The 72089-nt window shown below is 33.6% G+C and overlaps 6 protein-coding genes, 1 long non-coding RNA gene and 1 pseudogene across 8 annotated transcripts in view; 2 read left to right on the forward strand and 6 right to left on the reverse strand.

Moving 5' to 3' along the window:
- Positions 1-1706: 1706 nt before the first annotated feature.
- LOC143898429 (uncharacterized) lies at positions 1707-6113 on the reverse strand. Its single transcript, XM_077407899.1, has one exon. It carries the CDS (start codon positions 4093-4095, stop codon positions 2950-2952), a length of 1146 nt encoding a protein of 381 aa, XP_077264025.1. The 5' UTR covers positions 4096-6113; the 3' UTR covers positions 1707-2949.
- A 6383-nt stretch (positions 6114-12496) lies between these two features.
- LOC143898437 (uncharacterized) lies at positions 12497-29468 on the reverse strand. Its single transcript, XM_077407914.1, has 3 exons — positions 28926-29468; positions 13656-13918; positions 12497-13386 (listed from the first exon to the last, which is right to left on the reverse strand). The coding sequence occupies exons 1-3, from the start codon at positions 29026-29028 to the stop codon at positions 13339-13341; spliced, it is 414 nt and encodes a 137-aa protein (XP_077264040.1). The 5' UTR covers positions 29029-29468; the 3' UTR covers positions 12497-13338.
- Positions 29469-47915: 18447 nt separating this feature from the next.
- On the forward strand, positions 47916-55840 carry LOC143898440 (uncharacterized). The gene is made up of 3 exons (XR_013257206.1): positions 47916-48180; positions 54936-55338; positions 55440-55840. It is a non-coding gene; the product is annotated as an uncharacterized LOC143898440 (long non-coding RNA).
- Positions 48232-49830, reverse strand: LOC143898431 (uncharacterized). Its single transcript, XM_077407902.1, has 2 exons — positions 49570-49830; positions 48232-49236 (listed from the first exon to the last, which is right to left on the reverse strand). The coding sequence occupies exons 1-2, from the start codon at positions 49775-49777 to the stop codon at positions 48380-48382; spliced, it is 1065 nt and encodes a 354-aa protein (XP_077264028.1). The 5' UTR covers positions 49778-49830; the 3' UTR covers positions 48232-48379.
- Positions 55841-61778: 5938 nt separating the features above from the next.
- LOC143898425 (uncharacterized) lies at positions 61779-64367 on the forward strand. The gene is made up of 2 exons (XM_077407895.1): positions 61779-62519; positions 62863-64367. The coding sequence occupies exons 1-2, from the start codon at positions 62140-62142 to the stop codon at positions 64058-64060; spliced, it is 1578 nt and encodes a 525-aa protein (XP_077264021.1). The 5' UTR covers positions 61779-62139; the 3' UTR covers positions 64061-64367.
- A 32-nt stretch (positions 64368-64399) lies between these two features.
- Positions 64400-66898, reverse strand: LOC143898423 (uncharacterized). The gene is made up of 3 exons (XM_077407890.1): positions 66460-66898; positions 66225-66372; positions 64400-65941 (listed from the first exon to the last, which is right to left on the reverse strand). The coding sequence occupies exons 1-3, from the start codon at positions 66603-66605 to the stop codon at positions 64454-64456; spliced, it is 1782 nt and encodes a 593-aa protein (XP_077264016.1). The 5' UTR covers positions 66606-66898; the 3' UTR covers positions 64400-64453.
- A 2121-nt stretch (positions 66899-69019) lies between these two features.
- Positions 69020-71879, reverse strand: LOC143898439 (uncharacterized). The gene is made up of 4 exons (XM_077407915.1): positions 70703-71879; positions 70457-70574; positions 69848-70115; positions 69020-69651 (listed from the first exon to the last, which is right to left on the reverse strand). The coding sequence occupies exons 1-4, from the start codon at positions 70928-70930 to the stop codon at positions 69408-69410; spliced, it is 858 nt and encodes a 285-aa protein (XP_077264041.1). The 5' UTR covers positions 70931-71879; the 3' UTR covers positions 69020-69407.
- A 113-nt stretch (positions 71880-71992) lies between these two features.
- Positions 71993-72089, reverse strand: part of LOC143898427 (uncharacterized) — a 12296-nt pseudogene continuing 12199 nt past the window's right edge. Inside the window, exon 2 of the transcript XR_013257202.1 lies at positions 71993-72089. This exon is cut by the window's right edge and continues 3287 nt beyond it. The product of XR_013257202.1 is annotated as an uncharacterized LOC143898427 (transcript).

Here is a 72089-nt window from a genome sequence, read left to right on the forward strand (position 1 = left end):
TTGATACCCGTATGCTTCAACATAGCGTCCCACGTAAACCCCGGTAGAGTGTAATAATACGCCGGATCGAGTCCATAACTCGCGACGCAGCTATCGCGAAAATTTTCAAAGATATCGGCCAACAGCAAGACATCGATCTTTAGATACAGATCGCTGTAGTCACCGAGTGTTCGAATGGAGAACCGCTGCCAGACGTTGACGGCGTGCGCGTAATCGCTCTCGGATACGGTGTCGCCTGTCAATGAACTGTAAAACGAGTCGCGCGATGGTAAACACGCATCCTCCAACTTTTCGACGCAGTCAATGTACTCGTACGGAAAGACACCTTTTCGCGTCAATAATTCGAAATCTTGGTCGGATAACGCGGAAAATTTTGAACGTATAATTTTTAACTTATTCTTATCGAGGAAGGATGCTAATTTTTCGAGACTCGCGTTAAGAAATTTGTACGAGTCGATGAATCTTAATTTGATGCAATTTTGGTAGTTTTTATCCTCAGTGCTTTTGACGTTTTTCGTAAATGAAATGTATTTTTCCTTTGTGATTGGAAGTAAGTCTACGCGTCCTTCGTAGGCTGTAGCTATTTCCTTGATAATAAAATGCGCGTCGTAACCCGATAAATTATGAAATACTATGGGAATGTAATGCGAATTTGTGTAATTTAGATTACAGCTGGAATGCGCGGGACCTCTATAACGACCGGACAAGTGACAGTGATTGCGTACGCGCACGTCGTCTAGCTCGAACGGTTTTTTGCACACGTGACAGTGCGTTGCGCTGTTAAATTTTTTCCACTCGTCTCGCGTAAAATCCGCCATGGGTATATTATCGGACAAAATGTTCTTTACGTCGTGTCCCAAGCAGCATTTTGACGTCCGCCCGACGTTAAGATAAACACACTTAACGTTGGTATCCAACGTTTTTGCTACGTCGTTTCAACCCTCTTTTGCACTAATTTGGGGAATCAAATTTAGGTTGTACCAACGTTGGAATCCGACTTATATAAGTTAAATTGAGGTTACATTTTTTCCACCAGTTTTAACGTTGGTATGTAAACTTTGATTTTGTACACTCTGCTAGACCTGAGGTTATTTTTTCACAACGTACATTTTAGGTGTAGTTTTCGTGCTTCCATTCAAACCATATGACGGCATTGGTGTAATAAATGTATCATAATACGTACTTATCAATTTGGCACAAATAAAATGGCTTTATAGGAAAAATATAGTTTGCGCAGTCTTTGATACTATTGTAATTTTGCCATAAATACACGAACCCAGCACTGAAATTGTATAACAAAACCCACTTTATTGATAAATGTGGAAATGATAGGTCGAAATTAGACGAATCCTTTCTAAAATATTCCAATTTACTAAATATTCTAATAAATAACTAAAATTTTCCAAAGTGTAGATTTTAATTTTTTTTCATCAAAATTACTTTTAAGATAAATATGTTGTCAAAACTTTAACAACAGATATTATATAAATGCTTTAAATTGTTAATAAAATGCGTTAAAAAATTTAAATCTATAATAATATACTGGAAAATGGCGGATCATTTGCCTTCCTCTTCGAGGAATGAAAATGGCGAAGTCAGCGTTCCACACTAGATCAAACTTTACGTAGTAAAAGGTGCGATAAATTCTACTAAAATTTGTCTTTTCGTATAAAATAATTAACTTTTTCCGACTTTTCCAAACTAAGTAGTATACCACTGTAGGCAAAATTGTACCTATATTGACTAAAAGTCTTAACAAGGTCGCCAAACTGACTTAACATGTCGATAAAGTATTAATTAGTTGAAAATTCTATACTAGATTTGCGAATGAGTCGTATATCTTAACCAAATCCGACCTATGCAATACCATCTATATGATGATCTAGAGCATGGTTATGGCAGCCGTGCAGCCGAGCGAACGCGCTCTCGAGCTGTGAACCGCGCGGCGCGCGCGCGTTGTTTCCCGACGACGCGACGATAACCGCGTGAGATGAAATGGACCGGTTCGGCCGTGGATCGTCAACATTCGTCGCATAGTCCTCATAGCTCACGCACGACGCCGCGAATTGCCGTCGACGATGCCCGCTTGACGCAGCAGTAATCTGCTCTACATTTTTTTAGGCAGAATTTGTTACCATTTCTCGCGATTTCTTAACGTCAGTCAGAAATGACCACAGGCGACGTTTCACAACGTTAGCGTTTTACAACGTTTGATAACAAAACGTTGGTTTACGTTGGGAATTACGTATTGAAGTCGCTCGAAAAGTGTAGTGCAGAGTATAACGTCAGGCGAACGTTAAATATCTTAACGTCGGGTAATAGGACTTAAACTGTTTCGAATTTGACGTTGGGAAAGTGATAAAAAAAGCACGTCGTAATTTTAACGTTTAGACAACGTCCAAAAAACGTTAGTAATTATAAGTTACATTTTATAACTTTCTTGAACCGCTTACAACGTTGTGATTAGTAGAAAAGTAGTCCTTAGTCGGAAAGTTAACCGAAAAATGCTGCTTGGGGTGCTAAACGTCTTAGTTCTTCGGCGAACCACGCGACGCAATTCTTATCGCGACGAAATCGATACGCGGATAACGAGTCGTCGTACGAGCACCGCACGTAATATCCTATGCTAAATACCCGATGATGTTGAGACGTGTATGTGGACGTTGTCGGATCCGCATCCGTTTTCTCGAGGGTACATTCCAGGTCGGCGTACACGACGAACGGAACTCGTTCCTTCCTGCTGTGATTTTTGAATCTCAGCCACTTGTCGTCCTCGCTCGGTAGTCGGATGGCACAGTTTATCTCTCGGCAGTCTACTCCGTGGGCTTCCAATTTCTCGCTCGAATGAAAATAATGTAAACATCTGCAAAAAAGAAAAAAACACAATTTTGAAAATTATTAAATAAAAAATAAAATATTTTATAATTTTATTAAAAGAAGTATAAGTACTCACCGATCGCAAAAGTATTTCCGACCATTGTACCTGCTCAATTGCGAGCTAACGAGACGCGATAGGTTCTTTATCCACGCGAAATGTCCCACGTTGTCGTCTCGCGGGTCCTGCACGTACAGCAAATTGACGTGCTTTTCTCTCTTCAGGTCGGTGAGTCGTATCGGGAGAACGTTCGGCGTCTTCTCTCCCTCGATGGTATACACATTGATGGATATATCGTTGAGTCGTTCAAACTTTTTAATCTGTTTCAAAGTCATTGGAAACTCAATGCCTTGTAAATTTAATACTGTTGTGTAATCAGGGTACGAGGATTCCCGATATGTATGATCCTGGACAGGATACAGCGCGGCGACCACTGACCACGCGAAGCACGCATTGTCCATCGATTGCACGTTGATCACCGCTTTTTTCGATTTAATTTTTTGCGGTAAATTGATGTAACATCCCGCGCGCAAAGGATTGTACTTGTTCACGTTCACTGTCAAATTAAGTATACGCGACAACGCCCATCCGCTATCGCGTTCCTGAAACTCTTCTAGACGCGATAAAGTAGGCTCGATAACGTGTCGCTCGTACCACTCGCGCAGATCGGACGCACGAAAGAGTTCACGGTTTCCCGTGCTGACACTTTTGTTCGCACGTTTGTCACCCGTCACAAACTCGCCGTTGAACACGGTGTTTATCTTTACACTTGCGTGTCTTTGCACGACGTTCCGCACACGATCGAGCACGATGACTTCGGCGTCTTCGAGAAATTTTCGCGGTTTGATGTAATTGATATTTATCACCGCACCGGTCAATACACGCCATTCGAACGCGGCATCGATCTCTCGCCAAACGAGTCTTTCCGCGTTTTCGTTACCGCTACTACTGCCCGCCGCGTGCTCACCATCGATATGTACGAACCGTCTCTGTAATAGAGTCTTTGCACCATCGAGTCGCGCGATTCTTGCCACTAAAGATGACCTGTTTCCGACAGTCTGAGAGCCGTCTGAGACCCGCGGACGTTTGGAACGACAGTCTTCTTCGAGCTGCTCAATAAACTTTTCGCATCGCTGTTCCCATGCGAGATATTCGTCCAAGGTAGCGATTTGGTTGGATCCTTCCACCAGGTCGCGTTCCGTTTTATCGAGATGTTCCATGTTTTTTTTTTTAATACTGTCTTTTTTTAAATCACGTCACATTCTTCGATGGAGCACTTGCACGTGACTCGATCGCACGCTGAACAATATCGTTTGCAACGTTGAATTTCATAGTGCGCAGACATAAAAGAACCAGAACTGAAGTAGGAGACATTAAATCCATGATTATCCTGCCAATTATCAACATCATCAAAGTCACGTTCATAGGTTCTTTGAAACATCAATAGATGATTAGGATTATTGAGACGGCCAGGGTACATATTCATACGTATCGAATTGTTCATCACCACCAATTCGACGTATTTCCCAATACCTGTATGAATCTTAATGTATGTTGCTTCACAATCATAGAGCTGTTCACAAAATTTAGACGCCCAATAGCGATAGTCAACAATAGGTCTAATATGATACGGCACAACGTCAGCACGGCGAGCTGCACGTGATTCTTCCTCGCTAACGCACTCGTCCCGCAGCCGTCGATACACTTTTAGTCTCACGTAGAATCCCATTTATAAGGAGAATCGGTATTGATAACGACTCTTTGTCTAGCGAAGCGTTGACCGGTTCCGCGTATACCGAGTTCGCGATCGCGAAGAAACTGCACTGGCGATATTTGTTGCACATTCGTCAATTTCACTCTTTGATCTTCTTCACGCAAACCATCGGTGATATCTGTTGTAATACATTCCATTATTAAATCATCGTCAGATTTTGGAGGCTCCACAGATTTCTCTTCAATTATCCACACCATGTTGTGCACGTTATGTATAATGTCTCACTCGCGATAATGTTTTTTTTTTATCACTTCATGCAAATCGAGCACATGTTGCATGGATATATTTGGAACAATGGAGTATTACGACAATCTGTGCAAAATTGAATGGTCATTACGTCGTACGGCTCGGTTACATGCTCTCGACGTTCACGTATGTGCTCACCAGTGTCTGGTGAAGCGATCATACACGAATAACACAAGTTATCTGAGCCGTATTCAAAATAAAAATAAATAGCGCAACACTTCGTACGTCCATCCAACGCTAAAAATTCGGGACGCGACACTATTTTTTTCATAACTTCTTTACGGTTATTGTCTTCATCGCTGTTATAGGTGCTGTCCGGCGACAACGGACGATCCTCGTCGGATGAATCTACATCCATTGTTTCCTCGAAATTATTGTTCACTGTTTAAAAAAAAAAATGTTTTTTTATACCGCTTACTCGCCACAAGAACTTCAGCCCCAAGTATCAACTTTTAAGAGCCGCGATAATGTTTTTTTCTTATCGTGTGCAAATCGGGCACATATTACGCGGAAATATCATAAACAATGATTCACGACATCTTGAACAATACCGGCCATGCGTCGTTCCGCGTCTCTCAACGAAGTGTTTTAGGCGAGCATACATGCCGAAATCAAGGTCCCATAGAGCAACCATACACGGAGCACATAGTGCAAGTGCACCACCCGTTGAATAATAAAAATATATTACGCAATGTCTTTCACGTAAATTTAGCACTATTCTATCGATGACTTCTTCATGATTGTTGTCTTCATCACTGAAGTAGTCACTGTCGTCCGTTAACTCGCGATCCATATCGGAATTATTGCCATCTCCTTTATCGTGAAAAATATTCTTCTTAGTCCGAGAGCCTACCGCAAAAATTTGGGTCCATCGCTTTTATGGATAAATTTACTTGCAAAAGGTAGTTTATAAGTCGTATTATCATAAACGATTGTCAGCCAAACTCGTACCCCCTGCGTTATGAGCAATAAAAATTTATTAACAATTGGATTTCTAAGCGATTTGGGTCCATCGCTTTTATGGACGAAACTTGTTTCATTCGAAAGGGCATCAAATTCCCTTTCAGAAAATACCCGGCTGATTTGCCCTGGCCCCTGCAAAACCCAGGCTGATCATGATTTTTGACTCAACGCGCGAGTCAGATCGAGCGTGGCGTTTGAAATGCGCGCCGTAAACAAGGACAGAGCGTCACGCTTTTATTTATACTTTGGATACTATCTAATATAATAAAATTTTAAAGATTTTATGATATTATAATATTGTGTAGGGATTAAGAATATTTTTGATTTTCTTTATCATTCATATTATTATATTTTACATGTTAATTATATACTTTTATCATTTATCATAGTTAAAAATATCATATTTCTAGATAAAAAGTATGGAACTGTCAGAGAACGTAATGTAAATTGGAATTTTGTCGAATATTTCCAAGTTTTTTACATTTTTTTATAATTAATTGAATTTTAACAAAATCATAGCAAATACATACAGGGAAAAAAATAAACTGTAAAAAATCGTCAGAAATCTGATGACTATTTACAGTTTATTATGTAACTCGGCCACGGGTAATGATAAACTCGTAATTTTTCAATAAAATAAATGAGATATACTAACACGTCAAATGAATTTTTGATATGCATGCACATCAATGCTTTTTACAGTGTATAATAATATTAATATATATTCAAACAGTAAGATTAGGTTCATACATCAATTTATAATAAAAATTCAGTAAAATGACTAAATTACAGTGCTAAACAGTATCTTTTATTGATAATTTTATTATTTTTTACATATCATTTTTTCCGTGTAGTATTTGCTATGATTTTGTTAAAATTCAATTAATTATAAAAAAATGTAAAAAACTTGGAAATATTCGACAAAATTCCAATTTACATTACGTTCTCTGACAGTTCCATACTTTTTATCTGGAAATATGATATTTTTAACTATGATAAATGATAAAAGTATATAATTAACATATAAAATATAATAATATGAATGATAAAGAAAATCAAAAATATTCTTAATCCCTATTATCCCGTGCTAAAACTTGGACTGATTTTCAAAAAAATCAAGCCACGTACGAAATCACGTCATTCATGAAATTACATCACGAAATCACGTAACGAAATTTAATGAGTTAATTTATCACGTAATGGATTGTTCCAAATTGGTACGTGATTTTAAAATTTACGTAATTTAAAAAGTTACGTAATGCTAAGAAACACATTTTTTCCGGAAATCTGAATAAAGTTATATAGGAACTACAAAGTTTGTTTAATTGCTTCTTCGTCGTAACTTATGCATGTAAAATATGATTTAAGCAAAATAAGTGATTTTATATAAAGAATTATAATACTGTAATAAATTATATTGTCTATAATTTAATTTTTATATTGTCTATAATTTTATTATATTGTCTATAATTTTATTTGAGTCAATTTTTTAAGTATAAAAATGAGTATATATCAGATATAATAATAGTTGCTTTTCATTTACATCAACTCAAATAATTCTCACTTATGACATCATAACTCAGTTGAATGCACGTTCTTTTTGCATGCTGACAAGTGAGATTCAACTGACATGAGTATTTATCCACAATCGAGACCATGTGCTTTGATGAATCTAATAGACTCACGTTAAAAATGAGGCTGTAAACCGTGAATATTATTACGCAATAGCTTTGTCATCAAAATAAGCAGGTAAATACAAAATAACATATCTTACCTGAGTGTAAAACACTCACATAACTGAGTGACTCAGATCACTTGAGTGTAAATGGAAAGCAACTAATATAATAAAATAAATAGCATATATAACATAAACAACTTAGATATACGTTATGATAACATTAACTCTCGGTTGTCATACCTCTTCTTTAAACATTTTTTAAAAGGATTTTTTGAGCATAATGCACCTCAAAAAGTTAATTTTTTATGATATAAGGATACATTCTACAATGTTTAAACTTAATTTTAGAATTTTTTGTAATCTACTTAAACTGTTAGTTTTTAAACAACATGTAGCTGTTTGAAAATTGGTTGGGGTCATTTTGACCCGGTGTGACAACTAAGGGTTAAACTCATTTTAATATTGGTAACACTAAACTTAATTACTATCTGATGATTCATTGGATGATTCATTGGAATTTGAATCACTGTGAAGAACGACTTTGTGAAGAGGCTGATGAATTGGGCGAAACACATTGAAGTTTTTTTTTATTTTCTTCTTCTTCTGCAAAACATTTTTAACATTATTATTATTAACGTGTTTTTAATTTTTAAATAGTGACTTTTAGAATATATTGTTTTTTAATTTTTTATGTTTATTTGTTGAAAGACTTTGTTTTAAAAAATTTAAAATGTTCAGATCTGGAATGTTAATTAAAAATGTTTATTATTTTTTATAATTATTTATATGCTAAGAAATGTTTAAAAATATTAAAATTTTTTATTTAATTCAATGTTTTATATTTTACATGTAAACGCAACTATATTACAAATTATTTTTTTTAAGTATTTTTTTACTCTTAAAGAGTTCTGTAACTGTGTATAAAGTAAAAAAAAATGTCAATTATTAATAGAAAAAAGTACTACACTTTAAAGATTAATTCCATTAAGTTACATTTTTTTATAAATTTTTATGAATATATCAATCTATAAACACATATTTTCCATTAAAAATACAAAAAAATATTACCTTTAAACATATAAAAATTATTTGTCTATTGTTGTTTAAAAAGTATCGACAAACAGCAGGTATGACGAGAATTCTTGAGTATAGGTAAGCAATAGAAAGAGAGTTTCTTTTAAGAAAATTTCGTCTTTATTGTATGTAGTTCTTTCTAAAAATATGCCAACGTAAAAGAAATTGATATGAACTAAAGAGTTTTTATGTGAATATAAACAAACAAATCAGTAATCAGTCCTGAAGATAGAATAGAGAATAAACTAAAAAGAGTCACAGATCTTACAGGACGGAATCAAAGTATCTAGATTACTGACTGAGAATAAGAGTCCGAAACGTATTTGAATGTAATGCTGCTAAAGAAAAAAAAAGATAAAAAAATGAAAAAGGGGGCCTCTGCATGAATGTCTATCAGATCGGTTCTTGGGCTAGAATTTTAGGCCAGAACCACAAGAACAAAATGCAGATCTCAGATCTGAAAACGAGAATGAACCTAGCAGAGGCCCTTGTACTTTGACGACTAATGTCGATCTTCAAAATTCGGAATCTATCAAAGGCTCCGCTCGTGGGATTAGACTTCTTGCCTCGATCTTCCCTCACGGATGCTAGTCGTTGCAGCTCTCCTTTTCCTGCTGATGAGTCCACTCCTTGGTCATCTGAATCTCGCTCGGTCAGAGTTCAAAACCTTTGCAGTTGTCAAGATGAATCCGAAAAAAAGGCAGAGAATTGACTCGTCCGAAAGATCGCAAGCAACTGCGGCCATGACACCTGAGTGATTTCGTGACGTGATTTTTTTCAGTAGAGAAATTAAAACGCGTATTGATGAAATCTTGTAAAAGTGTATATTGCTATATAAAAAAATAAAATATAGTCTCAAATATTTAATTCAGTTTTCATACTTTCTAGGTGTCCGCCAATATATATTTATTTACTTAATGATGATTCTTTACGAATAAGTCGAAATTTATAAATAAAACCGTTGATTGCAACTTAAGTAATCATTACATCACTAGAAATCATAGTTGTAAATTACTAAAAATATGTATACGGCATATACGCGTAAATGAGATAAATAAATAATATAAAATAGATGCTTATTATGTGTAATAGTATCGATACCGATAGTATCATAATTTCTATGTTTCTCGTTGCAATTATTACACACACACACACACACAGGAATGTAAAAACAATAAATAAATAATTATTAACACTACAATAAATATTTGTTAGAATCGTATTCTAATTTGACATTAATAGACATTTATTTTGCAAAAAATATCATAACATCATAAACATCAAGATAAGTGATTTTAATGTATACATTCGACAGATTTTTATAATTTGACATTGCTCGAATACAAAGTATCGTTGATTTTCCGACAGTGGACGATAAAACTAAGAGTAAAATTGCTATATATTATATACATAATGATGGTAAACGTTACCGACAAACGACAAGATTTATGCAGCGTTCGCGGTTATCTACGAAAAATAACGTCGTCACAAATTATAGGAGATATAATAATCTCGAGAGAAATTGCACGTGAATTTCAAAGTCAGTGAATTTCAAAGTGCTAGTCATGTGACTGTTTGTAGGTTTTTACGTTCAGAAATATATTTCAGGCAATTTTTGCTAAGAGAAAAATAATTTTATGAATTATGGTGTAAAATTTTATACGTGACAAAGTATGTTACTTTTTTTTCCAAATTATGATGTGATTTTTTGCTTTCTCATAGAGGAAACTTTGTTTTTGTAAAAAAAATTTTTTTAGTTGTTTTTGCCAATGTGTTCAGAACGTTCTAAAACGTCGAAAAATCGCTATTTTAAAAAATGTCGGTATGTGTGTATGATGTGTGTATGTGTGTATGTATATGTGTCAAATTTACCGAAATTTCTATAATTTCAGAACTAATTAACCAAATCTTAACGAATTGTATATGAAATAGGGGTAGAATTTTCCGGGGAGTACTATAGAGTGTATAGTTTTTTGTTATTTCATTTGACTCCGTTTTGATCAGCTGATCATGCGAGTCGTCGAGAAAGGTTACAAGTGAGAAAAATACTTTTCGATTGAATTTTGACAATTACTGAGAAAGGGTTTCAAAACGCATGACAGGGGTGTCAATCACTATATCCAATTCGGCTAAGAAAGACGAGCCCCATAACCTGCAACTACAGTGATTAGCCAGCGGCGTTGCCAAAGTCTTCCCAACCTCACCTCGACCAAAAAATGTTTGCTCGATTACCGCATTTTCACTAAAATAAACTAAAAAATTAGCAGCAAAATTTCCGGTAAATTATATATTTTATGGTTGCATCGGATTTTTTGAAATCTAATGTACAAAAAGCAATGTTTTTTCTCACTTCATCTAATCGAAAAATGCGAAAATATGTGATTGAAACCGTGATAGAGCCTTCTTTATGGCTGTCTGTATGAAGTAATGCAAAATTTGTGATTTTTGAGATCGATTTTCTAGAGTAAATAGTCGATAAGGAGCCACAGAAAAAATCGACTGCAAAGCTGATATAATTTGCATATAATTTGATATAAAATCCGAAATCATCCATAATACATGCCCCGACGAGACGACTACCTTAACTGCAGTAACTGCCTTATTAGACTGCGTTCGAAAACTTAATCCGGATTACATTTTGTATTTAAAATATTTACAAAAAACGTAAAATTTATAATTATTACTCAAAAACATATATATTTTTAATAACTTTAATAATTTTGTGCAACTATAAATTTAGCATAAAATGATTGCTCCTTGATTGCTGCTTATTGCTCTATTATTACTTTAATAATTTATTGCATTTTTTTATTAAAAAATTAAAAAATTAATTATTTTACAAGTGACGGATGCAGCTGCCTATTGTAACTATATATGGCTCGGCAGCTAACGACGGATATATTCAAACGTAACATAACAACTCTGTTGTTTATAACTATATTTCAAAGAGTTTAACTCTTTAACCAATATTGATTTTTGGTAGAATAATTGATCCTTGTTTGCTCTATATATATTGGAATATTCAAAATCGCTCTATTCGTATAATTAAATTTGTACGATACTTTAGCACTTTTATTGAAAAATTAACAAATTAAAGGCCGGAGCACAAACTTTTGCATAACGCATAATGCATCCGGCCTTTAGTTTGTTAATTTTTCAATAAAAATGCTAAAGTATCATACAAAATTAATTATACGAATGAATATCCCAATAGAGCAATATATAGCTGCGCCGTCACTTGGAAAATAATAAATTTATTAATTTTTTAATAAAAATGCAATAAATTATTAAAGTAATAATGGATGAGCAATAAAAAGCAATCAAGAAGCAATTATTTTATGCTGGATTTAGTTGCACAAAGTTAATAAAAATATGTTTTTGAGTTACAATTATAAATTTTACGTTTTTTGTAAATATTTTAAAAAATATTAATTTTAAAAGGGGAGCAATTCTTGATTCTTTAAAGAAGCAATTAAGAAGCAATCGTTTAAGCTATTGTTTATTAAAAAAATTAAAACTTCCAACGCCAACTTATTTCCGGTGGCGAATTGTGCGTTTGAACGACTTCATGAATTCATAGCTCGATTTGCTGAATTCTATTACCGCTAATTTATAATAATCGATGCTAATTATATTTATATTCTTTTATTATATTTTTTGATTATATATTTTTATTAGTATGTATTTTTATATTAATTAATGGTCATTGGAAACTACTTGCATCCTGCCGCCATTACTACTCACCTGGGTCTACTCTCAGGGTAGCGTTTCCAAACGCAGCCGTAGGCTGATGGCAGAAAACAAAACGTAGGCTCTTACATCTATCGTAGTCATAGACATCAGATTATTCTATTGATATAAATTATAAATAAAAGAATTAAAGCTTTGATACAGAGTCTAATGAAGACTTTATTAATGAAATATGGAAGATACGAAAATGGATAGTGTCATATAGAATACCTCATTTACAATAATATTTACAATAATAAATTATTAAAAATATTAAGATACAGATATATATGATTATATTATCACGCATGTTAAGTAACTGGTAAGTAACTTAACAGAATTCAGAATTTGTACATCTTTTCTGTGCAATAATTGCGCGAAAGCGTTACATCTTGATTGGAATTCTAAACAGTTTTCTGTTCAGTTACTAGAAAAAATTCAGTCTAACTGCCCAATAACGGCAATAACCAATCAAAAATTGCATTAAATTTTTATACCAGGGGCGTATGCCAAAACTAAACAATTTCGTTTACATTAGCGTCTATCATATAGCCGAAAGAAATTATTTGTATTAAGATTTTAATTAGCTTATACGGCTGACATGGCTGATACGGCTGATACGGCAGATACGCGGCTTAGTATACTTAATTATAATTACTATATTTAATTATAACTACTCGCACGTTTCATACTAAAGTGAAAGACCAAATTACTGACCAAATTACAGTGTCCACATTACTGTCAATCAAAATTAAAATACAGCTTTTTAAAATATGAAAACTATAATATCTTATATTATTTTATTAATTTTTAATAGAGATTTTAACAAATCTAAAAATTATATTATTATAACAATGAACTGAAACTAAAAGCCAATACACACATTTTTATGATAAAATAATGTTGAAATTAAAGAAAAAAATATAATAGAATAAATTATTAATTTTTATAACATAATTATTCATGCCAGTAATATATGTTCACTTTTTCGTGTTTTTCCTACAAAGTCATTTTTTTCCGTCGATTGGAGCGAGGATGCAACGCCATCTGAAAAATACAGCCTTATTAGATATTCTTGTCCTTGTTGCCTCGTGCCATTTAAATAGCTAAAATATCCTCTCTTATTTCTGTATATTATAGTCTCGTACAATTTGTAATTAGTACAAAGTAGAGGCTCTACTAACGCAAAAATATTTCTAATTTTTCAGTCGTTAGATAACTTCTGCTATTTTAGAGAACATTCTGTTTCCTATCTATAGACTAGTTTTTATATTCTATTATATCTCAATGCTTATTCGTTATAGAAACACACTTACCCATTGATTCAATATAGCAGATAGAGGAAGAACGTCGTCTTGCTGATTGTCTTCCATGTCGTCTTCGTCAGTTTCTATGAAAGCCTCAGGTCGTTTCCGTAATTTATCATTGTTCGATAGAACGTAAAATAATTTGTCATTCGGTAATGGCGCTTCTTGAACATTCTGGCTGGCACGGTCTTGTAAAGTGTTGCGTTGCATAGTCGAATCGAATCTTTTGCCATGACCGCCGTAACAAGAGTGCCCAAATAATGAGCAACCACCTGTTAATAAAATTAATTGATGGCATTATTATAGTCGCACAAGATATTTGAGTAATCAAGATAGTAATTTGGATTATATGATGATGTATTTTATTAAATGTGGTTAGGTTCGCACCAAAGATATTTGTGTTTTTGTCAAAATATTTTATATTATGCTGATATAATCAAATGTCACACTCGAAAATATCATCGCTAACTATTTCGTGTCTGTTGATAGGCATAATGATCTTTAGAAAATTTCTCGCGGAGAATGTATTTTATTCTGCGGAAACTGCTAAGGAACAATTTTTTCTATTGGAACGAAAATTAAAGTATTACACGTGGGAAAAATCTAAAAAATTGTTTTGCAATTCCCGAAAAATTTCCTGTAGGAGAAAGTGGGGTAATAATGCGTATCTAAGGTAAATCTGTTAATGGCTTTTATAGTTACAATTAATTTAAATGCAGCTATGGAACCTTTAAACGTTCGTCTACAAGTATGTGAACTTATACTTGATGATAAATTTGTTGTTAAATATTTATTGAGCAATATTTAGGACATTGCAAAGTCGGGCAAAAATGAAAGTAGCGGGTAATAGTGCGCAGTTTGGAAATTGCTAAAATTTGTGTCTAGAACGGATAAATTTGGAACTTTTCTGCTTAAGTTATTTAAGCACAGAAAAGCAGGATCCTCCAAAGGCAGAATAATAATTTATTAACAACTCTGAAGTATTTCGCACAAAATGACACGAGCGCCGTTATAAAATTAAATTATTTTGACATTTGCATGGAATTACTTAAAGTAATAAATATCCGCACAAAATTACCTTTTTGAAAAAAAGGTAAAAAAAGGCGCCAAGTACACGTATAGTAGTGTATATGTTGTTACCTAAAAAAAATGAAAGTGGTATATTATACCTCGAAAAAACCTAAGTAACAAGTGGTAGATTTTTATATCTCGAAAAATCTCGAAAAAATCTAAGCAGTAGTATCTTTATTTCCGAAAAATTATAACCCAAGTGATACACGTCACAAAATTATGTTACCTTATCAAAAAGAAGAGTCGCGCTTCAAGTGATCTATTACAATTACAAAAAAGAAATGATATCTCTTTAAATTAGAGCGCCAATTACAGAAAGAACATGTATATTGCCTCAAAAAATAATTGTTGCACTACTTTGAAAAACCTTTACATTGTGTCAATTAGAAAAGAATGTATAATAACAATTTTATAAGTTTAAAAAATTTTATTTAAATTTAACAAGGGAATACAAGATATTTAAATACAAAGTTTACATGTGTATTTTTTAATGGTCACAAAGAATTACAGAGGTAACAGTACAAAATACAAATATTTTATTAAAATATTTAATCCAACGAGGGAATACAATTTGTATTTAAATATAAAATTTATATATGTATTTTTCAATAGAATAAAATATTTAATCACAAAGAATTACAAAGGTAACAGTACAAAATAAAAATATTTTATTAAAATACATAAATTTTTCTTGTAAAAAAACTTGGCGCTGTTAGACCTCGAAATTTTAAATAAATAAGGACAACAGTAAATAAAAATAATTCAGAGAAAAATGCGATGGGAGTACTATTAAATGATTATCAGCGTGGATGTGGGAGTGAATGATATTGGTGTGCGTGACGACGCGGACGGCGGATAATGCGGCTTATAATTAAGTATAGAATAAATTTATTTATTTATTTAAAATTTCGAGGTCTAACAGCGCCAAGTTTTTTTACAAGAAAAATTTATGTATTTTAATAAAATATTTTTATTTTGTACTGTTACCTTTGTAATTCTTTGTGATTAAATATTTTATTCTATTGAAAAATACATATATAAATTTTATATTTAAATACAAATTGTATTCTCTCGTTGGATTAAATATTTTAATAAAATATTTGTATTTTGTACTGTTACCTCTGTAATTCTTTGTGACCATTAAAAAATACACATGTAAACTTTGTATTTAAATATCTTGTATTCCCTTGTTAAATTTAAATAAATTTTTTAAACTTATAAAATTGTTATTATACATTCTTTTCTAATTGACACAATGTAAAGGTTTTTCAAAGTAGTGCAACAATTATTTTTTGAGGCAATATACATGTTCTTTCTGTAATTGGCGCTCTAATTTAAAGAGATATCATTTCTTTTTTGTAATTGTAATAGATCACTTGAAGCGCGACTCTTCTTTTTGATAAGGTAACATAATTTTGTGACGTGTATCACTTGGGTTATAATTTTTCGGAAATAAAGATACTACTGCTTAGATTTTTTCGAGATTTTTCGAGATATAAAAATCTACCACTTGTTACTTAGGTTTTTTCGAGGTATAATATACCACTTTCATTTTTTTTAGGTAACAACATATACACTACTATACGTGTACTTGGCGCCTTTTTTTACCTTTTTTTAAAAAAGGTAATTTTGTGCGGATATCACGCCCTTTTGTAGTATATTACGCATTTTATAAACAGCATGTACAGGATAAAACTATTTGGAGGTATAAAACTACCACTTTGTTTTTTTCGAGGTAACAACATAACAGGGTAACAACATAATACATATACACTACTATGCGTGTACTTGGCGCTCTTTTTTACCTTTTTTTTAAAAAGGTAATTTTGTACGGATATCACGCCTTTTTGTAGTGTTACGCATCTTAATCTTATAAACAATATATCTTATAATCTTATAAACAGTATATAATACAAGGTATGAAGCTAAAATTGTTACGGACTATTATTTCTAAAGAAAACAACAATTTAATATTTCGCTTAGTTTTTTTTAAATAATAATCTGTAACCCTTTTAGTTGTACACCTTGTATATATTTTTCAATTTCAACATAAAACATAATCGCAATAAAGCATGATTAATGTTAATAAGTCGTTAACTGTAAAATTCTTTATTTATTTTTATTTGCGTGTCTTACTGAATGTTGTTTGCAACTGTATATGTACCGATATCTTCAGGTATCGATATTTTTGATAATTATTTTTACGTCAGACATAATTTTAATTTATCCAATTTTTATTATGTCTAGACATAATTTTTGTCCAATTTTTATTATGTCTAAACATAACTTTAATTTAGCGATTTTTATTATGTCATGACATAATTCTAATTCTGCCGCTAGGGAAATTTTAAGTCGATTCTTATGAATCAAGCTTGAATTCAATGTCTAGGTGTCCCAGGTTGCCGATGACAAGGTCCACATAGTGCGCTCTATAGTTTTCGGTGTCTACATGTATTAATACCTCGAATTCGATATCTACGTGTCCTACATTGGGTGCGTTTAGCCGATACTCCGCTAGCCTAGCAATCGTGAGCAGACGCTCGTTTTCGCTCGTTTCCTCTCTTTTGACCTAATGGATTAAAAGAAGAGGAAACGAGCGAAAACGAGCGACTGCTCACAATTGCTAGGCTAGCGGAGTATTGGCTGAACGCACCCATTCAGATTTAAAGTTATTAATACACCTAGACACCAAAAACTATGAAGCGCATTATGTGGACCTCGTCATCGGCAACCTGGAACACGTAGACATCGAATTCGAGGTATTATTACACCTAGACACCAAAAACTACCGAGCGCGCTATCTGGACCTCGTCATCAGCAACCTGGGACACCTAAACATCGAATTCAAGGTATTAATACACGTAGACACCGAAAACTACGGAGCTCACTATCTAGACATTGTCATCGGCAACCTGGAACCTGGAACACTTAGACATCGCATTCAACGTATTATACACCGAAAACTATGAAGCGCACTATCTGGATCCCGTCATCGGCAACCTGGGACACGTGGACATCGAATTCAATATATTAATACTCGTAGACACCGAAAACTACGGAGCGCACTATGTGGACCTCGTCATCGGCACCTGGGACACCTAGACATCGAATTCAACGTACGATACACATGGACACCGAAAACTCTGAAGCGCACTATCTGGATCCCGTCATCAGCAACCTGGGACACGTGGACATCGAATTCAAGGTATTAATACACGTAGACACCGAAAACTACGGAAACATCGAATTCAAGCTTAATTCATAAGAATCGACCTTACAAATTCTCTAGCGGCATTTCTGCCAAGCGTAGAGAAACTTCTTTTCCATTAACTCAATATATATTATTTATATATATACCTAATTTACCTAAATAGAAATATTCCTTCTGACCGATAAGTCTATCGACCTAATTTCAAAATACGCGCGCGATATCGAAACTGGCGATACCTGCGCCGCCAGCGTCGAAAAAGTGAAAGTAACGTTTCTGATTATGACGTCATCATATCAGACGTCGGCGTTAGAAGTATACGTATCTTAAAAATAAATTTTCACATTTGGACTTTGCGTCGCAATATCTCCGCTCGTAGGGCACGTAGCGGAATATTATGAGAGAAACCCCCCCCCCCCTAATTGGACCCCAAGCTATCGATCAAGCCTACTTAGAACTTGATCCGTTCACTCGTTATCGAGATCTCAACATCTCGGGTACTCGCAACTCGTCGCGTCGCGTAAAAGAGTCACGGTCGGTCTCGCTCCGCGTGTACTTGGCGCGAGACACTACCGTGTCTCTTGATATTTTTACATCATTATTGAGTAACAGTTATCTATCGAATAATTGGTATGACAGTTCAATATTTAATGAAATAATTCATTTTTCTCGCTAATTCGGTATTTTCGGAGGATATTAGTAAAATGTAACTCTTTGATATATTTCTATATTTTCTGTATTTTTTTGTAATATATAAGTAATATAATCCATAAATATTTCAAACAATTAAAAATTTATTATTAAAATTAAATCTTTTTATTTTTACAATTTTTGCATATAAATTGTTCTCTATTAGTAAAATAAATATAGTAAAATTTTATTATTTTATTTAATTTTAAATCATCTTATAAAAACATCAAAATTATTACATACCGCAGACATAACATATTAAAAATTTTTAGATAGAGTTTTAATAAAAAACAAAATAAGATTTTTTAAATACATGTTCACGGTTTTCTTGAGCTAATCAACTTGCTGACTTAAAGTCTTAAAAACTTCAAGATGCATGTTGAGTGTGTTTTTCATTAATAAATGTTTTTGTGTGTAACTTAACCCGATAAAACTAGTTTCCATTTGCGTGGATCCGTATATTGCATGGAATGTTCCCATGATTACTTGTGAAATGCATCTTTATAAAAGAGATAAAAGGAACGATGACCTACAAATGAAATTGTTTTATAAATTATTTTGATTCTCAATCATGTACGTTGTTATTTCTGATTTAACTGTTTTATTTACGTTTTAATTTTGCAATTGTTTTTACTAATTTTTGTTTTAATTGTTTTATAGTTTTTTCATGTTAATTTGTTTTATATTTATTTTACGAAATTATTGAACATTTTTTTTAATTTTAATAAATAAATGAAGAGGTCACAGAGCCGCCACAAGATCTTAGTGTCATAAACGTACGTTCGGCCTGACATTAGGCCATCCTCAATGCAAGATTAAGTCAATTACATCTATAAATAAAAATTAAAATCAGAACACGAACTGTCGCATAATTTTTGGTCGAAAACGCATTCGTCTTAAATTCAAAAGATTGAGAAGGGAAGTATTGAAAGTCGAAACGTAAAAATAGTATAGGTATGGTAAAAAGACCCATGATGTTTCATGCAAAGAGTAATATTATAATATAAAATAGTTACTAGTGATGTGTGTGTGTTGTACGTAAAGGGTGCGAGGAATAACTTGTTTTTGACTGAAAATTATGCGACAATGTGTGTTCTGATTTTAAGTTTTATTTATTGATTTAACCTATTGCACTGAGGCCTAATGTCAGGTCAGAACGTATGCTAAAGTTAATTATCTGACTAAATTAAATATTATGACACAAAGATCTTGTTGCGGCTTTGTGGTCCATTTATTTATTGATTTTGAATCATTAGAGCATTATAAAATTTTTATTTTTTAATTAATTTTTTAATCAAAATGTTTGCGGAATTGTTTCGATAATACTGATTTGTTAAATCAGATTTCTTTTGTTTTTTGGCAATTGAGAGTGAACCTAAGTTTACGAACATTCTTCAGGTCACGATTTAAAATTCGGGTTACCCGCGGATTCGCGGATCCGCGGATCTTATGAGATATACGAATATTTGAAGCGTTGTATCCGAATCTAGATTCGCGGCGGAGTCGGTCGCAGTCGTAGCAACCTAGATCCTTCGAAAATTTAACAATCAATAGATTAGGTTGTGACATATTAGGCTGCATTTCGATGTTAACTGTTAGTACTAAAAATCTATATTTTTTAATATTTTATTTTACATATACTATAGATTTTCTGTACTTACACTTGCTCACAATAAATATTGGATTGCAGCCACAGCAGATAAAAGATATTGTTGATTGTCAAATTTTCAAGAGGGACCTAGGTTGCTACGACTCCGGCCGACTCCGCCGCGATCTAGATTCGGATCTGACGCTTCAAATGATCGTATATCTCATAAAATCCACTAATAAAAATTATATTAGCAAAAAAAATACGCATTAAAAATATAAGTAATAGTTTCAAACATAGTTCCAAAATATCATTGAAATTTCTGAGACCACAATGTAGCTTTCGAGCGTTAATAAAGCGAATTTTTAAATAACCTGATGGTGATCGGGTAAACATTTCTTGTAATTTATAGTATGAAATCACACATATGTATAATAAATAGATTTTTTAAAGGAATTTATTACATATTTCTTATTATCGTTATCAATGCTATGTAAGCCAATTTATGTAAGCATATATTAATAATTGTGTAATATTCTAGTCGACCTATAAATTGTAAAAAGCGAGATAAATGTTCTCCTACGACATCGTAAAAGAGCTGCGTCATCAAACGAATAAATAGTCAATCAGTAGTCAAATACAGAGCCAACGCAAATAGATCAATAAGCTATCAAACTGTCAAAAAAGTATGTTTGTTATACATGTTTACGAATAGCTTTATTTTTTAGCTTTGCCTTTTTGCAAAAAACTATAATTTAAACAACGCTTTTATATTTCACATATCGCCATTAAACTGTTTCGTCGGTCTGACATTCAACTGGTCGTTTCCACTTCGCGTATAGAATCGAATATTGAAATGGGTTGGTACAGACAACTTACGGAGAGTATTAACTGATCTTTTACGGAGAGTATTAAAAATGTAATTTTTCAGAGGCTGTGATACGACAGTTTTCTTTTTTTCTATCACAATCATATCACATACGCTAGATTGTATGAAATATCAAACACTTAGATATATTGCGCACGCAAGAAATTTTTCATTCAAATGATTTGATTGATTGTCAAACTTTCGCGAGGAATCTAGGTTGCTACGACTCCGGCCGACTCCGGCCGACTCCGCCGCAAACCTAGATTCGGATCTGTCGCTTCAAATGTTCGTGTATCGGATCCGTGGATCCGCAGATAACCCGAATAAAGCCCGTATCACGCTACGTATCGCGGACGCGGATCGGATTGAGATTGCGGATCGTGGATCCTAATCTAGCCAATTATAGACGAGCAGCTCATCTGTGATTAGCTGACATCCGATTCGCGATCTGTAATCCCAATCCGATCCGTGTCCGCGATACGTAGTATGATACGGGCTTAATGCAATTTTGATCAATTCACGCGTTCAAAACGATAAAAAGAAACGTCGCGTCGACGTCAGTAGTAGGAATAAATCGAAACATTGAGCGTTGTAAATCAATTATTTTTGTTTGGTTTTGATTTTGCTTGAATTATTATTTTTCTACACAATAACAAATCTGATTGTCGATTATAATTATTATTTGAATATTATTTGATAATTATATTAGATAATAATTTGAATATTGTTAAAAAGTATAGATACGCGTGATCTTTTGCGATGCTTTACGCTCGTGACATTTGTTTGTATATTTTGAATATAATAATATAATATATCTATTATATAATTTATATATTTAAAATATTTATCAAAAAAAAACGGGGTTTAATTCCCAAAAGAACAATATACGAATTTGATTTAAATAAATAAATTACATAAAAGATTTCAATATTTTGATTTAAAAATACGTAAAATTTTTTGTAAAATTATTTTAAAACAATTGTATTTAATAAATAATACTAAACAGTATACGAAACACATAGCGGACATAATTAGATTATATACTAGCATCAATCGTTCTATTTCCTGGAAACTGTAACAATGCACGATGTAAAGTTATGAGATAGTTACATCGTGGATTTGACGACTGCATACGTCCGCTCAACTTCTATTTGTGTCTCGGTGCGAGCAATAGATTATTTCTGCGATGCTGTCGCGAAGTTTCGCTATTCTACGCAAAACTCGCGTAAAAGCGAATTATTGTTGCTTCATTGTATAATGTCAAATCCGTTAACTCTTGCGGCTACGAAATGTTATAATAGCATTCATGTTTCCGTGACGTGGTTATCAATCCTTACGTTGGCTTGAAATTTAATACGAGCGTAGGATTAACGCGAGGATATAAATTATCGAAGACAAAACTATGCATAATAACCGATAGAAATCAAACTATCAATTAATTCCGACATCCCTTAGAATTATGCAATTTTTAGAATAAATGTTAATTATAAAATAAAATCTTTCGTATCCAGAAATTTTGGCGAATTGATTTGGATATATGTAGGTACTGTTAATTTTGTATATATTGTTAAATTAATCAACATCTTGATTGCTAAGTTTTTTATAAAGTTTTAATAATGCTCTGGTTAATTATCACATCAAAAATTAATAAGTTGATTGATCCATATTATGCGGAGTTAAAAGCCGTCGGTGGAGAAAATTACATCGTAGTTAGCTTATTTAATGAAATAGCTCAGGTGCGTTGTATAATACCTAGGCAAATATTGCGCATATTATTAATATACGTCGTGTATCTATAATAATCCTTAATATAATCGTTGCTTCCAAGTTGTTTCGCATTAATCGTTTGCCTGTCCATATTTATCATAAATATTAATTTTGATTTTAATGTGTTTAATTTTAAACATTGTTATTAAAAGGTACAGTTTTATTCAATAATCATAAACGTCCCGTGAAAATATAGAAATGGATTTGACAAGTACGTTTTTGCACATCGGATGATCAATCGGCATAATCGACAAAACCGTTAAAACGCTTTACGTAAAAAAGTTAGCATTTAACTTAGCGGCGTCTTATTAGATTATTCGTAGCCACAACGTCGTTACGTTCATCGAGAAGCAAATCGAGGTTTTATAAAAGGAAAGACACAGCTTAATTTTTGGAGAATTTTTTTTAGAAGAAAAGGTCATCTTATTTTTATCATTATTTTTCTACGGTTTTTTAATTTTTTTTCCTGTTCTTAATCTCTATTTTGTATATATTTTGCTTAATACTTTTATTTCGTAAGTATAATAAAAAACGATAAATATTATGCTGATACCTATTTGCAAGATTGAGATGTATGTTAAAATTGATTTTTAAAAATATTTAAGAATTATGTTATTTACTTTTGCCCTCGACTTTCTTTGATCAGGTTTGCGGCTTGCAAACTGCGTTAATTAACGAGCACGCGAGAAACAAAATATATAATATAGTGGAACAAATCTCGTAACGACGCGTTACACATATACATATATAATATACAATCAACGAAGCATGTGCAAAATGATAAAAATGGAAATATGTCGCGTTCACATTTGCTAAAGCTACTGATCTGGAAGTCCATATAAATTTTTATTCAAAATTTTCGTAATTTTTGTAAAAATCAAAAATGCAATATGGTGCAAATGTGCGACAGCATATATACATAAGCCAAGAAAGATTTAAGATTTTCGAACAATTTTCCATTTTTCTGAAACAAAGCCCTTTCGCAGCGCAGAAAGGGACGAGAGAACTGTAGACTGCACGGTCAGCGCCTTGATCAGCTTTGATTACACTGGTACCGAAAATAGAAAACGGTGTTATGTTTTTGTTAATGAAACGTATTCAAACTATCTTAACGCACTTAATAATGATAATACGTTGATAAATTCTGAGTGTCGTCTAAAACAGACATATATAAAAATAATACGAGAAAAGAGAAGAAAAAAAAGAGAACATGTTTTTAAATTTAAAAAAAGTTTACATTTTATTAAATTATATTATGTGTACCGTGGTATATATATTATAAAGTTATACATAATACGTTATATATAAGACATATTTATCTGCAACTGATTTTTAGGATCTCTTGTTAGAGGATTACAGATTATATCTAACGCAAATATCTAACGCAAGTTAACCGAAAATGGTAATGGAATTTTTACTCGCGTAAGGTGTCACGATGAAGTGCACTTTGGTAGATTTATACCGGATGGATAGAATGAAATTACGCAATACGCCAGTCCATTTCACTGTAAATGTGGCGGCTGCCCAGATTGAAGTTCAAATTGTCTGGCCGTGACGCGTATTTTCGATGAGCGACGATGAATCCAGGTGCGGTTAAAGTGCAAACGATCACGTATATCGAAACGGTCGGGCACGAAATACTGGTATTTTCTTTAAGGATGGGGTGACATCTCAAAGCATTACCAAAAATCTAAAAATTTTATAGATTGTTCTATTATTACGTCTAAGTATCTGTGTAAAATTTCAGCACAATTCTCTTACTGGTTTAAAAGTTATTGTAATTAAGGATGTATTGGAGATATTTCAAATATACTCAGAAAGTGCTGTAAATTGTTTCTAAATTAAATTAAAAATATTTTATAAAATTTTGAAGTTATTTAAGAGTTATATAAGTTCAAAGTTGATAAAATTAACATTATCCCTTATAGAAAATTGACAGTGTTTTGCTGTAAATAAAAATAAAATATAAATAAACCATTAAGATATTTTTTAAAATTTTTTTATGTGTAAAACATACATCATTGATATTGTATTTTAAGTTTCAAAATTTTTTTTAATTGTTTAAGCAATACTAATTATTTAAATAACAAAAATCATACTTAAACTATTAACGGTAATCCCTACTAACATATAAAAAATTTTGAGTTGTTTGACATACATGCAAAGTTTTTTTTTATTGAAAGTTTAACTTTTAGCAAGGACTGTACGACCTATACATCCTTAATATGTGTAAATGTATTATCTGTCAAATGACATGTTTGTAATCATTTTAAGTAAACGTTACGGGGTCAGAATGATTGGCATTGTTTTGATTAATTTCTTGTCAAAAATCAGTGACAAATCCGTGTAATAAGTACTTGATCATTAATACTAATGATTCACTTTATCATTTGTTTATTTAACATAAGCAATAATTAATTACATGCGATGCGCGATTGCGATTATATTATCGGGAATAATGTGACGCATTTATATTGAGAAACAGGGGTAAAACGTGTTTAACTGCTTAATAAGAACTCTTGTTGCTACGTCCGTCTGTAAAACTTTTAAAAACGTATAGCAATTGTGGAAAGAAAAAAACACCTTGTTCAATTCCGCTGGAAAAGAAGGTCGAAGCCGCTCAATTAATCAGTTTTGTTTCAGGTGGTAATGGAACGAACGACTTTGCGAAACGAGTTGTTCCATTATCGTTCGCAAATAATTTTAGCTTTGCTCACGGAGCACGTATTACGGATTATATATTTATCATTGTTACTTATTGCTCCTTTGTTCACGACTAAGAGATTATATTTTTTGAGTCGCCCAGTATTTTGATTAAGGGGGTATTCTGGTCTTAGATAATTTCGATTTTAGGTATTTATTTAAGGGAACTTTTTTTAAAGAAACAAAAACTTAAAGAATTGTCCTTTTACATAGAGTTTTATTGATATTTTATGATATAAAAAAGTTAATTATTGTTGATTTTTATATTAAAAAAATCAATTTGCATTGTCCTCCTTTGACGATACCTTTGATCCATCCAAAATGGAAAAAACAAATTTTGTTAAAACAATTTATTCGTTATAAATGTAATATCGTCTTTATCACAATAATTATTTTGATAAATTATTATTTATCAAAAAAATTTTTAAGAGAATGGCGGTTAATTAAATATCGATTAATAAAATTGTTCTGTTTTATAGATTTAAAATTTTTTTTAAAAATAATAAGTAAAAAAAGCTCCGACAATTAAAAAATTAATTAAATAAATAAGGGGTTTACAACAAAGTGTTTGAGTAGCGAAATATTATATTAAAAAATTATTACCTACATATATATATATATATATATATATATATATATGTAGGTATAATATATATATATATATATATATATATATATATATACAAACGTACATACAAATCGGATAATTCTTTTTTTTTCATTTTTTTGTTGTGCAATAAGAAATATTATGTTTATGTATTACTTTATTATATGAAATTCAAGCCAAAATTCTAAAAATTAAGAATCTATAATAAAATAAAATGACAAAATTTGTTTTTGACTATTTTTTTACCGAGAAATATGAATTGATCCGATTCGCCCTGGTCTACCCTAACTGTCATCCGAGTTATCGTCGAAAAGAATCGTCATCGTTACTGTTATCATCGAAAAGAATAAATAAGAACCTGAATAATTAATTTGAAGTTCTTTTAAAACTGTTGTTCACGAAACTGAGGGTGCGAGATAAGATACACGACCTGCGACTAAAACACTGATCTCTTCAAACCTTTATAATTAATTTTCAGAATTTTACTGACAATGAGCCGTTTTGTATAGATACATGTTTTTAGGACTATAATGATTAAAAAAACAGAATAAAAGAAATCGATTTTTTTTACCTCTAGATTTCTGATTCTTTTAGATCAGAAATTACCCCCATGCCATATACACCCATCCAAGTTTTGCCTTGAAATAATGAATTTGATTACAATTATTTAAATAATACATTTATTCTTAGGTCATACGTGTAAATGAGAAATTATAAAGTTGTTATGCTATATTTCTTAATTAGATTCATTTACCAGCTTTTTTGATACATTTATGAACTACAGATTGAAAATTTCTAATTAATAATTATAAACGGTAGATATAATAAAATAAAAGCCAGAAATTATATGCATATATTTTTTAACTAAACTTAATTGTTTTGAATTTTACGTCTACAGAATATTGCAAAATATCAAATTTTTAATACATATTGTGCTCTTTTCTAAAACTATAATTTTTTTAAAAGTAAATATTTTAACGTAAAATCATTTGTAGATAACAGTCGCGTAAAAATTGATATTTTTCGTTAAAGAAAAAGAAATTTCATACTCTCTAAATTTCTTGGAGTGAGATCTTACTCCAAAAAGAGTAAAATTTTACTCCAAAAGAGTGAAATTTCACTGGAGTGGCAGTATTCCCACTCTAAGAAATTTAGAGAAAAAATATATTTGTTCACAAAATATATCGATTTTATATTAAAATACGAGATAAATCGTAGTTTATTTGTATGTATGTATCGGATTACAGATAAACACAGGTTTAGTTTTTTATTCGGAAATCAATTTTACGTAATTACACACACATACACATTCGTACTTTTACTTTTATAATTAGAAAAGAGCTTGAAAGCGGAAACAAATTCAGATTATATAATCAAAGGGATATAAATCATTAGTTTGGATTACTTCTATTCTACATTAAATGAGACTGAGTAACGTAGTTGCGTATATATTTTAATATTAATTAGTGCAAGGAAAATCTAGCGTGCAACAATCCACGCTTAACTTACTTATAGACGTCATAAATGCTTCAACATTTCCTATATGGACACGTTTCAAGCTATATCACGTCTAAAGATATTGAAATATGCATTAGAATTGTTTACGGTAAGTTATTAAATAAAATTTAACATCAGTAAAGAAGATATATTTCATTTCTCAAATGTAATCTAGTGTCAGAAGAGTAGCATTTTCCACAAAAATATTTCACATTTTATGAAAAGCAACTAATAATAAAGTGTATATGAAGTTTTGCCAAATAGAAAAAATCTAATTTTCCTCTATTTTGATGTAGGTATATATATAATACTTTATTTACTTTCTATTTCATATTTTAATATAAAGTCAGTATATATAAATGTATTCATGAAATTTATTTTTCTTCAACAAAAAAATATTAAACTAGATATTTTTAACATCATAGTTAACGGAATAAACTGTAATATTTACCGATTTGTTTTGCACATGATATTATTTTTTAACATTTCTCTTTCTCCGTTTTAATTCGATTATTGTATTTTTTACAACTCATTAAAATTAAGATTTTTTATAACGTTACTTTATAAGAGAACATAGAAACGTAAGAAAAATTTTTTAAATTTTCAAAAAATTTTTTTTTTTTTTAACATTGATTTCTTTTACAGCGCGAAAAGAAAAGAGCACAAGCCATATAAGAGTACTATAATAACATCGTTCACAATGGTATGATTTAACCCTTTAGTGAGTTAGCCAGTGGTACATACGTCCCATCTGACTTAAAAAAAAATCACATTTTCCATAGAAATGAACACATCGATTTTGTTATGGTCTTATTTTAAAGAAAAAGATATCACTGTTGGAAACTTTGTGTTAAATATAACATAAATCACGTGTCCCAAACGGCCCATCGGGTCCATTCAAATTTTTGTGTTAATTTAACATATAATATGAATGTTAAATAGTAACACCGATACTATGTTAAAATATTTCAACAGAAAATGTAATTCTGATCGTAATTTAAGGTTAATTATGTGTACAATTAACATAACTTTTATGTTAAAGTTAAGATTGAGAAATAAAATCAACACTCTTTTTCTGTAAATTTTAACACATTTAATAAATAGGTTTAAATATTGTGTTACTTTAACATATTTTTTAAATTATTTTGATAATTTTTTACATTTTTAATTTGTCAAGTTCAATTAACATAGCAAGCATGTTAAATCTACACATGTATGTGTTGATTATTTTACACAAAAATTTTAACATGGACTTTTTTTAACAAACAAAAGTTACTTACGTTTAGCGTACGCCTTTTGATTGACGGAAATAAGGATTACCAGCACGGTGCTGGTAACACAAATAATGAAAGAAGGAACTGAGGAAGTTGCGTTGAGCCTCATGTTGTCAGCAATCTTGTTGTTGTTGTTTCGTAACTGGGTGGGTGGAAGGTCGACCCAGAAACAGCTCTTTCAGACCTCTATGTTTCCTTTTTCTTGTAGGAATAACACTCGCAGCAGTAGGGTATTCAGGAAGATGCAGGAGGTACGACGAGACGATGTCACTCCGTCGAACAGGTGGTTGTGAATGACCGATAGCGACGCGCGTTCCCTCTTTTAGGAACAGAAATCGGAGTGGCGCCTGAGTCGATCCGAATACGCATGCTGCATGTCGGGAGTACGCAGTTGGCGGGGTGGAGGTGATGTCCGTGGGTGGAGGTGATAGCTTCCAGGTGATGGTGGCGGTGGTGATTATAACATTGTTATCACCGTAAACTTTGATGATAATTCCGGACACGGAAATTGACGGTATATGGTCTGGGAGTAGTGCGCCGGGAGAATTGATGCACGCGCCAAAGAATGCTTTAAGGTCGAAATCCAAGAAAATTCTTAAATAGGATAATTAGAAGCATATTATGGTATACAGATCTCGGTTTAATAGCGTTATATAGGGAGATTGCACTCTTATGGCCAAAACTTAGCTGCACAATATGTTTATACAGAATGTTAATACACGTGTATGTGACAGAGATTCACAATTGCGGAAGAAATAGGATTATATCAGCTTCGATCAGCTAAGAAATATATCGTGCAAATCATTATTTGTTAATCGCCATATTCTCTGACGTTCACTAGGACGAATACAAGTTTCAAAAATGCTAAAAATTATCATAGAGGATGTATTTTCGTTATAAGAATATAAAAAATGTCTAAACTTTATGTGTAGAAAAATTGTTTTTAAAATAGTTTATTTATATAATATTTTTATTTCCACACACACACACACACACACGCACGCACGCACGCACGCACGCACGCACGCACGCACGCACGCACGCACGCACGCACGCACGCACGCACGCACGCACGCACGCACGCACGCACGCACGCACGCACGCACGCACGCACACACACACACACACACACACAAATATTATTTTATTTTATAATAATATACATTACAAATGCTCGAATGTTCTCCAAATGAGTGTCAAAAAAAAAAAGTATATTTTAAGAGCATCAAGAGAATTTACGTTCAACTGGCTACGTTCTATAATCTCCTTGCATGAAGTAATGTATAAAGTTAAGATCTCGAAATGTCCGTCTCAGGCAACGTCAATGCGTTAGCCATTTAATTAAGAATTATCATTTTTATATATTAGCATATCAATATATCTCTAAATTACTGCATGCAGCTCCGACATTGTGACCTTTTATCACCAATTTTTCGTGCACATTTTTATACGATATTATATATGACCTCTAAGAAGTCTGACTTCATTTTGATACCAACCGGTTTGAAATGAACATTTTTTATCACGCGATAAAACTTTTTAACAAAGTATTTTTTCTAAAAAGTGGATGAAACTCGCTGGGATTATTGGTAATAACCGTTTATCAACAACTTGTATTAGAGTACGCGGGAAATATTGTGAGCGTAATAGAGAGCGACCGTCTTACGCGTTTCGTGTGGGTGGGGTCTCTTTACGCCTGATTGAAGTGCTTCCTGATGAGATAATGCCATTGTAAAATTGAAATCGCCATGCTTTTTAATTGAATTTTATTATTTGATATTTAATTATTCGAGGCGTATGCACAACAATATTCGCACAACAGCAGAGAATCTTGACAAATGTGTAATTAATGGTATTCAATAATGCCATGCCAAACGCAATCGTCCTTGTCATCTCGTGGGCAATCGAATACATTTAACTGAAGAACCAACATGTGCAAATGCTAACGTTTATTAAGTATATCGCCCAAATTTTGCCAATATTGTGTATCACGAGGGCTGTTATTTTTTTTATTCTGCGCACATAACATCTAATTCACTATCTACTAGGGCTTTAATTTACCTTACAAAGTTTATTACAGGCTGTTTCTTTCACTTTCATTCTTATTTGTCGCGGAATATTTCAAGTTCAAAGTTGTAATATAATCTTGTCGCGTCTTACTTTAGATTTCGCAAAACGTGACTTCATTATATAATTATACATTTAAGATAATTATTGTAATCATTGTTTCGTTTTAATGACGCCGACATTACGATAATACGTAACTAATTCACACTGAAAAAAAGACTTGGTTATAATAATCCAGGCTTGGTTAATGTTACCAAAAACCTTGGTGAAATAGTTTCAACTAAAAGTATAGATAATTGCGACGAAATAATTTGATTAATGTTAACAAATAATTCTAGTAAAACCTGATATGATTTGGTTAATATTAGCAATGTTTGATATTTATTATCAAGTAATGATAAATGTAATCAAATTGCTTATTAAATAATTAAGTAATTGTCAGCAAACCAATCAGATAAAACTTTTTAAGACAATTTAGTACTAATTATCAAATTATTTGTTAATTATCACTAAACTAAAATAATTATTACAAAACTGTTTAATAATAAATAATACATAATTTATTTGGCTCAACTAAACGCAAAATTTGCTTTTTTAAAATGTTTATAATTATTACAAAATGTTTCGTTATTATTATCAAAATTGATAATAATAATAATATAATCAAATATTTCAATAAAACCTACTATTACTAAATGCATTTCACGAATTTACCGAGAATTTCTTTTTTAGTTCAACAATGCGTGAGTTTCATAAAAATATCAAACATCAAACAGTAGCGAAAATCTAAAAAATAATATAATAAAAAACTACAAAACGCACATAGCAATATCTCGCGTTTATATATATAGCATTTGTGATAAAATATTCATCTTTCGTAAATTTTGCTTACTTATAACATAATTAAAATAGGCTTATTAAGCTCTTTTTATAAATTATGTTATGTGTTTTTAAAAAAAGTTGATATATATGTATATTTTCTTATATAAATGCTGTATGCAACAATTCGAGTAGACTTATTAGAGAACAAAAGATATTTTAAAATATCACGATATTCTACAGCTTTACGACAATAGTACCATAATTATGAAATGATATCGTGCTGCACATTCAAAATGACATTACAATTGTAAAGACGCGTGTTACAAGTTTGTACATCTCTCCTGTGCAGAAATCAAGATTGATAAACCTCGGAAGACCGTCCCAAACATTTTCCAGTGTTATAGAATACATAACTGTATAATAATATTCTTTGAGTCACAACGTTTCAATTTTCGAGTTAAATTCTTTGTCTGTGTTTTGCAATGGCATATGTTTTGCACGAAGCGCATCGCTACTATAATATATATCACCGGTAATGATGATCAATTTCGATATTAACATCCCCGTCTTGGCCGCGATTGACTGTCCAAAAAAGTTATTACTGCCGAATGTAACAGATATACGTAATCAAATTTATTCGTTATGTTCTCGTGTAGACTGGAGACCGCTTTTTATTCTTTGATATGAAATTTTTTAGATTGCATTCGTTCGTCTCTCTTTTTCTCTCTTTTCTCTCTGCATTAAACATTTAAAGAAATTAAAAGTTCCAAAATGCGACCCTTAAAATTATTTTCTTCATAGTAATTCCTGTGCATGCAAGGCGCTGACGTCCCGATCTCGTTGTCAAGCAAAATAGTTACCAAGTGATAACATCCTATAAGTGCATTTCAAACCAAATTGCATTCCACAGACGTATTTAAATGAAATTGCGATTTTCTCGAGGAAGCTGACAAGAAATTCGTTTTTGGTACATTAATGCAAGAATTTCGGTCAAGTGTATCTTAATTAAATTAAATTAAATTATTCTAAATAAATTAATTGTAATTTTGTTAAATTAATATGTTATCTTGACACACACGTTATTTTTTTCCTACGATATATCAATATTCTATTATGCATCCAATGTCAATGACAAGGCTGAAATATTCAAAATGTACTATTATGCTCATTCTTATTCCGGCTTATATTGATCGTATCAATTTATAATATATACCAAATTATGGCATAAAATTACTAAAATTTTTTAAAATGCATTATACAAAAAACTTTACTGAATTAATCAAAAACTTTTTTTTTTTAAATTAGATCAGCAACTTTTTAGTCACATCTATACGTGTAAGATAATAATAAGATCGCAGAGAAATATAACAATGATACGAGTGATAACGAAACTTATGAAACCGAGTATATTTCGTTTGTAACAAATTTCGCTTTGAGCGGACTTAACAGGATATTATAAGGTGACATTTTCTGAAATGCGAATGATAACAAAACTAGTAGCGAGTAGTAGAAGCGCGAGCTTGTATCGTATTTAAAATAAATTTTACCTTTAAGCGAGAATATTTTTTTAGCGTAAGGTAGCTCGAGGAAAAAGTAATATATTTCAAACGGAAAATATAGGACGATCATGCTGTGTGGAATAGTTTTGATCCTGATGAAACTGATGAACTCAATACATCATTCTCTCGCTTCATGACTAGAAGATTGAGAATACTTAAACAATAGCAAGATAATATTGAGTAAAGTTCGCTCATTGTTACGGACGCCGTAACGGCGTTACGACTTACAGACCGAGACACGCTTCTAAGTTCCTGAAGCCGGAACTTGTTTCAAGCCAGATGGCAGATTCGAGACACCTGTTAGCGTTCTAGTAATGTATAAAAGAAACTTATTTTTCGCTCGTTTGAAGCAAAGGCTATAATGAGAAGTAAGACCATTACACGAGCATTAATAGATGTTACGGAAAATTCATATCGAATTTTTATATGTATTATTGTAACACATATATATTTCAACTATTCACTGTGCTCTGATCGCAGCCGGACTTAAAACACAGTTATCATTAGAATATTAGAACGTTAAAAAACCCTTCCATCCCCCCACAATTAAATCGACACGATTTAATTATTAAAAAACTGTAAAGAATTTATTGCAAAAAATATCACCTCAGCCAGGGTTCGAACCTGGAACCTCCCTCATTCCGTGTAGGGCGTCGTACCAATTCGACCACCGAGGCATGTGGTAATATTCTTCGCAATAACCGGTTAATAATAGTTGTAAACACTAAGACGCATTGTAAGGTCAGCGTATATTAACAATAAGAAACTTATTTTTCGCTCGTTTGAAGCAAAGGCTATAATGAGAAGTAAGACCATTACACGAGCATTAATCAAGAGACACGGTAGTGTTTTGCGCCAAGTACACGCGGAGCGAGACCGACCGTGATGACTCTTTTACGCGACGCGACGGGTTGCGAGTACCCGAGATGTTGAGATCTCGATAACGAGTGAACGAATCAAGTTCTAAGTAGGCTTGATCGATAGCTTGGGGTCCAATTAGGGGGGGGGGTTCTCTCATAATATTCCGCTACGTGCCCTACGAGCGGAGATATTGCGACGCAAAGTCCAAATGCGAAAATTTATTTTTAAGATACGTCGTCGTCGTCGTCGTCTACGTCGACCGCTCTTTATAACATACATGTAACAAACAGAGAACGTCACTTTCACTTTTTCGACACGGGCGGCGCAGGTATCGCCAGTTTCGATATCGCGCGCGTATTTCGAAATTAGGTCGATAGACTTATCGGTCAGGGGGAAGATTTCTATTTAGGTAAATTAGGTATATATATAATAAATATTGAGTCAACGGAAAAGAAGTTTCTCTACGCTTGGCAGAAAGTGCCGCTAGGGAATTTTTAAGTCGATTCTTATGAATCAAGCTTGAATTTGATGTCTATGTATCCCAGGTTGCCGATGACGAGGTCCAGATAGTGCGCTTTATAGTTTTCGGTGTCCAGGTGTATAGATGTTACGGAAAATTCATATCGAATTTTTATATGTATTATTGTAACACATATATATTCCAACTATTCACTGTGCTCCGATCACAGCCGGACTTAAAACACAGTTATCATTAGAACGTTAAAAAACCCTTCCATTCCCCCACAATTAAATCGACACGATTTAATTATTGAAAAACTGTAAAGAATTTACAATTTTTAACGTTCTAATGATAACTGTGTTTTAAGTCCGGCTGCGTGATCGGAGCACAGTGAATAGTTGGAATATATATGTGTTACAACAATACATATAAAAATTCGATATGAATTTTCCGTAACATCTATATGCTCGTGTAATGGTCTTACTTCTCATTATAGCCAATGTATAAAAGTCTATAGACGCGGTAGAGCGCGATTCCACAACACGATACATGGCCAAGGGATGCGTCAAAATAATAATAATAATAATATTAACAATAATAATATATAGATAATAATATTTATGTGCAATAAACGATCGCGTCGTAGCAAACTAGAAGCTGCGCAACGATAAATAAAAGACAATAAAGCATAAACTATATTGAGAATTTGACTTACCGTCATGCATTATATCAATGGTATATATTAATTTGGGGATGCACATATAACATTAATTATTTCTATTACAATGAACCAACCAACGTACTCGTTAGCTCTCGTCATTATCTCTTTTTAGATGTAAAATAGCAAATAGTAAATAGTAAGCACATGACATCGATATTAACATCGAGATTTCTCTTCCAAGCACAATTTAATATAGTATATTTAAAAATTTAAACATTAAATATATAAACATTTTTGTTGCGTTAAATTATTTGTCAACAATAAATGCAATTTTTGAAAAAATTTTGAGATTGCTAATTTAAATAAATTGCCATGCTTCGACTATATGTAACATTTTCAACGATACTTTGAAGTTAATACTTTGACATTTGCGTCGATTGCTGTCGATTATTAATTGTAACGTAACGAGCATCGCTAATGGAACGTTACCTGCAATATTCATGCGCGATAATTATAACGTTCTAATTGCATGGATACTCAAAATGGATACATCAGATAATTGTTCAATGGACACAACTCCTCAGAATTTTGACGCAACGTTATTTACATCTAAATATTTAAATTTAATTTTAATTTAACTTATTAATTCATATTTTTAAAGCTCCTGCTGGTTCGATTGTCAAGTCCACGTTGACAGTACACACAGTGTCACATCTGGCAAAATTGTGAACTAAGGTGAATTGCGTGAAAAATAACATTAAAAAGGTAAATTATTTCCGTGACCTATGTACAGGATATTTTTCGTTTTAGTGCAGTATTTTTATATTTAAAATAATTGTTTTTAAAACACACCAAAGACTCCCATTTTGTTATAATTTAATATGTAAATATGTAAATATATTTATTTCAATTCGGCAAATGGGTTGTTTTCCCGCGAAAAACGATTGTATTAAAACCGTATTAAAAGCTTATATGAATTTATTAAGAATCTTATTAGAATCGAATATGCAAATCAGTTATAATTTAAATATGTCATATTTAAATCAAATTAAAGTACCCCATCTTATTTAATTTATATATGGATTAAACTGGACCTTGCTTTGTTAAAATATGCAAAATCAGCCGCACAGACCAAAAGAAATGCAGAGTTAATATGGTTTTAATTTGCCAAATGTGGATTAAATATGGTAATAAATTCCAAATTAATTTGTTAAATATAATCATATAAGTGTCAAATATAATCATATAAGTCAAATATAATCATATATAAGTCAAATATAATCATATAAGTCATATAAGTCATATAAGTCAAATTTGTCATATATAAATGTTATTTGATCTTATTAGAATTTTATATAATTTTGTTTTAAATTTAAAGTTATACCAATTTAAACTTAAACAAGATTATATAAAATTTTATTTTTTAAGCGTGCTACTTTATTATAAGAGTGGACTTCACGATATAACTGATACAAAAATTGTGTCGTTCCGAGACAGTGTCGTGTCTTCTTGATACCGTTATCTTATAACACTCTTTGTCAAATTTTAATTACGAGAAACAGATCACATCGAATGGCATCTATCGGATACTTTGAGATGCAATATTCTGATCTAATCATATATAATCTTATATGACTATATTATTTTTTTTTTAATATGAATCAAATATTTTACATGTTAAGTTCGACAAATAAAGAAACAAATTTTACCGCAAATATTATTTAAACATTATTTAAACAAAATTACGTTTTAATAAGAATCAAATTAAAACCAAAGGGCCTAGCGGAATAAGCATGTGAAATTGGCCCTTGATCATACAGAGCTGACATTAATGTCACAAGTTAGTACCAATATGATAAAACTTTCCACTAAACATTATTTTAAAAAATCTACTTTTTTAGAAGTTATGCAGGGAAAAAGTAAAATAAAGAAATGTATTTTTCTCGAAAACCACTTGACCGATCTTGATGAAAAAAATATATGTTATGTAGACTAATAAAACTAATTAACAAAAAAAATGTCCAAAATGTTTGTCAAAAAAAAGACCAAAAAAAATATTTGAACTTTTTAATATTTTTTTAGAGTGATATTTTTGAGGTACTTCTTTGAAATTTTTACGAAAATTTCTCTTAAAGTGTCTACTATAACATATATTTTTTTTCAATATTTTTTTTAAATGGTGGAACATAGTTAAAAATACGAAAATTGTAAGCGTCGCGCCACTCCGGCGCACCAGTGCAGTGTCATTCCGCGTTGCGGGTGTTCGATGTAACTTTACTAGCACATATGTACGTCTGCAATTAGCTTATAATATGTATACTTTTTAATTTTTATAGTTTCCAGAGTTTACTACGTGGAGGTTGCAGTACGGTTTTAAACTCCTTATTGGGGGCTTTTTTAACGTGAGTCCCCTCGCCTCTCACTATATTTCCGTAAAATCGGGGTGCTTTTTTAACGTGAGTCCTCTCGCCTTTCACTACGTTTCCGTAAAATCAGGGTGCTTTTTTAACGTGAGTCCCTTCGCCTCTCACTACGTTTCCGTAAAATCGGGGTGCTTTTTGAATGTAAGACCTCTCGCTTTTCATTACGCCTTACACCTACGATTTTATTTAATCTTCTTCACTATCACTGTCTATTACTGGAATGTTATTTGTTTTTTTAAACAGATCGCTCAGTATTTCTGCTGGTTTCAAAATTTTCGCTAAATATCTTGCATGAAATAGATAATATATAATTGCAGCAATATGACAGCAGCATCCAATTGTTCGTAGCCCATTAGCGATCTGTTTAAGAAAACAAATAACATTCCAGTAATAGACAGTGATAGTGAAGAAGATTAAATAAATCGTAGGTGTAGGGTGTAATGAGAGACGAGGGGTCTTACATTCAAAAAGCACCCCGATTTTACGGAAACGTAGTGAGAGGCAAAGGGACTCACGTTAAAAAAGCACCCTGATTTTACGGAAACGTAGTGAAAGGCGAGGGGACTCACGTTAAAAAAACACCCCGATTTTACGGAAACGTAGTGAGAGGCGAAGGGACTCACGTTAAAAAAGCACCCTGATTTTACGGAAACGTAGTGAAAGGCGAGGGGACTCCGTTAAAAAAGCAACCCAATAAGGAGTTTAAAACCGTGTGCAACCTCCACGTGGTAAACTCTGAAAACTATAAAAATTAAAAAGTATACATATTATAGGCTAATTGCAGACGTACATATGTGCTAGTAAAGTTACATCGAACACCCGCAACGCGGAATGGCACTGCACTGTGCGCCGGAGTGACGCGACGCTTACGATTTTCGTATTTTCAACTATGTTCCACCATTTAAAAAAAATTGAAAAAAATATATGTTATAGTGGACATTTTAAGAGAAATTTTCGTAAAAATAATTTCAAAGGGGTACCTCGAAAATATCACCCTAAAAAAAATATTTAAAAATTCAAATATTTTTTTTTGGTCTTTTTTTTGGCAAACATTTTGGACATTTTTTTTGTTAATTAGTTTCATTAGTCTACATAACATATATTTTTTTCATCAAGATCGGTCAAGTGGTTTTCGAGAAAAATATATTTCTTTATTTTACTTTCTCCCTGCATAACTTCTAAAAAAATGAATTTTTAAAAATAATATTTGGTGGAAAGTTTTATCATATTGGTACTAACTTGTGACATTAATGTCAGCTTTGTATGATCAAGGGCCGATTTCACATGCTTACTCCGCTAGGCCCTTCGGGTTAAAGCCGCAATTGAATCGAGTAAAAGTCGCATACAGAACACATTAACTTTTTATTAAAGTTTTATATATAAATATTCTGCATCATGTATGGTTCTGGATCATATATAATCCACATAAGTTATCTTATTAAATACAAATTAAAACCATATTTGATTCGAAGTGTTATATGATCCACATAAGTGATCTAATTAAATTTTAGTTAAAGCCCTATTTTATTGTGGATCATATTTAATCTACATAACTGATTTTAATAAGTGCAAATTAAAACTGTATTTAAACAAATATAATTTTAATATAAAATCTGGAATTAATTTGAATTTTACCCAAATTTAATATGATTTAATATGATTTTAGTTATATTCATATTAGATCGTTTTTCGCGGGTTCCTCCTTGATTAGTACAATTCAATTCGAAATATAAGGATTAAAGTAGAGTTTTTGATATATTTTACTCTATTCTGTCGATTACAAGCACTCTTATTAAAAAACATTTTTATTTTATACAGTATTTTTTTTTAATGTACGTTGTAAGAATTTTTATGGTATTTTTCTTGCTTCTGACGTCATCAATCCAAGATAGCTACAATCCCGAGAACAAATGGGTGTATAGTTAATATGGTCAGATGTAAAAATCCATAATTAGATAAAATCATATCGCGCCAAATTTTGGATTTTATTATATATGATAATATAAATTACATATGTTATTAAATCTTTTTATATCTAATTATGGATTTTTACATCTGACCATATTATACCATTTTTTCTCGAAATAAGTGAACAGGAGCCTTAACACGAAAAAAAATTTGCTACTAAAATGTACGCATATTTATCAGTTACGATATTTTATTTCTGACAAACCGATATGGAATTTCTATAATATAATTGTACGTTTTTTATATAAGTTTTATAATAATTTTATAAATTCGTAGTATTTTTTCTCTCTATTTTCTCGTCGGTTCACGTTTATCTAAAAACTCTTGCACGTTGCAAGAAAGCTCTTCCGTATCTTCCACCTACCTATATAATCTAGTGGTGTTATACGCAATACATACGACACTGTAAGAGGAATCTCTGCCAAAAAAAATGCAAGAGTTCTGTTGTATTTCGTAGTGACCGGCTACACATAAGGATGAAGCGAAATACTCGCGGATTTAAAACCCAAAATTAGCATGCTGCGGCACGTAAAATCAAGGAAGGTCAGTATTGTTAAAAGAAATCCGCAATTTCTTCGTAGATTTTATAATTAATTAAATTAGCGGTGATAACGTAACGCTTTTCTGATACACATCTGCGTGTCGCTCTGCGTGACACACATCCCGTGTGTATCACAAAGTCGCGATTGACCCGGCGACCTAGATCAGCTTAATTGCGGCTGATACTTTGTACAACGTGCGGTAAAACTTTGGTATAAAAATTAACCTTGCTTCTACTTTTATTCGGTATGCGTGGAGAGTAATTTTCGTAATATTCGTATAACTATTCGTAGCTAAATAATTTGCATATTAAAGTGGATGACGTTGCATGTGGTACAACTCGGCGGAAATCGCGGCCGAATAAAATTTCGATGAAGTGCGTGAAGAAAGCGCAAGTGAAATGTTCGAGTGATTCTGCCGACGAGATTAATTCAATTTCCAGATAATAATTCGCGTGCAGAATAATCGGTAGAAGGAAAAGCTATTTTTTGGCCAAAAAATCTTCTTAATGAAAGTTCTACTGGTTACCGTCGCACGGTTTTGAATTTTAATATTTAACACTCCGACCTTTAAAAGCCTGAAATAAAATTTACGTCAGGTCACAGTATATGTATCTCCTAAGCTGTACTTTACTGTATGGCTAATAACTATTGCGATAATATTCAATATTCATGATCAGCACGTACGATCTATTTTTAATAATAATATCTTATTGGCCTCTTATCGCGTCTGCAAACAAAAGTCATCTCGTCACGTCATGGATAATGATTTATCAAATATAACGACAAGTTAACAATGCTCCAAGGGATTTCTAGGCAATAAACGATCACGTAAATCGCGACAGATAACGGCAAGCTTCATTTAACGATTGTGCCAGAGGCACAAGATCGATATGGACGATAAAAATTGCATATTGCGTTTTGTCGAAACATATTGCTTATTAACATTCAGATATAGTCGCGTTGCGTAGGAATAAATATGCTTGCACTAGGTATTGCAAACTCAAATATAATCTTTTCTCTCTAGGTTGCTATTTCTCCCAGTTTTCTTATTTTAAGCGCAGTATAATCCAGTTATAATCCCTCGGATATGTGCTTACGTCATTGCACTTATATATTTTTTTATAAGAAAACCATATTATTTTCTCGCAAACACTGAGAAAATAATGAGCAATTTTTCAAGCATTAATTGCATTATTAATGAAAACTAGAAAACGCATTTACCTAAAAATTTGTTTAATTTTTATTTACTCACATTTAACACATGTTTTAACGTTCTTCAAATTACATATAATTTGATTTGCTTGTTTGGTAACGTAGTCGTTACACTGTTAAATATTAAAGAATGAAATTTAAACCAATACCTTGATAAGTTAAATAACATTTTGTTATTTGTAACTATGATATCTGTCAAAATTTATTATTCTAATACAAGACAGTATTAGTTTAACTTCATTAGTTTAATTAAATTAATGTTATATTGAGTAGGAGCAGTGGCGACTTATAGAAATGGTAAAAAAATGACTTAAATTAAGTGTAATTTGACGCTACGAATTTAACAATGTAGAAAAAGATTTCAATATCCTAATTATGTAGATTCAATACGCTTTTCTTGCTTAATCAGAAGTTAAATAGTATTTTTTAGTTTTTCCCGCGATAATTGCTCTATTACAATTAATTTCTTGCAATTAGATAGAGAAAACGTGGCACGGTAAACTAAAGTCGTTTAACAGCGTCACTTTGATGTCCACAGTCCGCAGTCTCTGTTCTTCGGGTAGAAACAATAACTCGTTCTTTAGATACATAATCGTACCTGGTGTACGAAATGTCTTTCTGAAATTGTGTGACATTAAATGCAAAAGCATGTTACCTCGTAGTCACTATATTGTCTATCATTCTCTCTTTTTCTCTCTCCTTCTGTTATTTTTTACTTTCTTTGTAGCAAGAAAAGTGCATATAAAAATTTGACTCATGATGAACGTTAATTACGCGTCAAAAGCTTATGAGAAAAACATTTGTATTTATATTTTGTCTTCGACAAAAAGATAAAGCACAATACTAATAAATCGAAATAAAAGCAAATTTTCTTCCTCAAATAGAAATCTTCAACAACTCGTATCGCGCATTGTGCAGATCCTCATTAAAACAAAACTCTCTGTACAGTAAGGATTATTGTTCTTTAAACGACGATAGTACAATCAAGCAACAATCTCGTTGCAGTGTGACCCGTATACAATCGCTTCCCACGACACTTTTATTCGGCGCCAATTAAATCGCGAGCAACAATTAACGCTGTAACAATTAGCATCGCGTTCTCCGCGACACATTCGCTTTTTCTCCCCCTCCGTTTTTCATTGTATTGTACGACGCTCTTTTGTGCTCTCTATTCGATTATCACGCTAATCAAATTTCTGCCACGCATCGTTTCGTAACAGGACGCGATTGTATACCGCTGCCATCGCGTGCATATCGACGATTGTACCACTATATCTGCCTGCATTCGCCATGGTGCAGAGCGGCGCGAGAAGTCCGAGGACGTCGCGCGCGAGGACCAATCTCCTGTGTGTTCCTCGCCTCGCCGATGTCGGGCCAGTCAGTCGGTCAGTCCACTGCTCCAGCGGCGACGGATCCCGCGATATGCCATCTCGCATCTCGTGACGAGATGCGGCGAAGTCCCTGATCGGGCCGACGCGTAGAGATCCTCCAGGGAGAGACTGCCTAAAAGGCGAACTATTTCTGTCTAAGCTCCATTTGCATTCAAACCGGAAATAGAAAAGACGGAGGTATTAATATGAAAGTGTAGAGAGGAAGACAGAATCTCTACTATTTCCTGTTTGCATGCAAATGGCGGCGAATTAGCCAGTCTCTTTTTGGAGGATCTCTAGGGCCGACTGAGCTATGCATAAATCGCAGATCATACGAGCCGAGAAATCCCATGCCGCGCCCCAATGTAGAAAGTAGGATCCTTTACATTGCATCCCGCTCCTACGCGCCGCAAACACGCGCCACGATCGATAGATTGAATTAGCGGAACGGTTCGACTAAAGAAGAGATCGCTTGTGAAAATCGCGTATAGGAACGCGCAATTTGTTGCGGCTCTTGTCATAATTTCGGTGAAACGTGGCACGTTTAAAGGAAATTTGTTTTTAGAAAGAGAAAACGTTGGGAATTATTTGCCGGAGTACATTTACATTCATCAGGATCCTTCGAGTTTCATCGCGTTCGATGTATGTTAAAAGTAAATGATACTTAAATAAACGTGCAATTAAAAGGATCATTAAATTGCTCTGTATAATGAAACTGTAACTTGATTTTGATATTCTGTTTACGAAGAGGCTTGTCTTGTAGATGAAAAGATATATATATATATATATATATATATATATATATATATATATTTGTTAGATTTATGTAAATAAAAAGGAGTAGTAATAATTGACACTGACTGGCAAATATAAAAATCACGAATTCGAATGGCATAAAACAGAGATATTACATAGCGAAAAACAAATTAGAAAACGCGAGATCGCTGAAATGTTTTTCATAAAACAAAATAACAACACAATCAACCTACAGAAAGACACGGATAATTTGACCGGGGCATATGATATAATATACTTCAACGACATTAAGTTATAACATTAATGATAACGTCATAGCACGTTACTTGATTCTTTTATCGTTGCAAAGTATTCGGTCCGATAAACATTACGACGTTACAGCGTCGATTCTACGTGAGGCATTCAGTCCGAAAGAAAAAAAATTCCCAATACACGCGTCGCCTCCGTGTTCGTGTTTCGCTTTTTGTTTCTTCATAGAGGAAGCTTTGTTTTTGTAAACCTCGTATATGGACCTTTCAAAGGATCGCGTATAAATAAGCTAAGTCAACCAAATTTAAAAATATATATAAAATAAAGGTTGAAAAGGCAGAAAAAACTATGTTTTTTTTAGTTTTCTATGCCAATATGTTCAGAATGTTATAAAACGTCAAAAATACATTTTTTTTAAATGTCTGTGTATGTACACCTTGTAAATGGTGTGGTTGTTCTAACTTCCGCAAAGTTTGAAATATTGGGCTAAATTTTTTTTTTTAATTGATAGAGTATCATTAAAAAAAAATTGGTATTTAATTAGGTGATGATTGGTAAAAGAGTTCTTTCTTTACAAAATTTGAATTTTTTGAGAAATGTCCTTGATAGCTCTAACTTTCGCCAATTTTGAGATATCGGGCTATTTATAATTCTATTATATTTGTCAGTTTTTTCTACTCCTATTTCATATATAATTCTTTAAGATTTTATTGATTAGACCTAGCTTTAGACACGATCAAAAATTTGAATTTTTTGGGAAATTACTTACAATCTAACATTATTTGAATAAAAATACATTAAAAAGCGGTACCCTAATCTTATAACCTAGACTAATGTAATATTTGACCCAGAAGAGGTTGAAGCTCGTAAAATTTCTGTGAAAATTATATAAAAATATAAAAAAAATTCCCAATTTGCACACTTTTTTGAATTTAGAGTGCAAAAGAAAGCTATTTAAAAAAGATTAAAGATCAACGCGCGGTCAAATGGAAAAATCCTAACAATCTCTCTCATTCTCCTCTTCCGACGAAAGTGTAACAGCATATAGAGATTCGCTAGGCCAAGGAGACTAGATGATAGTGTGACTACGGGAATCGGCGGAGATACACTCCTCGACTCGAGCACACGCAATCTGGACTTTCTCGGGGTCACGGAGTTGAACCGAGTGGTGTATCTGAAATCGCGGTGCACCTAAGAATGTCGGCAAAAGATGGAAGGAGCTGTTGTGTAGAGGAAAACGATGAAACGTTCTTGATAAAAACAGCTAGTATTTTGTTGGTCTCTCGTCGCCGAAGCGTATCCTTGCATGGGATGAAACTTTAAAGTAAACCGCGGAGCAGTTTGGACAAAGTTTCAGAATTCCGAAGAGTGTTTTCGGAACTAACTATACGTGTTTGTGATTAAGCAAGGAACGCGAATAATCGATGACGCGATAACAAACGGTTTCAGGAAGTTCGAGGATTATTGCATGTGATTTATTCATAAAACAACACCGTGTAATAACGTAAAGCCACATCAAATCCCGTAAACGTGTGACGGAAACTTGTCTTTCAAGGCAACTCATTAATTTATTAAGCCGCAGCGAGGTGACGTGTATACATACGCGGTGAAACAGAAAAGCCAGCTACATTATTGAATCCCAGCGGATTCAATGCGCAAAGCCCACGCGGCTCGACGCGAGAAAACGTCCTTTGTGCCGGGAGTAGCTTTATTCGAGTAACAATGATCGGTTCGTGTTTTCGGTTTACGTCATCTGACCGGAAAGACGCTGTTGATAAAGGGACTACGTTGTGGGTGTGTTAATTGTTTCAGCGATTGGGACTGCCGGCACGCGGTGGTGATAATAGTGCTGGTGATTCGCGGTCTCTCGAATTGCACGGGTTACATCATAAAGCGCGCGCGCGCTAATCCGGTTAATCAACAGCCACGGTGCCGGCGAAAACGGAGCAGCCGTGTAATTGGATGCCCGTTACTGTTGTTGCTGCTACCTGCTACTGTTGCTGCTGTTGCAGCTTCCCCAATGCGGCGACACGTGCGGAGCAATGCTATTACGCAGGATATCGAGAATGATTCGCAGGTGACACAAAGGGTCAAGCCCTATCTGCTCGGTGAAAATGTCTCGATGTGCCGTGAAAGGTTCGATGTCGCACGTAGCCGCGATTCGCCATGGGTGGATCGATCGTCTCATCGGCGCGAAAGGATCCTGCACGTCCTCCTGCTGTTCGTAAGCGCCAGCGCACGAACATTGCCGTAGCGTCTTACGCCTTACGTGAGAATCTTGCGTTACACGACACGCAAGCCAATTTTACGGCAACGCACAAAGAAGAACACGTAACGTAATTAGTCTTATGTTACGTATGTTACGTTACGCTTTTCTTCGTGCGTTGCCGTAAGATTGGCTTGCGTGTCGCGTAACGCAAGATTCTCACGTAAATGCTGGGGCTACACTATGCGCGTTTTCGCGAATCAGATTCGCGAATCGTGCATTTGTATGCCATTCTCTCTAAAGTAGAATCAGTGAAAATATCACTAATTGAAACAGTAAAATAGAATTTCACTGAGAATCAGTGAGTATTTCACTGAACTTCAGTAGAACGTTTACTTTTTGTTTCTTTATCTTATATTTCACTGATTATGGTCAGTGAAAGTAAGATGTCACTGTAAAATCAGTTATCTGTTGGTAATGCTGATTGATGGTGCGAGAAAGCGGAACAGGATTGTGATGTCAGTGATGTGTGAAACAGAAGACGAGAACGAAGTATACGTGACAAAGGACAAAGCGGTGCTAAGTGTACGATTACGAAGAACGAGAGAAGCTGCAGTACTGAGCTAAGCGTGCTTGCGAAAAAGGTGAGATTAAAAATAAGTATACGAAAGTTTCTTGAGCCGTAGTTCATTTACCGCGGATACTGACGAGTACGGTGGCCCAATGGGGCGAGATTATAGTTTGCCATCGGGGAAAAGATGGAGGCCCAACGGGCTTATAGTAAAGCGCGATAAACTAGAGACTGTTTCTCCTTTTTCATTTTCAGCATAAACCACGGCGTATTGAATTAGAGAACTGAACATCAAACAGAATAAGATTATTAATCTCGGTTATCGTTGGAAATAAGATTATATATAAAACAAAATATATTATATATATACACATATTTTTTAAATTATTTTAAAGTGTCTAAAAATTGCATTTACAAAATTGCTACAATAATTGAACGTTAACACGTTCGCTGCCGTACTAGAAACGCGATATTTCGGCTAGGAACCGGCTTTGTTTTTTGTAATGTTATGTAGTGAACATGTAATCCATCATGCGGCAGCGCGTGATTGGCACCTGACTGAAGGTACCGCATTACGCGCTGGCACGTGATTGATAGCAAACCTGTTAACGTTAACGTTAAAACTAAAAATAATTTATTTTAATTCCACTAGTTCCAACGATAACCAAACTGCAAATTAATAATTTTATTTACTTTTTTCTTTCAGATCACACTGAGTGTATAAATTTTATTATGGGAATTGTAAGACAATTTAGAAATTTTAGATTTAGATGCGTTCAAGCACGAATTTATATAAGTACTATAATTTTTATTATTTTTACTCGCAAACATTTTTAATTATAAATAAAATGTGTATTATTATAGGTAAAAAATTTAAATAATCTTTTTCCGAAAAAAAAAAATTTATACAAAAATTATCTTTTTTTCCTAGCCCTCAAAACGATAATGACCTGTTAACAATTATATAACAGCAACAATTTTCTCTATAACTTATGTACAATTTTTATCAAACAAGTATATAAATATTATATAAACATTATATCGGGTGTATCATTTTAAGTGATTCAGCTGAATATCTCTTAAAGTAAAAGAAATTGGAAAAATTGTTTCAGACAAAAGTTGAAAAGCTCTCGAGATTAGCTACAAGAATATGCATTGAAAAATATGAGTTTTTATTTAAGAAATTAAAGGTGTCGTTCACGTGAGCTTTAAACGACCATCCATGGTCAAACCAATGACACCATCTTATGTCCCCCTTCGAATCAAACAACTTTTGTCTGAAACAATTTTTTTAATCTCTTTTACTTTAAGAGATATTCAGCTAAATCACTTAAAATGATTACTGTAATTTTATGACATGTTTTCATACTAAAATTGTAATCTGCCAATCTGTCTATAATCGTAAAAAAATTATATTTCTTAATTTTATTAGATTTGAAAATTTAAATGAATCAAGTGAAAGATTTGTCGGTCCAAGAATTAGAACAGAAAATTGAGGAACTTACGGATACGGAAACACGGAAAATTTTTAATGGTAAGTGCTTATCAGCTTATTTTAATTTTTATTCCCCCTAAGGAAAAGATTCTTTCCTTAGGGGGAGTTTTTTGAATCGGTGTTTCCGTAAATGGAATTCTATATCCATTTAAGCAACTTAAAATATACTTGTCTGAAGTAATATTTTTCCATCTCTCCACAAAGTGGCGGAGACGACCTGATGGTTTATGTACCCGGGCTATTTCTTCGACGATGACTGGTTCGTCGTCTGAGATGTTGTCTTGGATGAGCTCTGAGGAGTTTTGTACGATCTTGGCTTGAATTTCATCTGTCGATGTCTCTGCTGTTGACCCACCCGACGGTAGGCCGCAGGTGGGTATTTCGAGTTTCCCTGTTCTCGAAATTTAATATTATGCCTTTGTGGAGCCTTGTCCTTGATGTTTGCACAGGTCTTCTCAATTTCCTTCACATCTTTAACTTTTTCCTTGAGATCATCTCCATATAGCCATTCCTTAGAAATCATTGTATCTACTATAGGTTTAATACCCTTATTTAACTGTGGAGTGATGAAAGATTTCCTTGCTATTGACTGTTGATAGAAGACGTCAGTCAGAATCTGACCTGAATGGCTTATATAATCCGTAAATACATCCTCATCCAAACCTTCTTCTGGAGGGTCTATTAACATGGAGACTGCAGCACCCAGAGCAGCTATGGCTGTACCAACACAATTTTGTGTGTCCACAAAATGTTGGTCTCTCTTTTTGGCAATGTCCGAAAGCAGTGGTACTATTTCTAAATTCAATTTAGGAGCTTCGGTGTAGAAATCGCCTTTTCTGTTGTATGATTCCAGAATCTCTTTTTTATTCTTTTCTGGAAGGCCTTCATTTTTCCATTTCAGCCAAGTATTGCTCAGTTCTGAATGGTATTTAACCTCTTTAAATTTACAGTCATTAGGATCCATTCCCAATACCTTTAGGACACTGTCTTTCGCTGTTTTTTGATCAGGGGTATCTTTTGGTAATTCTTCGTCTTTATTTCCGGTATCCGGGATTTTTTCTGGATCTGGATTATTCTTCTTATTTTCCTCGTCATCTGATGAAATATAAAGTGGAAAAATTAGAGAATGGCATTTATTATGTCGTTTGTGATATTCATATTCTTGTTGAAATCAATCACAATAACCTATTGAAGTCGTATGGACTCTAACAACGCCGTGTGGGCATTACTTTTCAGTATTGGAATAGAGAGTGGCACTTATTGTGCAGTTTGTGATATTCACGTTCTTATTGAACTCAATCACAATGATACTCTATCTAAGACGTATGGACAATGGTAAGGCCGTGTGGGCATTACCTCTCAACTTTCGTGTGGAAAGATGAGAATTTTTCACTGATCAAGGACAATTATGTTAGTGATTTTTCTTACCAATCATTTTGTCATCAAATGGTCTTTCTTTTGTAGACGGAATTGGTGAGACCTGCTCTTTTTGAACATTCACCATCGTCTCTACAACCTTTGTTAGGTTATTCATTCGTTTCTGCAATTGGTAGAATTTTTCATCACTTCTACGTTTAGAACGATGATCCTCTCTCGATCGCGACCTCAACCTCTTTTTCTTCCTGTGTCCTGACATTATCAATTCTACTCGATACAATTATTAAAATACACTTTATTTTTTAGAGCTATGCGAAAAAACGTCTCGATGCTTCGGCACAACGAAACAATATGAACCTAGAGGGCTAAGTAACAGGAACTAGATGGCAGGAGGGCGCCACTTGTTCAAAAGTTACTAAGCGTTAAACGTTGTGAAGTTAGGCATGACAAGCATGACTACAATATTATCATCGAGAACGAGACATGTAATATAATAATATAATTTTTCATTAAATTATTGTTTAAATAATGCTCATAATAATTTCAAGTATCTAAATATATAATCCAAATATAGATAAACAATGCAGTTAAATTGCTTTATGTGTCATAATACTGTTAAAGGAGGGTTAGTAAGTTTAACTCAACATTTTCAGACAAAACATGGTTTAACAATTAAAAGAGGATTACAAAACGGTGGATTTGAATGCGGTCAAGATAAATGTTGCAGGAGATTTTATAATTTCTACTCTTTAAGAAAGCATATACGAAAAGTTAATTTTTTTCAAGAAAATAATGAAAAATATTCATATCTGATCATATATGATCATATATGAATAGCCATATATGGTCAGATATGGAAATTGGCCAGATCTGAGGATATATGATCTTGTATTATTGTATATGTTAATATCTGATCAGGTATGATCAGGTACGAACTGTATATTTATCAGGTATGGACATATATTTTTGAGTAAGTTTCAAAAAATTGTTATATATTTTCAAAAGTTATTTTTTAAAAGTGTGCCACTTTATTATAAAGGTAGACTCCACGATACAACTAATACAAAAATTGTGCCGCTCCATAGTGCGAAACAGCTAGTGTCGTGTCTTTTGATACCGTTCTTATAACACTGTTTGTCAAATTTTAAATACGAGAAACAGGTCCCATCGAATGCCATCTATCGAATACTTTTGAGATGCGACATCTGATCTGATCATATATAATCTTATATGACTATATAGTTCCATATATGATTATATATGCTCTATATATGGGTATGTAAAACTTATATCTGTTCATATCTCATTTATATGTATAATCATATATGGTTATCTATCGCCATATATGATCAGATCTTGTGTCATGTATAATGTACGATGTGATCATATATGGCGATAGATAACCATGTATGATTATATATGCTCTATACATGGGCATGTAAAATTTATATCTGTTCATATTTTATTTATATATGTTCATATACTGTGTCAGATAATAATATTTTTCCCGGACATTTTATATCATTATATCCCCATCTCGTCATATATAGACAGATTTGATCATGTTTCATATCATTTTCGGCCGTATATGAACATATACAATCATATACAGCATCGTGTCTTGTCATATATGATCATATACAATGTCGATACAGTTATGTATGGCCACATATAATTATATCTGATAATACATGGCCGCGAACATTCTTTATATACGACCATGTGAGGCCAGATACGATTATGTATAGTGTCATATCTGCTACACATAATAATATGTCTGACCATATATGAACTTATATGATCAGATCTTGTGTATACATAATGTACGATCTGATCATATATGGCGATAGATAACCATATATGATTATATATGCTTTATATATGGGCATGTAAAACTTATATCTGTTTATATCTCATTTATATATGATCATATATATATCATATATGTTTATATATGTTCATATATTGTCAGATATGAATATTTTTTTCCGGGGATTATGATTTTTCTATGAGAAGTACAGATTCTGTTTCTTTACATAATGATGATATGATCATTGATCAAAATGATATGATCATTGATCAAAGTGATATAAATAATACTGATAAACGTACCGAAGAAAAAAATGAAAAAATTCTACAATTTTCTGATAATTTCAACTTGAGAAACTCTATAATAAAAATGATAATTAGGCTTCATTCAAAAGGAACTGTAACCGGAAGCCTTATAAGTAAAATTCTTGATGAATATGCAGAAATTACAAATAGTTTATGTAGAGTATTACAAAGTAAAGTTAGACAATTTATGGAATCTAGACAAATACTTGATGATTCTGATGATGTTAGAGATTTGTAGAATCTTTCGAAATAAGTAAATCTTTTGAAGGCTTGAAAACTGTTGAACAGCAAATGGAAGCTTTAAAATGTACTACAGAATACATTCAATCTCAAGAAATACCTTTGGGTACACGTATTAATAATATAATTGATAAAACAACAGATCTTTTGTACCAAAAAAAATTGTTGAGAGTTGTCAATATGTTCCCATAATTGATTCTTTGTCAATGGTACTTAGAAACAAAGAAATACGCGATGCAATAAAAGCCGGAAAAGAATCAAGTTATAATGGTATTCTTGCTTCCTTTATTGATGGACAACATTTCAAAAATCATCCCTTTTTTCAAAAATATAAGCACGCAATTAGACTTCAATTATATTATGATGAACTAGAAATCACTAATCCGCTTGGCTCTAAAACATGCATTCACAAATTAGGAGTATTCTATTATACTATACAAAATTTTCCGTTTCACATGAATTCTGAGCTTAGTAGCATTCATGTTTTGCTCATTTCTTGTCATGTTGGCATAAACAAGTATACAATAAATAAAGTATTGAATCCTTTTCTCCAAGATCTTGCAAAGTTGGAAAGTGATGAAAGAGTTCCTATAGTTTTAGGAAAAGAAAAATATATTTTGCGTGCATCATTAGCCGCATTTTGTGGAGATGCATTGGCTGTCCATGACGTATTCAATTTTCTGAGTCCATCCTGTAACTTATTTTGTCGAATGTGTCTTTATACTACAGAAGATTTACATAACGGAAGTATAGAAATGAGGCAACAAAGGACTGTAGAAGTTTACAACGAGCACTTAAATTTATTACAGAATACTAATTATAACAATAATACCAAAACGTTAACGGGAATGCATGGAGAATGTTGTTTGCATTTATCTCGGTTTTTTCATATATGTAGAAATTATATTTTTGATCCAATGCACGAATTTTGTAGTATTGGACCAATGATATTAAAGTTAGTTTTAGCTCATTATGTTACAGAAGAAAAATTTTTTAACATAGAAGATTTTAATGATAGGTTAGTATCATTCCAATATGGTTTCGTAGAAAGGAAAAATAACCTTTCAGCAAATTTTAATGAAAGATTATTGAATCAAAAGGAAAATACTTTGAATCAAAAAGCTATGCAAATATGGTGTCTTCTTTGTGCTTTTTTCTTTTTAATTTCTGATTGGGTTCCAAAAGCAGACGAGCATTTGCAACTAATTCTTCTTTTGCTAAGATGTATGGAAATAACATTTGCACCAAAAGTTGCAGTTTCCCTCATATCTTATTTGAGAGCTCTTATCACAGATTTTTTGCAGAAATTCAAGAAATTGTTCCCTACTGTAAATATGATCAATAAATTTCATCATTTAATGCATTATCCAGAATGCATTTTGTGGTCAGAACCTCTTCAGTTGTATAATTGCATGCGTTATGAAGCCAAGCATAATGAAATCAAAGTAAGAGCTTAAGTTGTTAACAATTTTAAAAATCCACCTAAAACATTAATAAGAATTACTCAATGCTTTGAAAGTGCTCGATGGGGAAGAGGAGATGCTACAACTTTTCGAGCTGAAACATATAATGGAGAAACAGTTAATGTGCAAGATTGCAAAAGTCGTACATATTTACATAGCGTAGGATGACGACTTTATATTTAGCACTAACGCTGTAAAAGTAAATGGTGTTGAGTTTCGACTTCGTTTATTATTATGCCTTAAAGTTGATAAGAAAAGAAAAGATAATCTACCACTTTTTGGACGTATAGATGAAATATTAATGTTAGAAAATAATATTTTTCTTGACCTCTTCATGTAAAACTCATTTATTTGATACTGATTTTAATCCCTATCATATTGATTTTTAAATGGATGAAGCTTCGCAAGTTTTCATAAATTGTCTTTATTTTGGACATTATAAACCATTTTCTATTTGGTCTGAACCAACATCTAGTCGCTCCTACATTAGTCTACGCCATATATTATTATGACTAATGTATTTTTTCATCGCAGTTCGTCAACTACAGAAATGTTAGACATTTTGTATTACTTTTAAATATATTTTTCAAATATAAATTTTATTAGAATATACTGATATGTATGGAATATTTATAAACTTTCTAAATTTTCTATATAAGAAATATCTCAGTGAAAACAGCCTAATCAAAATGATGGCAATATGACATCATTTCGACTAGGTTGTTTTCACACTGCAGGGATTTATTAATAATAGCTTTTTTTATAAGTCTACTTTCTCTGTCTCTATTCTACATTGTTCTTGTTGTTGTATGTCAGCGTGGAAGTTATTCACGTCAACGCTGTAGTTTCGTATTCACAATTTATTTATTTATTTTATTACAAACGGTTCAACTTAAGAAGTAATGGTTCGTATTTAGACTTCAAATTTATTGCCAAAAAGGCACGTACTCGCCTTTCGAAACTTTCTACACTCGTATCGTGTTAGACCGCGATGACGCCTGAAGACTGTTGTCTTCGATCGCCGGTCTGACGACAACGCCTAGGGGCTAGTGCCCTGAGTCGCCCGCGTATATTCACGGACCCGCGACAACGCCTGGGGGTATCTACCCTGAATCACGTACGCTCAAATGCAAATCTTAATAAACGCGTGTGTTCTCTACTCGTGTCGCGGACAGAATGAATTTCTTGCGTCGTCTTCCGTCGTCTTTCGTCGTCGCGATTCCTCCCCCTATCCCCGCTCCATCGACGGAGGATCTCTTATTGGTTCTTCAAAATGATGCGATACAAATATTTAGACGCGGTGGCGACGGTGTCCTCCGATTGTCGATGCCGCGGGTGTCTTTGATTCGCGCCGCCAGACGGAAAATGTGGCGACGTAATCGTTGGATGAATTCGAGAATGTTTGTTCTAGAGGCATGCGTGTGTGCTTGTGCGTATGTGTGTGATTAACGATTATGCATTTGAGTGGTCCGTCTCTTTGCGGGTCCGCGTTTGTATGTATGTGTTTATGATTATTTATGCGCATGTCGTGCACGACTCGTTGGATGATACGCAACACTTGTTTTTATTAGTAATTTATATTTCTTGCTAAATTTTTAGATGAAAAAATCGAAGGGTTTTCTTTTCTTTTGCTCAATGAAAATGATTTAAGAAATATGGGATTAAAGATGGGTCCAATAAAGAAAATTTTACAATTTCTTCAAGATTGTTCTTCTCAGGTAACGTTTTTTCTTTGTCTTTTTGTAATTATGTTTTTTATTATTTTATTTATTTCTTGTAATTTTATAAGCAGACATCAAGACAATCATTTCAAGTGGCAAATAGAACATATGAAGTAGGAGAAAATGAAGAAGTAATAATCTCTTCAGGTTTTCCTTTGTTATTAGGAAATTCCGTGGAAATAGAACCTCAAAGTCAATCTATCAGTAGTAATGCTATTACATCTATGTCAACTAATCCTAGCAATAACCAGGAATCTAAAATATTCAAGAAATGTTTTTCGGTAAAAATTATGTTTTTTGCTTATGTTTTTTGTAACAAAAAAATTGGGGAAAACAGAATATACTAATACAATAAAAATGTAAATTATATGTTCTAATTCAGTGTTTCAAAACGGTTTATGAGACTCTTTTGAGGCATCTTCAAGGAGCTAATATTTTAAAAGCCTGCACAGATGGCATATTCACAGATGATAGACGAAGCCTCGTGAGGGTTGTAACATCCAAACTGGTAAAAGTACATAATTAGTAAATTGGTTATGTGTTTCTGAGAAATTTATTTATATTTAAACTTGCACCCCCCTTTATTAGGGTGTGTCATTTTGGAACAACTTTTTTTTTATTTCACAAATAGCATATATACTTGCAGAAAGGTAAAATAAGATACCTGTTAAAATTTTAACCCTTAATATTAATATTAACAGGTCGCTCATCGCGATTTTTTATTTTTTATTTAATAAGATAGAAAAAATTTTATAATTATCTAACAAACAGAGTAATACAGCATTGCGCCACATAGATTTTCTGTAGTAAATTTACCGTTCTACAAAAAAAATCTTTTATCATTTTTTCATAAATTCAACCGTTCAAAAGATATTCAAAGTTAAAGTTTGATAAATTTTATAAAACTTGTTTTTGCTTTTTATGACTCTTGTATCATATCGACTGTCAAAAATTATGAAATAATCAATACCTATTTTTGTAGAAAATTTAATGATCTACAAAAAAAGTTTCTTATATTTTTTTCATAAATATAACCATTTAGACGATATTAAGGTTTTCAAAGTATAAACCTCAAAATTAGGTCAGCGTGGTGTGTGTGTGTGTGTGTGCGTGTGTGTGTGCGTGTGTGTGTGCGTGTGCGTGTGCGTGTGCGTGTGCGTGTGCGTGTGCGTGTGTGTGTGTGTGTGTGGTGATGTTGTGTGTGTGTGTGTGTGTGTGTGTGTGTGTGGTGTGTGTGTGTGTGTGGTGTGTGTGTGTGTGTGGTGTGGTGGTGGTTGTGGTGGTGGTGTTGTGGTGTGTGTGTGTGTGTGGTGTTTGTGTGAATGTGTGTGTGTGTGTGTGGTGTGTGTGTGGTGTCGTGTGGCATAATCGTCATCGTGGACGGGGCCTGGGGCCCACAAAAAAAAATAAAAATAATATATTTATGTGCGTATGCGTATCGTGCTCGTGCGATTGCGTGTGCGTGTGTATGAATATGTATGTTTAATTACATTACGGTTTTATATGTAATATTATTTACTTTCGAAACAGTAACAAAAAAAAATAACATATATTTCATTTATATATGTATTTTCGTTTACATTTCTCAACATTTTATCAACAAAATAATAAACAGAGTTTTTTGTCCTAAATAACATTACCGTTTTTCTTTCTTCAAATATACCCTAGATTTCCAAAAAATCCTGATTTTACCATACTAAGTGTATACGCTACCCAGTGTACTAAGAGAGAGAGGGACAGCAATGAGAGAGGGAAAGAAGGAGAGGGAGGGATGGTTGATTGATTGATGGTCTTTATTATGCCATAGTCTATGACTTTAGGCAAAATGGCAATTACAAAGAAGAAAAGAAGTATATATGTAAAATAGAGTTAGCGAGTAGACAATTAATAGTAACAATTAACAATAAAAACAAAATTAGATCTATAAAAACAGTATTACTACAGCAGATGCACGCAAAGCTGAGGGTGATGCGCAAACTGTAAGCAACGGAAAGCGAACTACAAAGCAAAGTCGCTAGAATGGTTGAAAAGAAAAAGTAGATAAAATAATTGATAATAACTAATATGTAATGTTAACTTGACTAATTATAACTAATATGTAATATGTTGACACTCTTAATGAAGCGATGAATGATCAGAGAGGCTCACAATGGGATCGTGAACAGAGCTAAGCTCACGCGAGAAAAGATGATCATGTAACTTACGCTTGAAAATGGCGATGGTCGATGACGAAGTGACATCAATAGGAAGCGAGTTCCACAAGTAGATACCCGCGAGGTGAAAGGACCTGCGATACGCCTCAGTACGGTGGTTAGGAATGTGAAAAGAGTGAGGTAGCGCAAGACGTGACGAACGTCTGACGGAGGGATCAAGGCTAGTAAAAATATCCGAGAGACAGCCAGGAGACATGCCGTGAGTAATTTTAAACATCTCAACACCAAGAAAGTACAGGCGTCGGTTTTTAACCGACAGCCAGCCGAGACGATGACGGTGGGGGGTGATATGTGCGTCACGCCTAAGGTTGAAGATGAAGCGAATAGTACAGTTGATAAGCCTCTGAAGCTTGGTGTTGAGCTCGTCTGACACATCGTTGTAAACGAGTGAGCAGTAATCCAAGAGGGGCCAAATCAAGGTAGTAATAAGTTTGACACGCAGATTGTGTGATAGTGAGTTTTTGTGGAACTTCAATTTATACAGCGTGAAGTGCACCCTCTTGGATATGTGCAAGACGTGGCTTCTCCATGAAAGATCAAAGCTCATGATGACTCCGAGGTTTCGCGCCTCTCTAACAAATGGAATGGAGGTGCCATTTACAGAAATGAGAGGAAGATCATTTATGCTTAAATGCTGAACTTGGTGCCTGCTTCCCAGAATTAGGACCTTTGATTTGCCTAGATTGAGAGTCAGCCCGTTAGCCGCAGCAAACTCAGAGATGACACCTACATCGTGAGCCACGAGCTGCAGAGCAGTGTTGAGATGGCTAAGAAGGCATCTGCGATAGATCTGAGTGTCGTCGGCGAATATGATGCGCTCAGTGAATCTTAGAAGAGCGCCAATGTCGTTGATAAATAAGGAAAACAGAAGAGGACCCAAAACGGATCCCTGAGGAACACCAGAAGTGACCGAGAGCCAATCAGAGAGCTCACCATCCAAGTCAACAACAGCTTGGGAGCGACCTGTAAGGTAAGAAAAGATTAGTTTAAGAGCAAGATTAAAGAAACCCAATTTTCTAAGCTTGGTCAACAAAAGGAGATGACAGACAGTGTCGAAGGCCTTGCTGAAGTCAAAGAGGACAAGGATCAGCACTTCACCCACATCAACACCGCATTTAATGTCGTGAAACAGTCGCAATAGAGCGGACTGAGTGGAGAAACCTCTGCGGTACCCCGACTGCCGATTGTCGAGAAGATGGTGAGAGTTGATAAAATCAGTGATTTGGCTGTGCAAAACTCTTTCGAATAACTTGGAGAGCTCGCACAGATTGGCAATGGGCCTTGTTTCAGATGGAGAAGATGGTGATTTAACTTTGGACAATGGGCGTAATATGGCTCGCTTCCACAATGATGGAAAGTAGCCTAAATTAAGACAACTATTGAAGAAAGATGTAATAAGATTACCGATGGAAGGCAAAGCCAAGGTGATAGGGTATAGTGGCAAGTGATCACAACCAGAGGCGAGAGAAGCGGAGGATGAAGAGGCCATTAAGGAGCGTAGGTTGTCATAAGATGTAGGAGAAAAACTAAAAGTTGGCTCGACAGGTGGAATAGATGAAATTATTTCGGAGAACTGAGATTGTGAACAAGGAGGAAAGCAGTTGGAAATGGAGGCATAATGAGCATTTAGAAGATCGTGTGAGAAGAGGTTAAGCGGTGAGGAAAGAGGTGAGTCGATAAGACCAAGATTGGCAAGTTCACGCCACAGTCTGGATGGATCCGAGATTGTACTCAATCTCTCCAAGTTGAATTTCTCCCTGGCTCGTCTCAAGTCAACCGTGAGATCGTTCCTGAATAGTTTGTAGATTTTAAAGTCGAGAATATTGCCGGATCTACGGGCAAAATTGTAGAGTCGATTGCGATGTCGAAATCTAGCAGAGAGATCATCAGTGAGCCAAGGCGCAGAGGGGCGAGTTACGCGAAAAGTGCGACTAGGCGCGTGTATGTCCAAGCAGTCAGTAAAATTTTTGGTGATTGTGTTCAGAATGATATCAAGATCAGGCTCGCCAAGGTTTGTGTGACCAAAGTCCTCTGGAAAGGATGAAGACAATGCGGAGATGAGGGATTGCACGAATTTTTGCTCATCAAACCTTTTGAAGCTGCGTCGGACCAAGGTGCGAGAAATAAGAGACGGAACCTGAAAAGAGTAAGATAACTCAATGAGATCGTGGCCATTGATGAAGGGAGCATGAGACTTACGAAACGATGAGACTTTACTCAAGCTGTCAACTATAAAGACGTCTAACCATGAGTTGGATGAACGAGTGTGGAAAGTCGCTTGGGAATCGACTATGTTAAGCGATAACTGTGAAGCCATGTCCCTGAGGTAATTAGATTCGTATGAAGTAACAAGGAGGTTACAATTAAGGTCACCTGTAATGATAATATTTCTGTAGTTATGCATGAATGTGGTGAGAGTGTCAACATATTTGCTAAAATTCTTTCCTCTAGGTCTACGATACATCGATGAGAATAGGAGAGGCTCGCATGCATCACCACGAATATCGAGAACGAGAAATTCGGGCTCGTTCAAGAAAGCGGGCGGCGACGACGCCAAAACCCGCGCACGCAGCGAGTCGTGGATATAGCATGCAACACCCCCTCCCTCCCTGCCCTCCCTATCAGCACGCAACAAGTAATATCCCGGAATACGAACTAAATCGTCGGAGATATGCGAGTGAAGCCAGGTCTCGGAGATTGAGATAACGTGAAAGAAATTAGACATAAAAAAGACCTGGATTGACTCAAGATGGGCAGAAAGGGAGCAGGCGTTAAAACAAGCAATCCTGAGGGTGCCATTACATGGAGCGCGGAAACGCGGAAACGCGGAAGCGCGGAAGACAAAATTTACTAGATTTCCGTCGATCCGTTCCGTCTGTTTTGAATGCCTTAATATTACATGGAGCATATTTTGAGCGGAAAAGCGGAACGGAGAATTATAAAATATTAATTTTTAACGGTATTTATTGATTAAAATGCTTGTATTCAATAGATAAGCTGAAAAGATAAGCATATTAATAAAAATTGCAATGAATTAAGTGAACACAATTTTAAGAAATGAATACAAATGTCTATTTGTCACTATACTGTTCCGCTTTTCCGCGCAAATTGTGCTCCATGTAATATAAGGAGAAACAAACTCGCGGAACGAACGCGTCAAAATCCGTTGTCAACGCGGATACAGTATACTCCATCAAATTTCGGAGCTGTTTAATCACATTGAAAAAAAAGCTTTTACACATACTCTTCGATTACTTTATTATTTAATAAAAGTGGCAGTATAATATTATAGATCCAAACATCATGTTAATGGTTATTATGAAGTATATCTTATATGCAAGCCAGGGTACATACATAGGCTGCGTTAAGTACTGGCAGTGAATATCGAAACGCAGCCATACATACATACATACATACACGATAATAGCGGATTCCGCTTTTCCGTTCAAACGTGCGGGACTCAACTCGCGGAAACGCGGAATCTAGTTACTATTCTGTTCCGCGCTTCCGCGTTTCCGCGTTTCCGCGCTCCATGTAATGGCACCCTGAGGCGACCCGACGAAGCAGGAGGAGCGACATCTGCTGTAGCCGGTCACTGAAGCTTAGCCAGATCAGCCTCAGAAGCAATAGAAATCGAGGGCAGACCCTGGTTCTTACGGACGAAGATCAGACCGTCCCTGCACCATACGTACTTAAAGGCCCGCTGCCTAGCTCTCTCTCGTGTACGACGCAACAAGCTATACGTGTCAGTAGGAAGGAGTTCATTAATGTATATTTTCCCGGGAATGTTTTTGAAGAAAACTTCCTCAATGGATAAACCCCGCCTACGACGCATGACACGCAGAATATAGTCGCGAACCTCACGCGACTTGAGTACGACAATGATAGATTTTTTAGAGCCGCGGGCCTGAGAATCAGGGATAGAGATGGAGGCCGGCCCGTCACCGAGCGCCGCAGACGCGCCCACCGCGACATCCCGGGTCTCGAGAACATCCGCAGAAAGTCGAGAAATATCGAGAGCTAGAAAGACGCTTTTAACAAGCTCACTCGATTTGTCAGTGAAATAGCCCGGAATGCCCGAGATTATAATATCAGATGTTCGAGAGACACGCGATGCCGCAGACAAATTGTGACCAGGAGAGCCACACAAGTGCGCGCCACCCGCCTCCAATGCCGCAATTCTATCTCCATGGTCTGACGCAGTTTTCACTAAAACAGGTATTTGATCGAGTTTTCGTGCAAAGTCAGCGTTCACAGATTCCTGATGCTCGATGAAGGCAGTGATTCTCCGATCCGACTCGTCGAACCTGGCTGTGAATTTTTTATCGGATTCATCAAGTTTCCGCAAGATCGACTGCAGCAATGCATCGGTAGAGGGCTGCGCGCCTGAGGGGGCGATAGCCCCTGCACTCAGAGAAGCAACGCCGCGAGACCCGTGTGCATCCCTGGGCGTAAGCGGCATGGTTGACAGCCCGGTTTTACAGCAGTCACTGGCTGCCTTGGTGGCGAGATACGCTTTAACGCAGCCTGGGTGAAACACACGCTGACACCCCGCGCACAATTCCGCCGAGCCAGCAATAGTTTTGGTACACCTGCTGCACGTGCGCTGCATGGGCGCAGCGGTTGGGTCATTTGACCATTTGGGTAGTTTCCTACATTATCATGTAGGAAACTGTATTATACGTATGAAACGTAGGAAACGTATTATACATAACCATAATGGCTCCTGCACACAGGACGTAGACGGTATATGGTTTCGACCAATCACGTTGCTCGACTCGGCGCAATGCGATTGGTCGAAACCTTATATGTTTATTGGAAAGTTGACAGATCATGAGATCTTAATGATCTTATACTCATATTCATTGTATGTACATTTGTACATACGTACAACGTACAACAGATCATAAAATAAATTCTGGAGCAAAAGAAATTCTGGAGTATTCATATCTACATCTACATACAGCAGATTATAAAATAAATTCTGAAGCAAAAGGAATTCTGGAGTATCAGGAAAAAATGGAGCAAAAGAAAATTGGAGCAAAACGCCCTTATCCTTCCGATCAATCAATTGATCTAGCGTTAGCTACATTCTTTTTTAGCTGCAACATTCCCTTTAATGTGGTGGAATCAAAATTATTCAAAAACTTCGTGAATTTGCTGAATCCTAATTATAAAGTGCCAACAAGAAAGAAGCTTTCAAACCAATTGTTAGACGCGGTACATGAAGAAATTACAACAAAGCCCTGGTGAAAAAATTTCTCATTTTTTTTTCATATTTTCTCAGAAATTTTGCAAGAAATAGTATTTATAAAAATTTCTGAAAAAATATTTCAAATATCTATCTTCTGATAGTTATGATAAAATTTCTCAGATACTTTCAGAAAAAATTGGATAAAAAGTTTCGGAATATTTCAGTATTCGTATGTATAAAAATTTCTGATAAATTGCACAGACTTTCTCATATTTATTCAAATTTCTACAAAGATATATATTAGCAAAAAATATATTATTTTTATTTTATCTGAATTTTTCTAAAAAACTTTCCAATTCGTATTAATAATATGAAAAATTCTAATATTTTTCCATTAGGAAAGACCAAAACACGGAAGGTGTACTAGTAATTGATGGCTGGAAAAATTCTGCTGCGAATACTCACCAGGTTGTTTGTATCATACATACTGTAATGGACAAAAGTATATATCTTAATTCATGGGATTTAACTGGTGTGAGAGAAACAGGAGCTGCATTGTCAAAAGTTGTTGAAGAAGCTACGGAAATGGCTAGTAATAGATTTAATATTCGTATATATGCTATCGTATCAGACAATGCTTCTGCCATGATATCGATGGGTAAATCTGTGGAACATTGGCATGTGACTTGTGCAAGTCACAGTGCTAATTTATTAGCAAAATCTTTAATCGATAGAGAATTTGCTGAATGCGTCAACCGACTATTGAAAGAATTTAAACGGCCAGGACCAGAGAAAGAACTCGTGAAAGGAGGAGGGAAAAAAATCGTTCTTGCATGTGAAACCCGTTGGTGCAGTCACAGAGATGCATTTCGTAATTGTTTAAGCAATTTATCAATTATGCGTGAATTGGTAAAACATCGAAAGGTCGTTGTTCAGACTGACATATCAGAAATTCTATCTAGTAACGAATTTGAGATGAGGCTTCAAGATTACGTGTTGATTTTTGATCCTGTGTGTGAGATAATAAATAAATGCCAACGTTCCAATAGCAGCATTGCAGATGCTTGCGAAGAATGGTTCAAATTAAGCATACCAACAGATAATATTAATTATGAGAAAATATTACAAGATAGATTAGAAAAAGCTTTAAGACCAGCAATTTTAACAGCTAATTATCTACATCCTGTTTACAAAGGTAAACGATTTATGCATCTTGAAAAATATCGACGTCAAGTTTATGATTTTCTCGGTAAAGAATTGAACATTGAAAATCCACCTGATCATCCTGATGTGCAGGCGTTCATTAATGGCACAGGCATATTTAAGTCCTTAAATAACAAAAATATCAAATCTCCTCAAACTTACTGGTTTATAGTTGGAAAAACGTACTCTCTTCTTGGTGGATTAGCAGAGAAATTGATGAAAATTCCAGCCTCTTCAGCTCAAATTGAGCGTGTATTTTCTAATTGGTCCTTTATTCACTCTGATTTACGAAATCGGCTAACTGCTGAGCGATCCCAAAAGTTGATTGAAATATACTATTCATTAAAAATGACGGACGAATGGGACGAATACAATTTCTCTAAGTCTGATTAATGTATACTTTATGGAATATGTTTTTATGTATTTTGTTCAATATTTTTGTAATTAATCATATGTGTGAAACTTTTTTAAAACAATAAATGTAAGTTGAATAAATTCGAAAATTATTGCATGAATGATTTATATATCTTAATACATATACAATCATGTACAAATGGTTTATATATCTTAGTACATAGTTATACACAGCTCTGAGTACAGTAATAGTCGAGTAATAGTAATAATTTATTTACTTCAGACTAGTTCAAATTAGTTTTTTCTCAACATTGTCATAAATGTTATAATTCTTTGATTAACTTAACAAAAAATAATATGTAATTATTTTATTTAAAAAAAAACAGTCTTTTTCTCGTTAATTAAAAAATATTAAACTTTTTAAAAATTAAACTAATATTTATCTGTAACATTTTTATCTTTTAATTTTAACTGATAATATAATTCAATCATTTTTCCATTATCATTAGATATATCATTCTTACATAAAGATTGGAATTTAATTTGCAAAACTGAAGCAGGTACTTGCATTAATTTTGAAGCAAATTTTGTTAGACTCGGATGTTTTTTTTCTGCATAATCCCAATATTTTTCTGGGTCTACAATTTTATGTTGCGACAGTTTTTCGAAAAGTCCTTTTCCTTTTGAAAAAGCATGGTAGTCATCCAATCCTTCGCTATCTAAGACTCCAAGCAGATATTCAAAAACTGCAGTGACACGTTCTGTATTATTTTCAAACATATGTCCCCTATACACTGGATGCAAAAAATTTGCTGCCAGTAACATGGGTGACATAATCGAAGAAATTTGTTCACAAATCTCATCCATACAACCACGATACTCTTCCACGATAGCTGATTCAATTTTTAACCATTCTTCAGTAATATCTGCGATGCTTTCAGTGGAGTTTTCACATTTAGAAATTAGTGAACAAAAATGTTCGTACAAACATATGATTTTCCTCAAATCTTCTTCAAAAGAGGAGGAGGAAAAGGACGAAGAAGTACTATCGAATAGAGTCATTATAATATCATTCTGAAATGTAAATTCTCCAGTAGCTACGATTTGCTTCATAATAAGCCTATTTTTCAGACAAGCATTGAGAATATCTTTAATGAAAAAACAAGACTCATTGTCATTCAGTAGTTCAAATTTCATTCCACCACGATTTATAATCTCTTGCTTCAATTGAGGAGTATTAAATGCATTCAATAAAGTTCTCACTTTTGAAATAAGTGGATTATTTAATAACGACTTTGTTATTTTTTTAGCAATTGTGGCTTGGCACTCGAAGAACCATAGATCAAGTCCATTGTCATTTATGCATAAATTGTCGCCTGCGATGACTGCATAAACATCAGCGTTGTATTTTAACTTAGCTGTTTTTACAGCATCGTGAATTATCTCACTTACATCATTTTCATTGCCAGCGAGTGTCCAGAGTTTAAGAAACAAATTTTCTTTGTTTTTACTATATAATACCCCGATAATGTGTTTTATATCTGCTGTGTGATTTATTTGTGACACCATTAATATTTTGTCCAACTTCTCACAGTTTGAAGAATTATTCTTTGTCAATTGTTGGTACATTGTATCCAGAAGTGTGGTATTCATGATGTCTTTAGAAGGAAGTTTGTAAGCAGGCTTCAGCAACTTTATCAAATTTTTAAAGTGGCAAGATTCTACGACGTCAAAAGTAATATTGCACCCACACAAAAATTTCATAAGTTGATTGTCGATAACAGATTTGTCTGCATCCGATATTTTATCAACAAAAGAATCAAGCTTTCTCTTTTTGTTGCTGGATGATCCTTCCTGATTGCCATCAATTGGCAACAACACTGGACGTTTCAGCAACTGCGATGAAGAACTTGCTACATTCTGTTAAATAATATAAACAATAAAATTAGTAGAAAAAAGAGTTAAATCACATAACGCAATACTTATCGACCTTATCGTGCTGGAAAAAGAATAAAAATCTCAATGGAAAATATATTTCAACGAACTCATTTCCAAGACAATCATTAATAACAGTTTTTAAGTATAACATTACTAAAGAAACTATTAGAAAGCCTTTTGTCTTACTTTTTCCTATTTTCGGATTTTTTCTTTTTCCATTTTATTCTGAATGTTATAAATAACTTTTAATGTTATAAATACTTACACAAGATGTATTTGTAATTAAAATATCGGTAGAATGTGAAGTGGCTGAAACGTCTGCATTATTTTCAATATTTTCATCCACGATGAAAATTATTTCTCCGGGGTTTTCGACAGTTTCGTTTTGCAGTTTATCTTCTTGACACTGTTTTCTGAACAAAAAATTGGAGACAAGATTGCAAGTATAACTTACTAATTTAAAAAAAAATCAAATAAAAAATTACATATTGTTTATTTACCTGTGATCTCTTAACCTATTTTCGGCACTGTGCCGTATAACTTTTTTGCAATAACTGCAATATGCAAACAGTTTTTGGCCTTCGTAATATTTTTCAAAATTTCCCTCCTCCCAATATTTATGACACGGCCTACCTCCGCGATTCATATTTTCTAAGTTAATAATTAACTTGTTTAATTTCTTCGTAATTTAAAGATGGTTAGGTTACCATTGTTACCGTGCATAAACTTCAGCTAAAAAGAACAGGAACTATTATCAATTTATCAATCGCGTAATCTATAGTGGCGCCATCATACGTATAATACATGATTGAACTCACGACATGGAAGAAACCACGTATAATACATTGAGTATAATACTAACCCAACCCTATGACGTATTATACTATGTATAATACATGGAAGAAACCACGTATAATACATCGAGTATAATACTTACCCAACCCTGGCCGCGCAGCCAACCCACTCCAAGATATCGCACTGCTATCGATTGTCGACTATCGATCGACACACGAGATCGATCGCACACAGGTCAGCCAATCAGATCATGACGGTGTCACTAGAGACACTAGCCGTATCACACGCAGGTCAGCCAACAGAATAGAGCACACGTGGATAGCAATAGGAGCCACTCTAACAGCATGTGCACTACGAGAATAAGGTGTAGAGTAACATATATTTCATTTATATATGTATTTTCGTTTACATTTCTCAACATTTTATCAACGAAATAATAAACAGAGTTTTTTGTCCTAAATAACATTACCGTTTTTCTTTCTTCAAATATACCCTAGATTTCCAAAAAATCCTGATTTTACCATACTAAGTGTATACGCTACCCAGTGTACTAAGAGAGAGAGGGACAGCAATGAGATAGGGAAAGAGGGAGAGGGAGGGAGAGAGAGAGAGAGAGAGAGAGAGAGAGAGAGAGAGAGAGAGAGAGAGAGAGAGAGGAAGAAATGGGTGCATGCAAATTACATACATAGAGAAAGAAATAATAATACGAGAGATATCTGTCCTTGTCTAACGAGGCATCTGTACGACATATCTGTCAAAGCTCGTTCTTTGAAACGGCTTCATAGATCGCAAAATCCTTTTACAGGAGTAAAGTTTAAGTACTAATGAAGGGTGGGATTGTAAAATAATTAGTAATAATTAAAAAAAATGTAAAATTGCCTAACGAGATATCTGTACCACATGGGCCCGATTCTCTAACGAGAAACATATGCGCAAACACTGCTCTAACAGAAAGGCTGCAAATTGATTTGCTCTCTGTCGCACAGTTTTTAGCCAATAAGCTTGCAGCTTTTCTGTTAGAGCAGAGTTTACGCTTACGTTTGTAGATAGAAAATCGGGCCCCATACCTTTCAAAGCTCGTTCTCTGAAACGGCTTCATAGATCGCAAAATCCTTTTACAGGAGCGAAGTTTAGGTACTAATGAAAGGTGGGATTGTAAAATAATTAGTAATAATTGAAAAAAATGTAAAAATGTCTGACGCGATATCTGTACCACATACCTTTCAAAGCTCGTTCTTTGAAACGGCTTCATAGATCGCAAAATCCTTTTACAGGAGTAAAGTTTTGGTACTAATGAAGGGTGGGATTGTAAAATAATTAGTAATAATTGAAAAAAATGTAAAAATGCCTAACGAGATATCTGTATCATATATCTGTCCTGGGGGCCTATTCTGTAACTCTTAACGACAGTTTCGTTATCGTTATATTGTCGTTGCGCAGCTGTTTTACTATACATAATATCTGCGCAACGCAAGTATAACGATAAAGGCTATTCTACAATTGCGTAAGCGTGGTCGTAAGTGGTTGTAAGAGTGTTGTACGGCGTGGTTGTAGAGCGGTACTGCGGTTGTAAAGCGTGTTGTGGAAGATGGTTGAACTTCATCTTTCACGACTACGCCAGATGTGAACGTAAGAGCCAACCAATCAGAGTGCTGTTACGCGTCATCACGCCGCGCGCTGCCATAATTGTTTTTGTCGAAACAGTAAATACACGCGATCCCGAACCGAAGACCGCTATAAAGATCTCAAGAGTCAAGTTATAACATTTTTTCTCGGCATCCGAAAAATTTCTTTTTTTCTATTGTAATGTTTTTGGTACGTGTTCATCATGGAATACGAGGAAAGTGCTCAGTACGAGGAAGATGAAACTTTTTTAAACTTATTATCGTGTAGAGAATTGATTGGTGAGAAGCAACGAATTATTATGGAAAAAACGATGCATTTCACACAAAGATCAATAAATGAAAAGTTTGTGCTGGACGAGTATCGGAAGTGCCTTGACCTCTGTACTTTCCGCTGCACTCTGATTGGTTGCTGTAATCAAGTTTACAACGTATCGTTACTTTATTGTAGACTGAACCGTTGTACAACATTCACGACTACTACTACTCCTACTCCTACAACCTTACGCTTACGCAATTGTAGAATAGCCTTAACGAAACTGTCGTTAAGAGTTACAGAATAGGGGGGCTGGTTCGATTGCTGTGTAGAAACCAGACAATGTAGCCAACCCCGAAACTGCCCACAGCTGCGTGCGCCATCTCGCCATCTCTCGCAAGATCCGTGAACTACTGCTGTGACATAATTGCTGCTCTGCGTGAATATTTTTGTGAAAAATATACACGATCGTTTCAAAGCTCTCATTTTTATTCCAGGCTTTCAATCTCAATTTCAAAGGTATGTTATTGTTTGTGCACGTCTTCTGAAGGGTGGGAAAGTTTAATTTCGTACATATTACGTATACAACTGTTTATATCAGAAAATAAGGTTTTGAGGTGACAGCATTTTAAAATTTTTTTCAATTATTACTAATTATTTGACAATCCCACCCTTCATTAGTACCTCTACTTTACTCCTGTAAAAGGATTTTGCGATTTGTAAAGCCGTTTCAAAATGAGAGCTTTGAAATGAATTGTCGGTAATTTGGACGGCTTTAGCATCCCCTTAAGCAAAACATCATTATCTCGAATGCGGACAACAAATCTTTAGACAGTCTTCCAAAACAAAAAGATATTATTAAACGTAGGTATTGCACGAATATTGTCGACGTAAATACAAACTTCATAGCTTGCCGGTGAATGTCGACCGCATAAATTATGCCCTCGGTCATCAGAATTTTATTTTTTAGCGTAATGTTTTGTAAAATGTTGACACTCATTGCATGTTCAATACGATAGCTTACAAATGTCGTGTCGCAATTATATAGCAATTTATTAAATGACACAATTCTTCAGCTAAAAACAAATTTTTACTAAAAAATTTTTAACCATGTTATACATATAAAGATAACACTTTTGTGTATAACTTGTATAACAGCCCTAATTATTATTGGATCGTTATATAATATGGTAATTTTTACGTCTATACTCCTACCTAGCAATTCTAAACATTCCACAGGTATGTTGAGCATATGTAATAAGCATTGTACCTGTTGCTACCATTACAGTCGCTCCGATGGAAAAAGCTACGTACATATGGAACAAAATCAAATAGAAATACTTCTCTTGATCGATGAAATACTCCGTTATAATGAATAAATGACGTGACCGTTGGTGAGATATATTCATCGGTACATCAATATTAATTAAATTCGACCAAAATTGAACTATAATACTAACAAATAGTCCACCAACTACAAGTGCTGAAAAGCGTAAATAAATTGTCATTTGTAGGGTGTAATATTATAAAACTATTTTATATATACCGTACACATGTGTGTACGGCATGAAATATCTTTTAATAAAATTAAATTTTATTGCAAAATTGATAGTTATTTCAATTTATAAGCACATTTGCCATTTAATGCAAATACTTGATATTAATGCTTTAATAGGCCCATGCAATAAAATAAATCATATATAAATGTATGTATGTATGAAAGTTATAATATGCTAAAGTCTATTTCACTCCACTTGACAGTTTATTGTTAGATATCAAATCGAAAATATGATTACATGCAAAAATCAATAAACATTGCCTTACCCGTAAACGCAATCGTGTAACGATTAGCGATACAACTATATTTTTTTGCAATAGCATTTTCGTTTTTGTCCCTTAATTCGTTAAGTATATGTTGAAGCTCCATCAATAACTTTTTCACCTGCCAATTTTTATTATATTTTTCTGTATTACTATTGTTGTAAATATTAAAATATTTTTTGCTATTAAAATATATTTAACAGACAAGTTTATCCTATTTAACGGATGCTCTGTAAGCCATTAACTTACAACTTCAATGTTAAAACGAAATGCGTTATATTTTATTATAAATATTGTAAAGAAAGATACAGTAGACAACACTTTGGTAACAAGGTCCGAGGTACATTTTAATACTATTAATGGTGTCAGCTGCAAATAGAAATTTGCGTAAGTATCTGTTATTAATACTATTAAATAATAAGACAATATATCAATTTTTGAAAAAGGTATGTACAGGCAGATATATACTTTATGCATATTTACGTCATATCATTACGATGCATATTTGCATCATATGATCGTTGCGTATATTAATTTCATGATACGATAATGTGCTTTTGCTTATTATTATATCAAAATTTTGATATATATGTAACAGTGCAACACTGTATATCTAAACTGATACACTCTATACGGATGCGCAACAAAATGTCCGTTTTAAAAATTTATCGTTGCCGTTCATCCACGATATGATAGATTCTCTCACTTTAATTACTTCAGATAATGAGAGTAACTATCCGCGCGAAGATTATTTTGACCATTATTTTGTCAAACAAGTTGTTTCAGCTTGTGCACATATCACGATATTATATAACAACAAAATGCGTCAGAGGAAAAGGTGTACAACTAAAAGGGTTACAGTTTATTATTTAAAAAAAACTAAGCAAAATATTAAATTGTTGTTTTCTTTAGAAATAATAGTCCGTAACACTTTTAGCTTTATACCTTGTATTATATACTGTTTATAAGATATACTACAAAAAGGCGTGATATCCGCACAAAATTACCTTTTTTAAAAAAAGGTAAAAAAAGGCGCCAAGTACACGTATAGTAGTGTATATGTTGTTACCTAATAAAAAAAAAGTGGTAGTATTATACCTCGAAAAAACCTAAGTAACAAGTGGTAGATCTTTATAATCTTTGTATCTTAAAAAATCTCGAAAAAACCTAAACAGTAGTATTTTTATTTCTAAAAAATTATTACTCAAGTGATACACATCACAAAATTACGTTACCTTATCAAAAATGAGTTGCGCTTCAAGTGATCTATTATTACAATTACAAAACAGAAATGATATCTTTTTTAAATTACAGCGCCAATTACAGAGAACATACACTGAGAAAAAAAATTTGTCAATCCCAAGAAATATTTAGTCCGATACGTTCAACTAAACATTAGTTGAATTAATTAATTCTTGATTAAAGAAACGAAATAAATTGTTGAAACAATTAATATTTAGTTAACTAACTAAAATGTTTAGTTGAACGTATCGAACTAAATATTTCTTGGATCTAACAATTTTTTTTCTTAGTGTATTTTTCGAGATACAAAGATTATGTCTACCACTTGTTACTTAGGTTTTTTCGAGGTATAATATTACCACTGCTTTTCTTTGATTAGAATAAAAGAATGAAT

This window comes from Temnothorax americanus, unplaced genomic scaffold (assembly GCF_048541705.1).
Source record: "Temnothorax americanus isolate GAGA-0224 unplaced genomic scaffold, ASM4854170v1 Scaffold23, whole genome shotgun sequence".
Lineage (NCBI taxonomy): Eukaryota > Metazoa > Arthropoda > Insecta > Hymenoptera > Formicidae > Temnothorax > Temnothorax americanus.

Coding starts and splice junctions, on each gene's coding strand:
- LOC143898429 (XM_077407899.1), bottom strand. CDS start 4,095: ATGGAACATCTCGATAAAACGGAACGCGACCTGGTGGAAGGATCCAAC.
- LOC143898437 (XM_077407914.1), bottom strand. CDS start 29,028: ATGAGGCTCAACGCAACTTCCTCAGTTCCTTCTTTCATTATTTGTGTT. Junction 13,919..28,925: donor TCAAAAGGCGTACGCTAAAC/GTAAGTAACTTT, acceptor TTTTATTAACAG/GTGGTTGCTCATTATTTGGG. Junction 13,387..13,655: donor CTGCTATATTGAATCAATGG/GTAAGTGTGTTT, acceptor TGTATTTTTCAG/ATGGCGTTGCATCCTCGCTC.
- LOC143898431 (XM_077407902.1), bottom strand. CDS start 49,777: ATGTCAGGACACAGGAAGAAAAAGAGGTTGAGGTCGCGATCGAGAGAG. Junction 49,237..49,569: donor ATTTGATGACAAAATGATTG/GTAAGAAAAATC, acceptor ATATTTCATCAG/ATGACGAGGAAAATAAGAAG.
- LOC143898425 (XM_077407895.1), top strand. CDS start 62,140: ATGTACATTTGTACATACGTACAACGTACAACAGATCATAAAATAAAT. Junction 62,520..62,862: donor GAAATTACAACAAAGCCCTG/GTGAAAAAATTT, acceptor TTTTTCCATTAG/GAAAGACCAAAACACGGAAG.
- LOC143898423 (XM_077407890.1), bottom strand. CDS start 66,605: ATGAATCGCGGAGGTAGGCCGTGTCATAAATATTGGGAGGAGGGAAAT. Junction 66,373..66,459: donor AATAGGTTAAGAGATCACAG/GTAAATAAACAA, acceptor TTTTTTGTTCAG/AAAACAGTGTCAAGAAGATA. Junction 65,942..66,224: donor TAATTACAAATACATCTTGT/GTAAGTATTTAT, acceptor ATTATTTAACAG/AATGTAGCAAGTTCTTCATC.
- LOC143898439 (XM_077407915.1), bottom strand. CDS start 70,930: ATGCATAAAGTATATATCTGCCTGTACATACCTTTTTCAAAAATTGAT. Junction 70,575..70,702: donor TTCGTTTTAACATTGAAGTT/GTAAGTTAATGG, acceptor AAAAATTGGCAG/GTGAAAAAGTTATTGATGGA. Junction 70,116..70,456: donor TTACACGATTGCGTTTACGG/GTAAGGCAATGT, acceptor TACGCTTTTCAG/CACTTGTAGTTGGTGGACTA.